The sequence below is a fragment of the Trachemys scripta genome, chromosome 2 (genome assembly GCF_013100865.1).
Source record: "Trachemys scripta elegans isolate TJP31775 chromosome 2, CAS_Tse_1.0, whole genome shotgun sequence".
Classification (NCBI taxonomy): Eukaryota; Metazoa; Chordata; order Testudines; family Emydidae; genus Trachemys; species Trachemys scripta.
This window is the reverse complement of record NC_048299.1, coordinates 70,324,682-70,394,894: the sequence shown is the minus strand read 5'-3', so window position 1 is coordinate 70,394,894 and position 70,213 is coordinate 70,324,682. Positions and strand designations below refer to the sequence as shown.

The 70,213-nt window shown below is 41.9% G+C and overlaps 1 protein-coding gene across 2 annotated transcripts; it reads left to right on the top strand.

The window, feature by feature from the left end:
* Nucleotides 1-23,548: 23,548 nt before the first annotated feature.
* Nucleotides 23,549-69,968, top strand: AZI2 (5-azacytidine induced 2). 2 transcript variants are annotated; one of them, XM_034760830.1, is made up of 8 exons: nt 23,549-23,807; nt 34,649-34,878; nt 40,600-40,725; nt 41,093-41,192; nt 46,505-46,641; nt 53,285-53,346; nt 62,081-62,199; nt 67,343-69,968. In XM_034760830.1, the coding sequence occupies exons 2-8, from the start codon at nt 34,654-34,656 to the stop codon at nt 67,747-67,749; spliced, it is 1,176 nt and encodes a 391-aa protein (XP_034616721.1). In that variant the 5' UTR covers nt 23,549-23,807; nt 34,649-34,653; the 3' UTR covers nt 67,750-69,968. The 2 variants fall into 2 exon arrangements, with proteins under 2 accessions (XP_034616721.1, XP_034616720.1); XM_034760829.1 differs by lacking the exon at nt 23,549-23,807 and adding an exon at nt 24,003-24,142.
* Nucleotides 69,969-70,213: the final 245 nt, after the last annotated feature.

Below are 70,213 nucleotides of genomic sequence, written 5' to 3'. Positions count from 1 at the left end.
TATTTACGAAGTCCTGTTTCCTTGGACACAGTAAAAATCAAACAGCAGGACATAGTTTTCTGACTCACAGTTACAAGCCTCTTTCAAAGAGCACTTTACCCTAGTCCTTTTTCTGTCATCGGTTTTTTCTTAGGGTTTTGCTACCAGGGTTTCTTTGACCATGTATATGGTTCTTTACTCCGTCTCTGTCTGTTTCTGTGTATAGCTCCTGAGTCCTGCTTCTTTCCTCCACCAACCAATACCCCACCCCTGGAATTTTGTATATCAGTCTCCAGGGAAACTCTTTGGGGCACATGCTTCTATTCAAGCCTTGCAATGTGCCCTTGTTTTGGGTATTGTTTCAGTTATCTGGTTCCATAAAGGAGCTTGGTTGTTCCTTACATTTATCTTGATGAACCCCACCAGCTTTAATAAAGTTACATCCAACCTCCTAGCATAATAATATATAAAAGTTTGCTTCCACTTCAGGATATGCTAGGAACTATCTATCCTCTGGATTGTAGGATGTGGGCATTATTTGCAATTTTAACCACCAGCCCTTTAAGAAATTTGCTACAGTCTATACCACATGCAGCAACAACTCAGTGGCTAACTGGGAATATTTACATAAATTAACATTATTTTATCCCAGTGCTCATAAGTAGCTCATGTGGATAATTTGGTAAAAATTCAACATAGCTTTTGTCATTTTGCAGAGGTATATGGATGGGAAGAAGCCTTCTTATAGAAACCTTCACTTTATTCCTTTGTGGGTGTTTATATGAAGCATGTATGTATTCCAGCAATAGTTTTTTATAATGACTAGAGGACATACAGGAATAGCTATTATAAACCATGTCTGTCTCTCAGCATATGCACAGTGTGCCTAGCCATTGGATAGCATCGTCATCAGTCAGGTGAAAAGCTGGTAGCCAGCCACTGATGTAAGTCAGCTGGCATTCGTCAAGGATATGCGACATAGTCTGAAGTTGACTGTATCTACATCGGGTCGTTAGAGGAAACCTAATTTGAAAAGATTGGCCACACAATCGCCCTGTCCTGTTTGACACCAGGTCAGGGATGACTACAAATGCCTTGGTAGGTTAAAACTGGTGGGCAGATAATCACTCTCTTGTCAGCTAACGACTGTCGTCACTGACCACTCATTACACCAAGCAGATTCCACCATCATGTCTTGTGGTGGTATAAGTGACGATAAAGAGTGTCTAGAAGACAGGCAAACTGGTAGGCAGTTGAAGAGGTCTGAGTACAGAGGCAAGTTGCTGTTTTTAGGGATCTTGGCCAGGAGCATGATGGAGTCCCCCTCGTAGCAAATATGCAGCAGTGCTGTGTTACTAATTATTGGCAGCCATGGCTAAGGACTTGCACGTAAACTCCCGGTAACAATGCACATAGCTTTGTTAAGCTCTACATTGACCAGCTTTGTGTGAGATGAGTGACACCAGACGGGAGCACCGTACTCTGCTGTTGAATAGCAGAGGACAAAGGCTGATGTTATAAGCATCCAGGCGCTCGCACCCCAGGTTGACTCAGACAGTTTTCTGAGCAAGCTGTTCCGAGTGTTAACTTTGACTGCTATCTTCTTCAAGTGGTTGCGGTACGTCAATGACCTATCCAATGTCGTACCGAGATAATCCAGGTTTGGGTCGTGCTGCAAGCGTTAGGCCATTTAAGAAAATATTTAACTCATGGCTTGCGCTTGCATTATGCAGATGGAATATGCTAGAAACTGTCTTGGAAAAACTTGGCTGCTTGCACCATTGAGTACAGTAGTCTGCCATGAGCTTCATATCATCATTCAGGACCTTGTCAATTTCTGGGAAGGACTGAGCTTGGTAACTGCGGCAGATGTCGTCAGCATAGATAAACTTGCGCAAGAATGTTGCTGGCAAATCATTGATGTGCACATTGAACAGTATTGGTGAAAGAACTGATCCTTGAGGAAGACCGTGAATCTGACACTTCCAGGAACTGCAGCAGTCACTCATGTGTACTCAGAACCACCTGTTTTGGAAGAAGAGCTCTACTACTTTGACCACCCAATGAAGGACAACTTGAGGGAGTTTCTACAGAAGGCCTCTGTGCCAAACTGTCTTATAAGTGGCAGCCAAATCCAGGAAGATGGCTCCTGTCTTTAGAGTTTATTGAAAACCATTTTTGATAAAGATGGTCAAAGCCAAGACTTGATCACAGGTGCTATGTGCATCAAATGCTCAAACATCTTGAAAAACACTGACAGCAAGGATATCGAGTGGTAACTCACCACATTGTAGGGGTCCTTGCCTGGTTTGAGAATGGCAATAATCTTTGGTTGACACCAAGTGCATGGTAGCTTCTTCTCATTAATGGCCTGTATATAGAAATTAGTGAGCCACAGTGATACCTTTGGTCCAAGGAGCTTAAGGAATTCCAGCAAGATTTTATCATTCCCCACCGCTATGCCTTATTTGCTGGATGTAAGGGCATTATCTAGCACGTCGAACGTGAATGGCTCTGGTTGATTCCTGCCCACGTTCTGTTGTTGAAGTTACTCATAAACTTTAAGGCCAGAAGGGATCATTGTGATCATCTAGTCTAATCTCTGCACATTTCAGGCCACAGAACCTCACCCACTTCTGAAAGAGACCCCTAACCTCTGACTGAGTTACTGAAGTCCTCAAATCGTGGTTTAAAGACTTAGTTATAGAGAATTCACTATTTACACTAGTTTAAACATGCAGGTGACCTGTGCCCCATGTGGCAGAGGAAGGTGAAAAACCCCCAGGATCTCTGCCAATCTGACCCAGGGGAAAATTCCTTCCTGATCCCCAATATGGTGATCAGTTAAGCAAATTGATGCCATTCATCATATGCTTTGTGTTTAAATTGCTTCTCTAGTGAAACTTTTGCAAGCATGTCTATGATATAGGAACAAATTATGCAATCTTACTTAGTACATCATTCAGTAATAAATTGTTTAAGTGGTTTTTCTATTTCTTATCAATTTCAAATTTGCTATCTTTTAATTTCAGCACGTCCTCTTTCTTGTAAATCAGCAAAGGGAAATAGAAACATCAAAATAACTATTTGTAACATTCATTATTTATATATATATATATATATTTTGTGCTGAAATTTCGCCTCCCACACCCCAGCACTACTGATGTAAGCAGACAATTCCAGTAAAACCAACAATATTGTTCTTTTTACTTTAATTTTTGAAGCCTTCCTCCCCATAACCCTGTAAACGTTGTTGTCCTTTTCAAAACCTCTTTTTGCTGTACTTTGGTAGAGAGGAGATGACCACAACCAGATGTACTCAGAATAAGGACTTGTCACCATTTTTATATAATAATGTTTATAGAGAGAGAGTTTAACATTTTATTTTACAGCTAATAACTATAGAGTATAATCCTGCCCCCACTGAAGCTAATGGGCATTTTGCCATGAACTTCATTGGGGCCAGGCTTTTATCCAAATTTATTTTTAAAAAATAAGTCCTGACCGTTAGCTTCACAATTTACTTCTACCAAAAAGTGAACCTCAGCAACAGTCTTTCATTCTGCTGGTGTTAAAATTATACGTATTTGCAATTGATCTTTTTTCTTTATTAATGAAGATTGAAATTATGCCAGGATGTACAGCACAAGGGCTAAATTCTAGTATCCATGACAGGAGAGTAGATTAAATGGAAGCATCCCTGGTTCTGAGAGCTAAATTCTAAAACAGTCCAAGAATAGTCACGTTTTATGTATGCAACACAACTCTCCGAGGAGAGAAGAGACCCTGTAGGTATCTAAGTTTCCACCAATCAGCATTTACAAAGCTGCCTAAATGTTGCTGCCTCACAGGTGAGCTGTACAGTGCGTTTCCCAGTGTAGGTCACTCACCTAGGACGCAGGAGTCCCAGGTTCACAATCCCTGCCTCAGTCAAAGTAGTGACTTGAACCAGTTTTCAGTTAAAGTAGCCTAACCAGTGGGCTATTCTGGAGTGGACTTTTCTGCGTCTCTCTTTTGGAACTGTTCAACTTTTTATAAATAATTAAATATTCATCATGCCAGAAAAACTGACCCTGTGGTCCACGGGTTAGGGCACTTCCCTGCAATGTGGGGTTAAGTTCCTACTATAACTCAGCTATAGCAGGGATTTAAATCCAGTTCTCCCACAGCCTGAGTACCCTAACCACCAGGCTATTCTAACCACTTTGACTCTCATTTTTCATTTAAAAAAAAAATCAAGTTTCATTCTGATGGGTTTAAGTTGCTAAAGAATGGGCATCCTAAGCAGCTGACCTGGGTTAGACACCTAATTGCAGGACAGCATTCACAGCCGAGGATCCCAAGCTGACAGAGATGTGCCTGTCTCTGATGTGACCTCTAAGCTGCTGTCTTCAGCATTTCACTCCTGACTAGTTTAGGCAGCTCTCCACTCCAGTTGCTGGCTTTTGAAAATCCCTTCCTTGGGCACTTAACATTCCCCATATCTGTATCAGGACTTGGGCACTTAACTTGGGATTGAAGATTCCAGTAGACAGCAGACTTCCTAGGGGTTAGGCATTGCCTTGCATAGTGGAGCTATGCCTAACTATCTTTGAGGATATGGGTCTTTGTGAAAAGAAATATAGGCGCTTTCAAAAGAGACAAAATACATGTCTACAATTTCCCAGTGTTTTACAAGCTAGAAACTTATTCATGACTAATTCCTCTGAAACTCCGTTATAAGATTTGATAGCTATAGTAATTGCTCTATCGTAAACCTTATGCTGTATTTCACAATTACAGTTTAATGAGTGATATAATACAGAATTTAAAAAAGAGCCAACATGACCCCAAATGAGTCTCAATGAAACCACCTACACTTCTGTTTTAATAGGGCATACATGAGTGTAACTGTAACTTGGAATAATATAAGCATCAGCTTTCAAAACTTGTGTTAAAGTGTCTTAAATCTTCAACTTTTAGGTCATTTTCCTTTTTTCAGCATAACTATTTGCTTTTTTTAGTATTAACACTATTGCATCATTCTATTTTAATATTAAAATTTACTGGTTGCTACTAGAGCAGAGTCTTACCATTCTTATCCTTAAACAACAGAAAGCCACTATGTCAATAAAATATAAACTCATCCTAAAATATCTTCCTAATCATAACCAGCCATATGACTTTCCTCCCTCAACCACTCTATTTAACTGCCCCCCCCTTTTTCTAGTTACATGGGTGCTCTCATCTCACTTATATCTACTTATATCAAGCCGCACCTGCTTCAGTGAGTCAGCAGAAATCAGTCTGGTGTGTTCTAACACCAGCTAATAGGGTCATTCAACATAAGAACCGTGCCACCCTGTTATATCCACCTTTTTACTTAGGCTTATGGGCCCATTCATATTAAAACCTATATTTACTGTGAGTGTAACTCTGGATACCTTATTTGAATTTATTTTTTACATCTAACAAAATTATTGGTGTGTATAAGAATGGAACAAAGAGTATCAAACATACACCCCTTCACATCTCGCTATTTTACTTGGTTGGCTATGGACTTTTTTTTAAAAAATCCAAACGCACTTAGATCCTGATCCTGTAATGAGCTCTTCAGGGATACCGGCGTATGCTCACATATTGCTTATTGGAAGATGAGGTCTTTAGACTGTAATTCCAAAACTTTGCGCTAAGCATTATATCACGTTTACTCAATGCTCCTTTTTGCCTTTAAACAATTTAATAGAATTTCTATCTCTCATTTTGCATAGGTCTACGTGTATGCCATTTATCTCTAAGAGACTGAAACTCATTTGATACATTTTCATTGTGAAAATTCTGTAAATTACAGGATGGCTGGGATAAATTTAACATTACACTAACTGAATGCTAATGAAGATTTGGGGGAAAATGATATTTAAGTTTAACATCTTGTATTTAGTTTGTCATTTTGAGTATTGTATTTTAGAAAACAAATGTGTTCCTTGTTTTGCAGCAGAACTTGTATTTAATTTCACACTAAATAGTAAGCGCACAATCAGGTATCATCAAATATACTTACTATTTAAATCAGGGGTCGGCAACCTACGGCACATGTGCCAAACACGGCACGCGAGCCGATTCTGAGTGGCACGCTGCTGCCCACTGAGAGGAGGAGGAGGAGGGGACGGAATGCACCACGCTGTGGGAAGAAACGGGGGAGGGGGAAGCTTGGCTGCCGCAGGATCAAACTTCTGCCTCCTGCCCCTGCAGGGGAGAGTGGTGGGGAGGGGGTCCCGGTCCTTCCCCCCCGCCCACCCCTCTCCCCTGCGGGAGCAAGAGGCAGAAGCTTGGTCCTGCAGCAGCCAAGCTTCCCTCCTCCCCTGCTTCTTTGCACAACGTGGTGCATTCCGGCCCCTCCTCCTCCCAGAGGAACAGAGCTGAGCGCAGCGTGTTTGCTGCTCCGTAGAGCAGGCAGAGAGAGGTAGGGATGGGCCTGAGGGAAGAGGGTGGAACAGGTCATATCCCTCCCAGCCCCCTGCCATGAGCCGCTCAGGGCACGGGGCTGGGAGCACCCCCACAAGCCGAGCACCCCAGCCTTCTGCCCTGCACCTCCCCACCCCAGCCCTCTGCCCTGACCTCGAGTTGCCCCCAACACCCAGCCTTCTGCCCTGCATCTCCACACACACCCCAGACCTCTGCCCTGAAACCCCCCACACCCAGTCTTGTGCCCTGCACCTCCACACACCCCAGCCCTCTGCCCTGACCTCGAGTTCCCCCCCACACCCAGCCTTGTGCCCTGCACCTCCACACACACCCCAGCCTTCTGCCCTGACCTCGAGTCCCCCCCCCAATACCCAGCCCTCTGCCCTGAACCCCCCACCCAGCGGGCTGAGCAGGCTGGCGGTGTAAGATCAGCATTTTAATTTAATTTTAAATGAAGCTTCTTAAACATTTTGAAAACCTTGTTTACTTTACATACAACAATAGTTTAGTTATATAATATACAAGAGAGACCCCTTCTAAAAAAACGTTAAAATGTATTACCGGCACGCGAAACCTTAAATTAAAGTGAATAAATGAAGACTCGGCACACCACTTTTGAAAGGTTGCCTACCCCAATTTAAATGTTGCTTATGTTTAAAGCTAAGATTTTGTCACAGAAGTAACAGAATCCATGACTTCCAGAGAGCTCTGTGACATTTGCTGCTTCAACCCCGGGGTGGCTGGCAGAGGACCCCACAGCTCCCAGCCACTGTGAGCAATGGGGGCCCCTCGCAGCTCGTTTGGTTGCATAGTATGGAAGCTCTTTTCAGTTCATTTGTTGTGTCAGTCTCTATTAGTATACTGTGTTCCATTGTGTGTCATCTGGCTGGAAAGCAGTCAGTAAAAAAAAAAAAAAGCTGAAATTAATTGAAGAATCCACCTCTAGTCCCCAATCCTTTATCAAGAACTGCTAGCATGTACCCTTGTTCCCATGTAGATTCCCATTAAAGTCAATGGACTTCCCAGGGTCTGTGTTAATGGCTATAGTAGCCTCATAGTGGGCTTGATCCTGTAGCATTGAAATCAATGGAAGTTTTGCTATTTACTTCCACAGGCGCAAGATCACACAGAGTGTTACTGCAGAAACCCTGTATTTCACATGGCAAAGCAAGTGAACAGTGAGGTATCATTAAATACGGTAGCTGTTTAAGTATTCCAGGAAAAGCCTAGAGAAATGCATGGTAAAGATTTTAGCTGCTTTATTTAAAATTAATTAGGAGGCATAGTAAGATGGTGTTTTTACTCCATACTAATTTTTGTAGCATTTGTGAGCGTGCAATCTTTACATATGATTCAGTTATAATTTATGTTACTTGGGTTATTGACATATTTAAGATAAAGACTTTAATGAGTTTTAACATATGTGCACAATTTTATGATTATACATTTTGTATGAATTATGCTTCTTAATATTCTCATTGCTAATTATTTTATTAAATCTAATACACTAAGAAAGAGAGAGAGATTTTTGGAGCCTATGCAGCTCTAATAATGACAAAAAACATCTCTGACCCTCTTATCACCCAAAAATTGTTTGTTTTTGCTCTAGAACAGTTGTTGATTAATAAATACAAAACCTTGTTCAGCTATTATACTGTAGCTGTTAGCCATACAAGTTGATATTTCCTAACCTTCCTGTACAAAACCTGGAATGCAAATATCTTCCTGTTTACTTTTTCAATCTTATACTTTGATTTATTTGTGAAGGAATACATATAAGTTGAGCGCGATCCTCAGTTGGTATAAACTGCCATAGCTCCATTGGTTTCAACTGAGTTATGACAATTTACGCAAGTTGAGGTCCTGGCTTCAGTTTGTAATTAAATTGAATATACTGTAGTCTTTCAGCAACATTATATCTGATTTTTATATCCAGTTATTACTTTGTATGGTTTTTATCTATATCCCACTCCAGTAGTTTGCATTTATCTCTACTCTTGCATACTGGAGCAATAACTGGTCAGTTCTTTTAATTTTGAATATATGGGTGCATAAGTCAATATTGGAAGAGTATTTTTTCAGAAAAGTATACAGTATCAAATTAGCTAACCCAGTGATAGTCAGACTGAGGTTTGGGAGCCACAAGTGGCTCTTTAATGTGTCTCCTGTGGCTTTTTGCAGCACATGATATTAAAACACTGTGCGATTTAATTGTAAACCAATCAGGCTGCTTTTACTATGTTACTAACCAATTGTAGTTGATAAAATAATACTTGGTCAGAATAATGTATATATTAAATGAAACAATGAATTCACACTACTGTGCCTCTTTTGGGTAATGTTGATCACTAATTTGACTCCTGAACCACTGAGGTCTGAGTATCACTGAGCTAACCTATCATATTAAGCAGAACAAGATTTGATTTTAATTTAGCATAGATCTAGGATGACCAGATGACCCGATAAAGTTGGGACTGTCCTGATATTTTTCTTTTTGTCCCACTTCCCAGCCGATGTACGATTGGGAAGCCATTTGTCCTGATATTCAGGTGAGGGGGTGGGTGGTGGAGTAAGGAGGGACACAGCAAGCCAGCGGCAGATGCGGGGGTGAGGAGGTGAGCGGCGAGCCAGCAGCAGGCGGGGGGAGTCTCGTGGAGGGTGGGGGGGTCTGGCGGGGGAGTGAGGAGGCAAGCAGCGAGCAGGCAGGGGTGGGAGGAAGTAGGTGGGGGGGGTCTGGCGAAGGAGTGAGGAGGCGAGTGGAGGGCAGGCGCAGGGGTGAGGAGGCTGGGAGGGGGTCTCCCCCCAAGCCAGAGTCCCAACTCCTGGCGATCGCTGAGCAGAGCGGGGCTGCCCTCTCCTTGAGGCTGGGAACAAAAGTTGTGCTTCAATTCAGCTGTCACCTGCCAGCAATTTGTGACCAGGCTTAGCACTACGCCGGATCCAAACCCTCTTTGCGAATGAGCTTTGGGATCCAATCCAAAGTGAACTGAAGTTGCACATTTATTTTAAGGGGTGGGGGCAGCACCCCGCAGAAAGCTCTGCCGTCCGGGAGACTCACTCTGCAGCGACAACAGAGAGGAAAACCCATCTCAGCCAAATGAGCCCGAGGGGACTGCTGACTCCCAGCCGAGCCCCAGGGCTGGAGCGTTCCAATGGCTCTTGGCACCCAGGGCTGAGTGACAGCCCTGGAGCAGGGCTCCTCTGCGCTCGGGGTGCCCCTAGGAAGGGCTGGGTAGGGCAGCTCGCACCCAGAGCCAGGCAGGGAGTCCCCTGGGGCCAGCTCCATGGATGCAGAAGAAGGGCTAGAAACGCCAGCTCTGAAATGAGATGTGGCTCCATGTTCGATTGGGGAGGCTGCTAGAAGTGGAGCATTGCCATTTCCAAGCTTTTCTTTCCCAACCTGTTTTTACATGGTTGGGGGGGGAGGGGAAGGAGCAGGTGCCCTGCAGAGGTAATAGCTGCATCTACCCCCAACAGAGCATGTGCAGACAGGCCCACTGAGCTCATGGTGGAGCCAGGGCTGCAAAGGCTGCTGCTGAAGCTGTGCACTTTCTGATTCTGCCCAGGGCAGGCCAGGGTTGAGTGCTGCTAAGCTGCTGCCCAGGTCACTTACCAACACTGGTGAGCAGGGACTGCACCTGGGGGCGTGCACCTGACTCAACTTGGTACGAGTGCCCCACACGTGGCAGCCTTGCTGTTAGCCTAGCTCCCTGACCCCAGCCATTCCCAAAGGCACACAGATCGCATGGCCTTGACATCATGAGTGGCGATCCAGACACTGCCTCTCTGGGCACACGTGGCTGCTCTAAAGGGAACCAGAGTCTTCAGAAATCAACCCCCTCTCCAGAATTATTTTACTGCAACAGGAGTCTCTGTGATCACCACTGACAGACTCCTGCTGTCTCCTTCTGAATGCTCCATTTCAGAGGAAGGGCTCCAAGTGTGCACCAGTTATTGCCCTGGCTTCAGTGGAGTCACTCCGAATTTGCACTGGTGTAAATGAGGGTAGAATCTGAAGTTTCAGGATGGCCTCAGTCTCTAATTGATTCCCCAGCCTAGGCGGAGCGTGGGATTTGTGATGAAAGACACATTATCACACTGAGGAGGTGAGCTCAGAAGTTACAATTGGTGGGGTCATTACAGACTCCTAGAAAGTCCTTCCCAGTGAAGGTAAATATTTCTAACACACTGTCCTGACCTCAGGACACAGGTTGGGGTGTGACTGTCGGCAGTAGGGATTTGCTCTGTGGTTTTGCTTTTATGATTGATTCAAGATATTTAGGGCCAAATCCTGATACACAATCTTCTCTTGGGATCACAGGTAGTAACCTGCTAGCATGATTAGGCTCCCAGGGTATACTGTGATTTGGAAACAATATAGCCTGCTCAAATCCATGTGGTACTCAAGGACACCAAGAGGGGACATGGCTAAGGGGGAGGGGAAGGGAAAGGTGTATTAGGGGAAAGCCAGGACACTCTATGGGCCTGACCCAAAGCCCATTCAAGGGATTATTATCATTAATCACTTATATTGTCTTGCTGGGCGGAGGGGTTGGCAGGGGGAGTGAGGAGGGACTCAGCAAGCCGGCAGTGGGCAGGAGGTGTGTGTCCGGCGTGACGAGGAGGTGGAGCCTGGGGTGGAGTGGGAGTGGGGTCAGGGGTGGAGTGGGGGCGGGACCAATGGCGCCCCAATGTGTCCCAATATTTTATTGTTGCGATCTGGTCACCCTACATAGATCAGTTCCTTTAGGGTGTTTTTAAACCCATACAGATCTTTACCACAACCTTTGCCAATATTGGCCAAACTCAGGTTCCAGATTGGACATAGATTTTATACTTTAGTTAATAAAAATATTGATTTAATAAGGTTCCAGGCTTGTCACTCTGTGTGTCACTCCAAAGCCTAGAATATCTGTTGAGTCAAGTGTGAAACGATAGAAACAGCTACAATCATGGCTGAAAGCTCTTTTTCTTTAGAATATCACCAGGTTCAATTATTGCTGGGATTGATGGTCTGTTATTGTGCATATTTTAAATTCTCAGTAATTTTGACTTTACAAATTACATCTGTGTGGTGTACAGCTACCATAAAGCACATATCTATGCCAGTAGTATAGACCAGTGTGATATCAGAATTAACTCAACCAATCACATTATAGCTAAGTTGCATGCAACCGTTTCATTGGTTGCAGAGGAGAGACTGCACAGATGGTGGATTATTTTGCCCAACTGCAACATCTGTGTTCAGCATGGCGTTAAGCTAGCAGTATTCATTATGACTATGATGAGGTCTTTTAGAAAAACATAACTGAGTGAAAATAGGAGTCTAACATGGGTTTTCTTTACAGTGAACTTAGTGATCATGCATAATAACTGAAGTAACACATCTAAATATAAGGACAACATTGGCAGCAGCAGTGCAAGCTTCATCACATTGCCTTATCAGTATGCCTGCCTCGTACAGAGAGAGGGGCTGATTCTAAAAGAAAAGTCCATTTGTAACCAAACTTAAACTATATAGGCAATTGAACAGACCTCAGTTTTTAATAACTTTTCATCAGTTAGGGCCAGATTTTCAAGGTAGTTAGGCACCTAAAAGTACAGAAACAGATACGTAGTGGGATTTTCAAAAGCACTTAAGCAGGTTAGGTTAACCTAATTCTTAACATGTATTCTTAGATGCCCACATAGCTTTTGACAATCTGACCCTATCTGACCAGAGCTGATCCTGAGCCAGTGACCTAGAAGTGGAAGATTCCCATTACCACCTCCTTGAGTCATCTCTGTGGCCAGATTTTTAAAGGTATTTTTGTGCTTAAAGATGTAGTCAGGAGCCTCGTGGGACTTTCAGAAGTATCTAGGGCCTAGATCCACAAAAGGACTTAGGCACCTAGAAAATCACTAGAATCCACAAAGCCTGAGTTAGGCCCCCAGGCTCTCTATACAATGTCGGGGGAGAGATAATTGCCTAAGGCCTTGGCTACACTTGCAGTTGTACAGCGCTGTGAGTTAAACCTGTCTTCGTACAGCTGAGTAGGGAAAGCGCTGCAGTCTGTCCACACTGACAGCTGACAGCGCACTGTCGTGGCCACATTTGCAGCATTTGCAGCGGCATTGGGAGCGGTGCATTATGGGCAGCTATCCCACAGAGCACTCTTCCCATTCTGGCGCTGTGTGTTGTGGGAAGGGGGTGCGGGGTGTGGGGCATTCTGGGTCCTGTCCCAATGCCCCGTGATGCATCGCTTCGCATCCCAGCAATCCCTATGTTTCCTTCCACATTTGGCACCATCTTTCAACGGTTTCTGTGCAGCGCGATCTGTGTTCCGTTTCGGTCTGGGGGAAATGGAGCCCGAACTGCTGAGCAGTATGCTGACGAGTCTCGCCAGCACAGTCGAGCTATTCCTTAAGATCCAAAGTGACAGTGAGGAGTCAGACGATGATATCGAGTAGCGTAACGCGTACAACACGAGATTGCTTGTGGCATTCACAGATATGCTCAGCACCGTGGAACGCTGCTTTTGGGCTCGGGAAACAAGCACTGACTGGTGGGATCACATATTCATGCAAGTCTGGGATGACCAGCAATGGCTGCAGAACTTTCGGATGAGAAAAGCCACTTTCATGGGACTGTGTGAGGAGCTCGCCCCCACCCTATGGCGCAAGGACACGAGATTGAGAGCTGCCCTGCTGGTGGAGAAGCGGGTGGCTATTGCAATCTGGAAGCTGGCAACTCTAGACAGCTACCGATCTGTCGCGAACCAGTTTGGAGTGGGAAAGTCGACCATTGGAATCGTGTTGATGCAAGTTTGCAAGGCCATTAATCGCATCCTGCTCAGAAGAACCGTGATTCTGGGTAACGTGCAGGACATAGTGGATGGCTTTGCACAAATGGGTTTCCCTAACTGTGGAGGGGCGATAGATGGGACGCATATTCCTATTCTGGCACCACCCCACCTAGCATCCGAGTACGTTAATTGGAAGGGATATTTCTCTATGGTTCTCCAGGCGCTTGTGGATCACCATGGGCGTTTCATTGACATTAACATAGACTGGCCTGTTCAGGAAGCTGCAGGCTGGACTTTTTTCCCAGAGCGGAAGATCACAGTAGGGGAAGTCGAAATGCCCATTGTGATCCTTGGAGACCCTGCTTACCTGTTAATGCCATGGCTCATGAAACCCTACACAGGGAGCCTTGACAGCAGCAAGGAATGGTTCACCTACAGGCTGAGCCGGTGCCGAATGACTGTGGAGTGTGCTTTTGGCCGTTTAAAGGGCCGCTGGCGATCTCTGTATGGGAAGCTGGACTTGGCTGAACACAGCATCCCCGCGGTTATATCCGCGTGCTGTACCCTCCATAATATTTGTGAAGGGAAGGGTGAAAGATACAGTCAGGCATGGACCGCTGAGGTTCAACACTTGGAGGCTAACTTTGCACAGCCACAGAGCAGGGCTATTAGAGGGGCCCAGCACAGGGCTGCAAGGCTTAGGGATGCCTTGAGGGAGCAACTTGAGGCTGAAAACCAGCAGTAATGTCTGGTGCCCTGCATGGGAGTGAAGTGCAATGATTACAATGTTAGTAGGAATCTGTGTTTGCTAATCTGATTTTCAGTGCCTGTTTCTTTCCTGGGCTAAGGTATCTTTTACTTTATGCAATAATAAAGAATGTTTTCAAAGCCAAAAAATCCATTTATTGAAAATAAAATTCATTTATTGAAAAGAAACACAACTGTTTGGGAATCAGAAAGGGCAAGGGGGTGTGATGGGGAACAGTACAATCACAGATTTGCGTATGTCCTGTCTGGAGTGCTGTGCAATGAGGGCTGCACTTCAGGATGGCTATACTGCATGGTGATGGGGGTTGAGTGCAGTGGATAAGGGTCGTAGTTTTCAGGGCTGGGTGGTGAAGATACAGGTGTTGGAGGCAGCTGGTGGCGGTAAGAACCTGGATGTTGGGGAAAGTGGTTTGGAGGTGACATGGGGGCACAAGGGAAAGAGTTTTGGGACGAGGGCTGCGGGGGGGGCGGGCGCGGTAGTGCTCTGCCTGCATGGCGACGAGCACCTGGATAGAGTCCGCTTGGCGTTCCAGGATGCTTATCAGCCGGTCCGTGCTTTGCTGCTGGTGCTCCGTGCTTCGCCGCCGGTGCGCTGCGTTTTCCTGGCGGATCCTGCTTTCGCTCTCTCGCCCCTCCTGCGCTTTTTGATTCTCTTTAAGAGATTGCTGCATCACTTCTTGCAGCATGTCGTCTTTGTTTTTTCACAATCTCTTCCTGAGTTTTCGCAGTCTCTCAGCCAGTGATAACACGGACGGCTGAGGTTTCAAGGTTGCATCTGTAAAGGCAAAATGCAACACTTAACAGAGGCAGCATTGTTTATAGCAGACAGAATAATGATTGCCCCGCACTTAAGGAGGGCACACACAGTCTATACAATAGCATAATTTTCCCGTTCCAAAGAGAGTGCACATAGCCAACGGGAGCCCCAAAATGGTGAGTAAGGGGGACTGATTGTTTCACGGCTGTACTGTCCTCTGAGTTTCTGTGCCTTGGGGAGAGCCAACAGCTGCAGGGGGCACCTACACTGAACACTGTCCCAACTTTTTCCACAGGAGTTCGTCCTGAACGATATCTCGCTGCTGAGGGTGACCTGGGAAGCAAGGGAGGGTCTTCTACTGCAATGCAGCTTCTGCCCTGGCCCATATGCCGCTTGCCTGTGTGCAGCAATGGCCCCCCCGCCCCGCGCGGCACAGTGGCGTGGACACGTTAGCCTGACTGGGACAAGGACCACGGCGGCTCTCCCAAGAAACCTGCGTAAGCGCATTGCTCACGTTCTGGATGACACTTTTGAAGAGATTACCGAAGCTACCATGATGTGATAGACCATATCAATGCGCTATTCCGCATCTAGGCATGCATGCAGCCCTAACCCACCTCTCCCAAAGAGCCCGCACCGAAAAATTCCTTCCCCCCCAAAAAAGCCGCTTACTGGGAACCTGCTCTTCTGTTTGTCCTCCACCAAGTATCGGTCGCTGCGACTGGCTACCTTCCTCCTGGCTTGAGAAGCACTCCTGGCTGCATGCCTCCAGGGATTCTGGGGTGTCTCCCCCCGCCCCAGCACCCTCACTCCCGCTTTCCTCCTCCTCCTCCTCCCCCCACTTTGAAGTGTCCATGGTGGTGCTCGGAGTGGAGGTGGGGTCACCCCCAAGTATCGTGTCTAGCTCTTTGTAGAATCAGCAGGTCGTGTGGGGAGCACCGGAGCGGCCGTTTGCTTCACGGGCTTTGCGGTAGGCAGTCTGCAGCTCCTTCACTTTAATCCTGCACTGCAGTACGTCCCGGTCATGGTCCCTTTCCATCATGGCCCTTGATATCTGCCCGAAGGTATCGTAATTCCTATGGCTGGAGCACAGATGGGACTGGACAGCTTCCTCCCACAAAATACTGATGAGGTCCAGCAACTTGCCATTGCTCCATGCTGGAGCTCGCTTGGTACGTGGAGGCATGGTCACCTGGAAAGATTCGCTGATAGCACTACACACCTGGCTGAGCAAACAGGAAGGGGATTTTTAAAATTCCTGGGGTATATAAAGGGCGGGTCTATCGGTTGGTCACCTGAGGCCAGGGCACTAGAGTTCGAACTGATGACCAGCGTGGCTAGAACAGGCATTGTGGGATACTGCCGAATACTTCTGGAGGCCAATCAGAGCGCATTGGGCAGCCACACTGGCGCCGCAGCGCAGCAGTGGTAGCCTAATACTCTTTATTTCTCTCGGGGAGGTGGAGTACAAGCAGCGTTGTAGCCACGGAGATACAGTGCTGTATGTGCCTTGCCAGTGTGGACGGGGAGTGAGTTACAGTGCTGGGGGCGGCTTTATTGCGCTGTAACTCTCAAGTGTAGCCAGGGCCTAAGAATTAGATCCACAAAAGCCTACATGTAAGGCAGGGAGCTGCCTAAGCTAGCCAATAACAGATGCCACTAAGAGGGGTATGTTATAAGCCCAGCCCCTTTCATGGAGTTAGGCATGTAAATATGGATGGGAGGTAGGCATCTCCTTCTCCTGAAGTTAGGTGCCAAAGCTGTTTTGTTTGGGGGAAGTGGGTTGCTTGCAAAAAGTAGAGGAGGCACCTTCCTTATAACTTTTAGTCCAGTCATTAGAGCACTCACCCAGGATGTTGGCGATCCAGGTTCAATTCCTCACTCTGCTTGAAGGGGAGAAAGGATCTGAACAGGGATCTCCCTTCTCCTCATAGACTTTAAGGTCAGAAAGGACCATTATGATCATCTAGTCTGACCTCCTGCACAACACAGGCCACAGAATCTCACCCACCCACTCCTGTAACAAACCCCTAACCTATGTCTGAGTTATTGAAGTCCTCAAATCGTGATTTAAAGACCTCAAGGTGCAGAGAATCCTCCAGCAAGTGACCCGTGCCACACGCTGCAGAGGAAGGCGAAAAACCTCCAGGGCCGCTGCCAATCTGCCCTGGAGGAAAATTCCTTCCCGACCCCAAATATGGCGAGCAGTTAAACCCTGAGCATGTGGGCAAGACTCACCAGCCAGCACCCAGGAAAGAATTCTCTGTAGTAACTCAGATCCCATCCCATCTAACATCCCATCACAGACCATTGGACATATTTACCTGCTAATAATCAAAGATCAATTAACTGCCAAAATTAGGCTATCCCATCATACCATCCCCTCCATAAACTTATCAAGCGTAGTCTTGAAGCTAGATGTCTTTTGTCCCCACTACTCCCCTTGGAAGGCTCTAATGGTTAGAAACCTTCGTTTAATTTCAAGTCTAAACTTCCTAATGTCCAGTTTATATCCATTTGTTCTTGTGTCCACATTGGTACTAAGCTTAAATAATTCCTCTCCCTCCCTGATATTTATCCCTCTGATATATTTATAACGAGCAATCATATCTCCCCTCAGCCTTCTTTTGGTTAGGCTAAACAAGCCAAGCTCGTTGAGTCTCCTTTCTTAAGACAGGTTTTCCATTCCTCGGATCATCCTAGTAGCCCTTCTCTGTACCTGTTCCAGTTTGAATTCATCCTTCTTAAACATGGGAGACCAGAACTGCACAGACTATTCCAGATGAGGTCTCACCAGTGCCTTGTATAACAGTATTAACACCTCCTTATCTTTACTGGAAATACCTCACCTGATGCATCCCAAGACTGCATTAGCTTTTTTAACGGCCATATCACATTGGCGGCTCATAGTCATCCTGTGATCAACCAATACTCCGAGTCTTTCTCCGCCTCTGTTACTTCCAACTGATGTGTCCCCAATTTATAACCAAAATTCTTGTTATTAATCCCTAAATGCATGACCTTGCACTTTTCACTATTAAATTTCATCCTATTACTGTTACTCCAGTTTACAAGTTCATCCAGATCTTCCTGTATGATATCCTGGTCCTTCTCTGTATTAGCAATACCTCCCAGCTTTGTGTCATCCGCAAACTTTATTAGCACATTCCCACTTTTTGTACCAAGGTCGGTAATAAAAAAATTAAATAAGAGTGGTCTCAAAACCGACCCCTGAGGAACGCCACTAGTAACCTCCTTCCAGCCTGACAGTTCACCTTACACAAAGGGGTAATTGAACCTGGGTATCTAATATCCTAGGGGAGTACTCTAACTACCGAGCTAAAAGTTATAAGAGAACCCCCTCCTCCAACTGGATTTTGTGGAGGGTCCAATTCGATAGGCATGCTCTGAGAATGCCTATCACAGGCCTGCACAACTCGTAAAGTGGCGAGGGCCATATTACTCCGGCTCACTTGCTCCCCTGCTCACCTCCTCAGTCCCTGCTCCCCCACCGCCAGCTCAGCTGCCCCCTGCTTGCCTCCTCAGCTCCCCCCCTCCGGCTCACCTGTCGTCCCCCCCCCGCTCGCCTCCTCAGCCCCCCCGCTGGCTCACCTGCCCCCCCGCTCGCCACCTTAGCCACCCTTCCCCCACTGCCAGCTCACTTGCCTGGTCTCTTACCTCCTGCCACTGGCTCACCCTCACTCTCCGGAGTCCAGCCTCACACTGGCCCCTTCACCACCCCGCCCACCTACCGGCCAGCCAACCAGCCAGCTGTTGGCTTCCCTACTCACCTCATGCGGGCCGCACAGTGAGCCCAGCTATTCACCCCCCCGCGGGCTGCACAGTGAGCCCACGCGGGCCGCATGTTGTGCAGGCCTGGCCTATCAGATTAGGCCCTGCAAGTGAGATAGGCAGGGAAACACCTATTTTCACATGATTTGAGGGTCCCTTTGAGGCTTAGGTATGCAGTGAAACATTAGAGTGAAACATGATGTATATGACCTGTGGCAGAAACTTCTGGTATGTCTACACTGCAGTTAAACACCTATAGCTGGCCTGCGCTGGCTGGCTCAGGCTCCCAGGGCTCAGGCTAAGGGGCTGTTTAATTGTGGTGGAGATGTTCAGACTCAGGCTGCAGCCCGAGATCTGGGACCCTCCCACCTCACAGAGTTCTAGAGCCTGAGCTCTAGCCTTATGCTCTACATCGCAATTAAACAGCCCCTTAGCCCAAGCCTCTGGATTTTTAACTGCAGTGTAGACATACCCTTAGGCATCCAGGGGTCTCTCATGGCAAAAATTGGGTGCCAAGGAATTCTAAGTGCCTACAGTGTTAGGTGGCAGGTGAGTAGGAGTTTTGAGGATCTTAGTGGCACCTAAATTTTGGATTTAGGCATCTAAGTGGAGAGATAGGTACCTAAGACCCTTTGTGGATTCAGCCTACCTCCCTAATTCCCTCACACATATGTGCTTTTGAAAATCCCACTAACTGTTGATTAAAAAAAACCCTGCATTTTTAGGCACCTAGATATCTTTAAAAATCTGGCCCTTAGTTCCCACTCTATCAACATATGTTTTCCTGATTAATTTTTTAAAGCAAGACTGAAAATTTAAAAAATGTGTGAAAGTAACAATAGATATAAAATTATGCTGTCGATACACAGAACAAATAGGGCGGGGTAAGGGGAAATACTCTAAAGTTAACTGTCTTATATGTTGAAAATCTTATTTAAAAAAAAAGCAGGCATATTAAAGTAGACAGGTCAAATCCTTAGGTCTTTACTCAGATTTAATTCTGGCTAATTCCCATAGAAGTCAATGGTAGTTTGCCTGATGGTGCCCTGATCCTCAATGTAGAACATACAGATAGACTTCTGCACCTGCTCAGGGCCCGACTGATGTTAGCACATCTGCATGTACAGTGTAAATTGAAGGACAGGGGCTTAAGAACTGATCTCAGGATTTGGTGCAATGGTTTAATAGCATAGAAAAATGGATTCTAGATATAGCTGAAAATAGAGGTCTATTCTTCTCTGAGTTTATAAAAAAGTCAGGCATTGTTCTGACCTACATTTTTGGCAATATTTCTAACTGTTCTTGCACAACATTAAGAAATTTCTTAAAGATATATGAACAATAAAGATTGAAATCTTTTTCTCTTCTTTCCAAAGGAGATTTTTCTAATTTAGAATACTCAGATACTTTTCTCTAAATGAGACATTTTTTTCCAACAGATGTACACAGAAGAAACTCTGTAACCACACTACTACTCTCTGAGACACTCTTTCCAGCTATTTTCCCTATCCTTATTCACATTGTAGTGAGATCTTGTGTGGTGGAAAGTTAGGTATGTACAGTTATACATATAATACGGAGCAATTTCTGTACTCAGATGCACATTCATTTCTCCAGTTCACTTTGTGACATGGTGTACAGTCTTTTTGGGCCTCAGTTGGAGAACTCAAAAGGGACAAAAGCACTCTGCCTTGATTTTGACACAGAAGAAAACTCCCATCAGTCTTTTAAATAGTACAGGACAAAGTGGTGATCTAGGCAACCAGCTGCCCTCCCCAGGGAATCTATGTGGATTGGGTTTGTTGAATAAGGGCTTTCTGGTACCTGGAAGGAAACTCCTGTATAGTGAGTAGGTGGGAATTATTCCTTCTTCATCTTGAAGTGGACTGAGGAAAAGCAGTCATGTTTCTGCTTGACAAAGGCCTGGGCTACACTAGTGGGAGGGGTTGAACTAAGATACGCAACTTCAGCTATGCTATTCACGTAGCTGAAGTCGAAGTATCTTAGTTCAACTTATCTAGCCGTCCTCACAGCGGCGAGTCGACCGCTGCGGCTCCCCGTCGACTCTGCTTACTCCTCCTGCCGAGGTGGAGTACGGGCGTCGATTCGGGGATCGATTTATCACATCTAGAGAAGACACGATAAATCGATCCCCGATACATCGAACACTACCCACCGATTCGGCGCGTAATATAGACGTACCCTTAGTCAGGACAGTTGAACCATATTACAACTAACTTAGCACCAGATATAAACAGCTGGGGCCAGATCAACAAAGGGACATAGATATTGCAATGATCAGTGTTGTGGCATTTAACTTTTAGGTGCCTAGAAAATCACAGGAACAACACTGCAATCCACAAAGTTTGCGTGAGGTGCCTAGGGTCCCTATACAATGGATGGGGAGAGACAAGTACCTTAGATGGAGCTTCACAAAAGACATGGCTAGGCGGGGAGCTGCCTAAGCTAGGCAATGGGAGATGCTGTTGACAGTCCCATTCTTCTCATGGAGATAGGCACCTAAAGCCAGGCTGTGTGCAGGTGCCTTTTCCTGATTATTTAAATATTTATGGACAGTGGAACAGTCATTCAGAGAGAGAGAGAGAGAGAGCTTCTATAGTCTTTTGGTTATGCCACCCACCTGGGACATGGAAGAGCCAGGGTCCAGTTCCCCTATTCCAATCACTCTTTCACTATTTAGCTACAGTGGAACAGCTTCAACAGGATAGAGCGAGAGAGTCCTGTATCAGATTATCCAGTACCTCAGTGGCTTGAGCATTTTTCTCAACTGTGGGAGAGCCCTGTTCAAATCCTTTCTCCCCATCCTGATGGGGAGGGAGGAATTGTATCTAAGTCGCTCAGGAGAGTGTTCTAACCAGTGGACTAAAAGGTAGGGGGCAGTTCTACCTCCTATGGCAGCTCGATTTTGATTAGGACCTGATCCAGTAGGCAGTCTCTGAGCACACCTGTGATGCTGGCAGACCAGGTGCCCCAGTGGAACACTGATGAATGTATAGCTCTAAACCAGTCTGGCTCACCTGTGTGTTAATATTATTAAAATAGGTATTAGATTTATAAAAATGTGTTTAGTGTTTAGACTTTATAAAGGATGCTGCATGTATTAATCTCACTTAAGAGCTGTACCCAGTGATGAGCTGCCAAAATCTTAGGAACCGGTTCCCTACCGGATCTTCGGGGGCACGGCGGCGGCGGGTTCTTCAGTGCTGGAGTGAGTGAAGGACCCGCCGCTGAAGACCCGGTAGGGAACCGCTCGGTGAGTACAAGCCCCATCCGCCTCTCAAAACAGCCTATCCCCCACCCCATCCGACCCCCACCCATGTCCTGCCCCCGAGGGCCCCCCTCAGAACCCGCAACCCATCAACCCCCCCCACCGCTCCTTGTCCCCTGACCACTCCTTCCCGAGACCACCCCACCCCCTGTCCAACTCACCCTGATGCCTGATCCCCTGACTGTCCCAACCCCATCCACCATCACCCCGACAGACCCCCACCCTAACTGCCCCCCAGGACCTCCCACCCCCTTGTTTTTATTCAGGCCTGGTCTACGCAGTTTGAGTAGCTGGATTAGAAAGTAGCGGATGTTGATTAGATTTATTGTTACCTAAGTGGTTTGTTTTTCTTCTGTTAAATAATTGTTAATTGTGTAAAGGGGAATATGGTTTTCTGACTCTCAGCCATGATGATTTTATTTTGAGTCACTAGAAAAAAAAATCTAAATCTCAGGAAGGGAATTTTTTCTTTTAACGAAGAATAACACTTGTGTATCTCTAATAACAATGCCCCAAACTTTCTATTCACTTCATGAGGAGATGTACCTGATTGTCCAAACCAAAGGCAGAACTTAGTTTGGAATATTTCGGTGGTTGCTTGACAAAAGAAGTGATTGTTGTACCGTATACTTCATTTCCATTTTCTTTATTGTTATAACATTGTGCATAAGCAGTAAAAATGATCGTCACATTGAATCATTGTGATTAAGATACCGCATAATAATTTTAAAAAATGCACAAGCTGTTCTGCTTTAGCAGTCAGCCAAGAAATGCTACTTACAAAATGCTCATCTGACAAGCCACAGCTTCCCTGCAAAAACAAAGAAATTTTTTATATATATATAAAATCAATCAATTTATATATACATCAAGGCCCATTTTACTATGTTAGATGCTCTAAAACCAGATCCTGATCCTGCAAACACTTGTGTACCTAACTTCATTAGGTCTATTCACATGCTCAGAGTTAAGCACCTATATAAAATGTCTGCAGAATCAGGGACCTGGAGCAGTACTTAGAAATAGTTTAAACTTTATGAGACCAAGTGGATGTAACAGTTTCTTTAAAAAAAACCTAGGATATTGATCACAGAGAAATCTTTGTAATCATTGAATACAGGCAGTGGAACTGGAACAAATTTTATAGTAAGGATGCTGAAAGCCATTGAATAACACCCCCTCAAGCCACACCTCTAGTTCCGGCACCCTTGAATACAGGTATGAAATGGCTGTGTTTGGGATAGCCAATTAATAATTTCGTTATACTTCTTTGAGTGTATGTAGTTCTATGAATATACTCATCTACCTCCTTTTTAATATTTACCCCTGCCTGTGTGTGTAATGTCACGTGTGATAGAGGGGTGAAGAGTAATATGTAAGGGGGGGAAGCATGTTAAGGAGTGGGCTGGGAACATATTGAAAGACATGCAGAGGGGGCATGCACGACTTTGGGCGGCGTCCAATGCTTGCACAGGAACACAAAACTGTCCTGATGTTCCAGGGAGCAGCAATATTTTCTAAGGGCCACGTGTGCTGTTCAAGGGGGTAGCTGTTGCAGCACTCGGGCAGGCGGGGGCGCTGGCGCCTGCATGAGAAGGAGGCCCTTTAAGAAGGGGCGGCCACCAGGCAGCAAAACCGCATAGTTCAAAGTGGCTACAAAAGGGGGCGGGGCTACACCTCCCGGCATGCTGTGCTACACCCCCTCACGGCCCTCCCGCGCACTGCATGCCGGGAGGTGTAGTCCCGCCCCGTTGTCTTCCGGGACCCGCCGGTGCCCTTCGGGAGAGCGCCGTCGGTGTCACGTGAGGGGTCTGTTGACTTCCTCGAGGGGCGGGAGGTCCTGGTAACGGCGTCGTCAGGCCGGGCCCCGGGCGGAGGTGATGGGAGCCCGGAGGAGCCCGAGTGGACACCGCGGCGGCCGCTGCTTCCTCTTCGCTGAGGCCGCCGCCCGCCAGTGACCGGAGCTGAGCGGAATCCCCCCGCTCCCCGCCAGGTCAGCTCCGGCCCTTCCCCGGAGGGGACAGGGGCAGATGGGCCGGGGTGGGAGGGGATAGCGGTGACAAGCCTCTCAGCAGGTGACTCGGGCTGACGTGGACCCGCCGGCTCCACGCTCGCAGCGGCCTGCAGCGGGAGCGTCTCTCTCTCCCTGCCCCGGTGCCTGCTCCAGGCCCCCCGCGGCTTGTCCGCATCGGGGTGGTTATTGTCTCTCCAGCGAGATGCGGGGCGCCGTGCCCGGGTCCGCGCTGACTGCGCAGTCACGGGCAGTGGCGCCTGTGTCGGCCAGATGGCCCCGGGCCTCCACAGGGAAGTTTCCTTTAAATCCACCCAGTGAGTATTTTAAGCTCTTTCCTGTAGAGAGGAAGCTGGCAGGGTGACGGGAAAGGGGCAGCGAATAGACTGTTCTGGCGCTTCGTGTGCGGTTGCCCCCGCCGGAACTGGGTAGGTCCGGGGATTATGCGGGGAAAGTGGCTGCATCAGAATGGCACCAGGAGAAGGCTCCCTGCAAACGAAGCCCTTTCAGGTGTAGATGCATGACGCTCACAATTCCATAACATAGGTAGTGAAAGGGAGAAACTGGTCAGGGGGAGAAAAATGTTATCAAACACCATGAAGTCATATAACGCACACTCAAATACAACTGTCCTGATGCATTATAAACGTGGGTGTAATACTCATAAGTGTAGAGGAATGTTTATTGTAATGGGCTTGAAAAATTCATTTGCAAGTGGGGAATGAGCATGTGTGAAGGATTGGGGGGATGTAATTTGTCTGATTGTGCAGAATTTAAACATTCTGATAAACTTCGTGTTTGGTCCTTCTGGTTGCCAAGATAACCACCTAAATGTGAGCCTGTGCAGTGTGTGGTTCTGAGTCTGCAGATAGACCTCTCCAGTTTCTCTACTGCTTCTGCTAACTCTTCAGAAGCAAAACTAAATTAACAAGGATGTCCGAGGTCTTTGCTGCCCTTTCGAATCCTGTGAGCTGGGGTGAAACTGAAAAGAATCATGTCCATGTCACCGCTAACATTTGGAGAAAGGTATAAGCAGCAGCAGCCACTGGAGTTATTCTCAGAGGAGGAATAATGGAGACTTGGGAGACTCGAAACCCTGCTCCCATATGGAGATCATGTGCAATATAGTGCGAGATCAAAAATTTTGATGTTGGAAATTGGTGAATGAATTTTCTGTTTTTTTTCACCGATATCACATCTATGTGGTGGAATGTGGAAAAAAGAGAGAAAGGATAGCTTCTTGTTTGATGTTCAGATCTGATGATGGGGAAGTGGGACGCTTTGTTAAAAGGGAAGTCTAGTCTAAGCAGAGGATTAGGAACCAGGAACTTAACTTGCTTAATCTCCGTTTCAATTTCCCCATCTGTAAAATGTGTATTACACTTAACTACTTCACATAATGTTGATAATTGTGCAATGTGTATAAAGACCTTTGAACAAGAAAAGTGTAAGTGCCAGGTATTATTAATCATTTCTCCTTTGTTTAGTATGTCCTAAGACAAGTAACATGTTAAATCTCAAAAGCCATTTATTACCATTTAATATAAATGATAGAACAACCCAAAATGCTTTTTATAAGCCAACAGTAAATCTAGGGAGGCATATGAAGTGTATGATCTACAGGTGTATGCTGGCAACATTTTAATGTCATGTGCTCTTAGAAGTATTTGGTTTAATTACTTGTAAGAGGGGAGAACAGTAAAATAGGATTGGGTTTTTTTTTTAGACACAGACTTATTTGGGATATACATAAGGCCTACCAAATTCATTGTCTGTATTGGCCAATTTCATGGTCATGGGGCTTTTAAAAATAATAAATTTTATGATTTCAGCTATTCAAACCTGAAAATTCATGGTATTGTAATTGTTGGGGTCCTGATCCATAAAGGAGTTGTGGGGGGATTGCAAAGTTTTTGGAGGGGGTGGATTTTGTAGTACTGCTACGGTTACTTCTGTGCAGCTGCTGATGGCGGTGCTGCCCTCAGAGCTGGGCAGCTGGAGAGCGGCGGCAGCTGGCCAGGATCCCAGCTCTGAAGGCATAGCCACCGCCAGCAGCAGTGCAGAAGTAATGATGGCATGGTATGGTATTGCCACCCTTACTTTTGCGCTGTGGCTGGTCAGGTGCTGCCTTCACAGTTGGATGCCCAGCCAACAGCCGCCGCTCTCCAGCCCCCGCCCCTCCCAGCTCTGAAGGCAGTACAGAAATAAGAGTGGCAATACCATGACCCCCCTAAAAGAACCTTGTGGACCCCACTGCAACTCCCTTTTGGGTCAGAACCCCCAATTTGAGAAATGCTGGTCTCCCCCACGAAATCTGCACAGTATAGGGTAAAAGCACACAAAAGACCAGATTTCATAGGGGCAGACCAGATTTCATGGTGTCTGATGCAATTTTCATGGCTGTGAATTTGGTAGGGCCATAGATATACAGTAACACTTCTATTTTGTTTGCTTTGTCTTATCTCTGGAAGTAGGAGTAAAAAAACAAGTTCTAATGGATCTTTTTTTGCAATGGTGCAACCAGAACTGCGTGCAGAACTCAAGATGTGGGTGTATTGTGATTCATTTCACTAATACTACTGTTCAATTAGATCATTATTCTTCTAGTGGAAGGACTTCTTATATGTATAACTAATCTCTGTCTTCTTTGCTCATTACTCTTTAAAAATTTCCTTTCTTTGTATGCCATTTGGGGCAGGTTTCTAATATTTCTCTCACTACTTTATCTCCACCTCAACTGTTTTCATGAAACTGGATTCGATTTCATTTTGAGAGACACAACTCCCTCTGCTCCTTCGTTGTGCTGTTTCAGCAATAGCCTTTATAATGTAGCTAATTGTGTACTGTGTAAAGGACAAATGTTGCCCTTGTATATGCTTATAGTTCCTATCCTCTTTAGTAAGAGCTTAGTGTATTAGCTGAGGGTAGAACTCAGTCCCAAATCTTTTTTCCTTCTGTCAATTATTTTAGAAGTTTTCTCATGAATTCACGTAGTGTAGACATAAATTAATAAACGGTTGATTTTGCCAACTGTGAATATTCTGATATCTTTCATAGTGTTAGTTTATTCCTAAATTATGATTCCTTCTCCATCCCAAACTACCATATACTACAGCTAGAAACATAAACGGGGTACAGTGCACTTGGCCAGCTGGCAGCTGTTTAATACAAAATGAATCATTGATTTCAGTATCACTTTTTATTGGGCAAGAATGCATATCACATGCACCTTCACAGTAGGCACCTTTATTGGCAGGTTGAGTAAAGAGAATTCTCAGAGCACAGAAACTGACCTACATTTGCAATTAAAGGAATCACATTATGGCCACTGTTAGACAAAAATGTGTTTTAGACATAGACTCTTACTTTTTATTTTTTTTTTCCCTCTTTGCCTATAATTTGTTACTCGCTTTTGGCATCTTTTCTTAAGTTAGATTTTAAGCTGTTTGGGGGCAGTGACCACATCTTCCTGTGTGTGTGTGTTCTGTTTGTTTTCTAACATTGCTTAGAAAATTGAAACAATAAGTATATCTTAAGAAGGTGGTTCCTTTGAGATTTCAGGGAGGCTTATGCTACCACTGTCAATAGTGTATCTGTTCAGTGGATAAACAGATCTTCAGTTTTTGTGGGTGTCCTGCTAATTTTCAAAATCAGAAAACTCTCTGACAGAGCAACTTCCTGCAATATCTTTGGGAGACGATATTTTATTAAGTGTATGAATGGTTTATGAATCATATTGGTTCAGGTTTGTATGCACTCCATTGGGGGAGGATTTCCACAGCTCCTCCAGGAAGTGAAAACAGTAGGGGATTATTAAGGCAAATGCCTCAGATTATAACACCTTGAGAGAGGAACCTCCTCCTGGGGAGGCTCCCATATTCTGCTTCAAAGTGGATTCTGCAGAGACCAACAGACAAAGGACTTTTGGATAAATAGCCCAAGGCTAAACTGACTAAGGGCTTTCTTCCTGATCCAGCAATAGACAAGACCTTCTGTTCAACAGGGTCCCCAACCTTTGTGGAAGGGTTAGAAAAATTTTGGCTTACTGGAGCCCCATAAAACTGATGGATGATACTCTGGTAAGCTGTTAACGTGTGTACAGGGATGTTTATGTTGTCTCTGTAATACTTTTACCTGAGGAATAAATGTGCTTGCTTAGAAAGAGCTCTGTTGTAACTGCTGGCAATTTCTCTGTTCGTCGCTCTCAGAGAAAAGTCAAAGCACAGGTACTAGCCTTTTTAGGCAGACTGGCTTGCTAGGGATCTTGCAGTGTGATCCAGGGGGCTGTGCAGACTTAAAACCCCTGGTCAGGAGGCAGTGAGATCTGAGTTTCCACCTAGGAGAGTTGAAAGCTAGGAGCTAGAAACCTCTATGTGAGTGCCTTGGAGAGGCCATAGATGGGGAAATACAGGTGCAGTTACCCTGAAACGGACACTCACTTTTTCTTACCTATCTTGTTTTCTTTAAACAGATGCCTGCAGAGCTCTTGTGCAGTGTATGCAAATGTTTCAATAGTGCAACAGTAGATTACAAATCAAAGTCCAACTTTAAATCGCTTGATTTCATCTATCTATATGTATTATGTGGATGTTTTTAGAATTCTTAAACAGATTCCACTAAACCAAATTTAGTTTTCTCTTTATGTAGATTGCTACCCATTTGCTAATTGTGAAAATGGAATCAATCTGATATCTTGGTTCTATTTCCAGTTCATGTGCATGAGCACTGTGATATTGCCACATTAATGTGCAAGTTTGGAACCTCACTTGTGCTGCCTCCTTTCACATTGTAAAGGATCAGTATTTTTCCTGGTTACTGTGTTTTGTTTTTGTTTTTTTATGATGCAGGGATGTAGTTAAATATGCCTTGTGTTAATTGAGATATTTAATGTTTTTCTTTAATTTCATGCAATGTCTATGTTGAGGCAGAGTCCTAACTCTAACTTTCTATCCCTTAGCACCTAGAGGCTCTTAATCCCCAGTTGAACAGGGCACAATTATACTTCTTTCCTCCGGTGTGCCCTTGTCAATTTCTCTTAGAAGCAAACCATCTAAAAATCACATCTGTCCTCCTGAACTTTATACTTCCTTCTCTGCTCATCACCCTTTCACCAGTTTTCCTCCCCATAATGATCTGCTAATAAACTCCTCTGCCCCCCGCCCAAGGGGATGAAGCTGAGGGAGTTAGTGTTGGCCATCCTAACATCTTGAGAAGGGGGGGGGGGCAGGAAGTGCCCGGTTGAGCACGTCTAACTTAGCATAAGCAGGATCTTTCTCATGAATGGGTTGTCTTCATTTGCCATGTAGACTCAGCTAAAACATTCCGTACCAGATCTGTTGTTGTAGCTGTGTTGGTCCGAGGATATTAGAGGGACAAGGTGGGTGAACTAATATCTCTTAGTGGACCAGCTTCTGTTGGTGAGAGAGAAAAAGCAGCTTTCAAGCCTATACAGAGCTCTTCTTCAGGTCTTCTCTCTCTCACTGACAGAAGTTGGTCCAATAAAGATAATACCTCACCCACCTGGTCAGTATCAGATCTGACTATAGTGGTGGTTGCATGTGCAACCAAGCCTATGCTAATTTAAAAAAAAAATACATGTAGCCTTTCCAAAAAAAATTTGGAGGCTAAGCTGGTTGTCTCCTAACCCTCTGGAGTTTGTGGCTTGGATTTCTAAAGTTAATTTCTTCCAGAGTTTAATGATTCTGTAACTTTAGGAAGGATATACTCTATTCCTACATTAGGCAGGGATTCAATCATTTCATTAAGTGTAAAATTCCACTTGGCTAACTAAAGAACCACAACTGTGCTTCCATATAATGGTCAAAGACAAAGCACCAGGGAAGGTGTATAGGTACCACGTTGCCAGAAGAATCTAGTGTAGGATTTTGAGAATTTTTTTTTTTTTTTTAGAGTAAAGATCTTTTGAAACAAAATTTTAATGCAGCAAAAAGACTCTCAACATGCACAGGAGAAATGTACAATCCCTGAATTTATAAAGCAGCATTTGTACATGCTATGTCTCTTATTAGGCTGGAGAGTCAGGTCATAAACTTTTTGAAAGAGAGCTCAAAGACAACAATAAAGATTTAATTATCCCCATGCTATTCTCTTAACTAAATATAGGACATGACTGTCATGCTGGCTGGAGTGGTTCTCCTCTGTGAGTGACTATCTCAGGCCAGACTGTCAGAAAACAATGGCAGACACCCCAAACTGGTGGCATGTTCTATATTTAGATTTCACCAAGCCAGTAACATATTTGAACTCCTGGATCACTATACCATTCTTACTGTGGAGTCGCAGACAGTTCACTTTAGCCTCTCCAGTCTGTCTTGCCACCCAGAGAAACCGAACTTTGTGATTAAAAGGTAATTTAAACCTAAAATCACGCCACATTAGGTTTCTCACAGTCCCAAAAAACCAGCCACTCACCCCAGATCAATTGATATTCCAGATCTTACAGCAAAGACAACACTGGCAGCCAGTTCTTTAAAGCTTAAAAAAAAAGTGTTTTGAGAGGTTAAAGAAGGTAAAATGTAATAGGTAAACCACTGTTTGTAACTCCAAATGGTGGCAGTGATGTAATAGACTGCTAGTTTCCTAAAAGTATTCTGGATAGCCTTGGAAAAGATTTTTGGGGCTCTCCATCTACTCATTCAGTTATTCTTCCCTGTTAGAATCCCAACAGTCCAGAGATAAAGGATCTTTCTTTGAATTCCATATTTATATTTTCTCACAGAAGACAAGCTGGCAATCTCTCTACCCACATGGGTTTTTAGTGGGTTTTTCCTTTGACAGTGAGTGAGGAAGGCACTTAGACTTTTGACCTTTTGCTTTTGACACAATGGCCACTTGTTGTGAAATTAACAGCAAATGCTAAAGTCTTTAAATCCTTCATAATCATTTCACAAGATTTCTTTGATGGGTAACTTAGTTGTAAGGGTACTTACCATGTAAATGTTTGCTATTACATTGACAGGAATAGATAAGCGAAAACAATTCAAGTAACCTTCCATTAGTGTTATGAAGTTTAAACACCCAAAACACTAACACATTTAAAATCGCTTTAATCTAATACGCAAATAAATTGACCTGAATACACTCTAGCGTGACCTGGTCAGCTAGCGTCACAATGACAATAATGAAAAACAGGAGACCATATCTGAAGTTAGTAAAAGATTATCAGAATGGGTGCTAATAAAGGAATAGGGAGGATGCAGAGCTGAAGGTTAGGACTACTTGAGTATGCAGAGAGAGAGGACTAAAAGCTGACTAATGTATATATGTAGTTATCCGGTCATTCTGGTTTTTCCTAAAGAGATTGATAATTGGATAGGAAATTGTTCGGCTGAATTTGAGTCTAGCCCAACTCAGTTGCTCTTTGATGGCTATTGGAAAGGAGCTGATCTCAGGCAAGCTCCGAAAGTCCATATCCCATGGGATGACTGAATAATTTTTTCTCTAACAGCCAATTCCATAACCATAAAATCCCTCCATTGGCCAAGCAAAGTGAAGTCTAACACTCAACTCAGTGGTGTCTATCTGTAAGTCAATAACTATGGAATGCCACATCCTATCAATTGCAAAATTTTAGAGAATGTTCTAGACATTGATGGATAGAAGCCTATTGATTTTGTTGCGAATTAGAACACCAGAAAAGCCTGTTTCACAGGAAAAACAGGGGGCCCAGATTTTCTGGAGCGGCAGGCTGAGGTAGAATCTTTCTTCCATTGCTTGAGATATGTGCCAACGCATATCTCAAGCAGCAGCTTGTCTTGCTGCATGGGGATGTCAGCTGTAGACTGGACTCTATTAGAAATAAGAGAGCCTTATTGGGAGGGTTTGGAGGGGGCTAAGCAGGGACTTGCAAGGGAATGAGGCTGGGAAGTGGTGGTAAGAGTAGAAGGGACTCAGAAGTGGGGGAACTGGGTTTTTGAGTGTGAAAGCAGGGACCGAGAGTGGAGATAAGATGGGGAAAGTGGGGCCTAAGGAGGGGAACACCGACTCTGGCATGGGGGGAGACAAAGACCTGAGAATGGAACAGAGGCACATAGAGCCCCTGGCATGAGGGAGTGGCTGGGATAGTTGTGGGAAGTCTCTGCAGTAGGGGAGGACGAGAGGGTGGCACACAGGCAGCTTGTGTGGTGAACATTCTCATGGGGCAAAAAAGGTAGTAGTAACCCGTTCAGTCTTGGCAGTGGTTCTTCCAGATTAAGTATGAGTAAGGCTAAGATTTAGTCAGGCATTTTTAGTAAAAGTAATGGATAGGTCACAGTCAATTAACACAAATTCCTGGCCATGACCTGTCCATGACTTTTACTGTAAATACCCCTGATCTGCTCTGGGGAGCCGCAGGGCACCACTACTCCAGGGCTGACCCCTGGAGCCAGCTGCCCGGGGCACCCAACCAGCGGCTGGCCTCAGGACAGAGGTGGGCAAACTACGGCCTGTGGGCCACATGAGACCCACAGGACTGTCCTCCCCGGCCCTTGAGCTCCCGGACGGGGAGGCTAGCCCCGGGTCCCTCCCCAGCTGTTCCCCTTCCCTCACAACCACATGGGTGGCGGGGTTGCATGCTCCTGCTGAGCAGCGCGGCAGCATGTCTGGCTCCGGCCGGACGGTGCGGCTGCCAGACATGCAGCTCTGAGTGGCATGGTAAGAGGGCCGGGGGTTGGATAAGGGGCGGGGGGTCCTGGGAGGCAATCAGGGGACAGGGAGCAGGGGCGATTAGATGGGGTGGAGGTTCTGGGGGGCAGTCGGGGGACTGGGGGGGAGGGGTTGGATAGGCATGGGGTCCCGGGGGGCCTGTCAGGGGGCAGGGGTGTGGATAGGGGTCGGGGCAGTCAGGGGACTGGGAGCAGGGGGGTTGGATAAGATAGCTGCAGCAATGTGATCAACAGTGAGAGAATTTGAGGAAAAACCTGAATATAGACAAATGCCACTGTTGACAGTCAATCCTGACAACTTTCACCAGTACTAAATTAATTTGAAGTGAAAGATTGATATAGTCTGGTGTTCAATATTAAATGCAAGCATCTGGGTCTTGTTCCATCAGTGTGTCTACTTAGAAAAGATAAGTAGAGATGATGTGTCTGAGGTGTGACCTGTGATATGAGCTGCTTTTGTTGCATAGCTGGTTGTATTCTCTACCACTTCCCCTCTTTTGTTTGTTTCAGAAAATAATTTGTCATTAACTGTGTTCTGGGGGGCATCTTACTCTAAACACTTAGGGTACGTCTATACTTACCCATTGGTTTGGCGGCAAGCAATCGATCTTCTGGGATATAAATCGATCCCGGAAGTGCTCGCCGTCGACACCGGTAATCCTGCTCCGCGAGAGGAGTAGGCAGAGTCGACGGGGGAGCCTGCCTGCCGCGTGTGGACCCGCGGTAAGTACCTTTAAGTTCGAACTAAGATACTTCAACTTCAGCTGCGTTATTCACATAGCTGAAGTTGCGTATCTTAATTCGAACTGGGGGCTTAGTGTGGACCAGCCCTTAGAGCAAGAAGTCCAACCAAAGTGTCTGTTTCTCCCAGTATCAGTCAGCATGAGCTAACTACCTGTCAGGTTTCTTTTTAAAAAAAAAAAAATATTTTGAACTGCAAGAGTCATAAAGCAGTTACAAAATACAATAAAACATTATTTTTCATAAAGTTTTTAACTATTCCAAAGCCTTGTTTATGATGATAATCATTCATCAGAATTAATTCCCCTCTGTAGTGACATGATGAGAACAAAATGTTGTGTTCTGTAGCGCACTTCCATTTAGGGTCCAGAGCTCCAAAGTGCACAGAAATGTATTTAAATGTGCCATTTATTTATTGTGTATTAAGCTACATTTAAATGTGCTTGCAGAATAAAATACATCAATCCAGGATAAAATACAGATGTCTAAGATAAGTAATTTGTGTGTGTGTGTGTGTGTGTGTGTGTGTGTGTGTGTGTGTGTGTGTGCATTTGTCACACAGATGTATTCTAGTCTGCTAGGGTGACGTTTATTCATACACTTTAGGACAGAGTATGCATGTCGTTAAGTGTATTCTGCATCTTTTTTGCTGTTGCAAAATAAAGAACGGCTTTGAACTGCTATGCTGTAGGGGACTTGTGTACTATGGCCATTCTACTGCTTCAGTGGCCTATAGTAGATGGTTTCAAATTTGGGTTTGTAGATGGTAGTATTTTTGGGTTGAGAATGTGTATTTAGGTTTTTCTAGAATAAAAGTTCTTTCTGTACAAAAAAGTGTGCATTCCTTTTGGCACTGATGCTCCAGTACTATGGTGACTGGTGGGGAGGGGCACTAAATAAATTACTAGATTGCTTAAATGTATACCTTTTTGAAAATTATTATTATTTGGTGTAGTTCAGAGATGTCAGCCCTGTTTCTGTCATGGACTTGCAAAAGCTCCAAAGACTGTTTCTCCTTATGGTCCAGATATAACTTGGAACAAGCCAAGCTCTAAAACAGCAATAATAATTGTTCCATAAGTGTTGTTTAAACACATAAGAGATTATGGATTTTGGTCAATGGAAAATATTGCAGACAGTGAAAGTTGTTGAAGTTTATAAGTACAGAAGAGTGTAAATAGGGAATGAGAAATGTAAGCATATGGAAACATCTGACTGTATAACTTGAGCATTTTGATGAAAAATGGGTGTCATGGATTCTCTGTAAACTTACAATGACATGGCAAAGATAAATAAGAAGGAAATATATATTTTTAAGTGCCTATGGCATTATGCCTGAAGGCTTTTTAAACTGTAGTGCTTTTGGCATGTATCTTGGTGAGAATTTTTTTAACACTATTATGTCTTTTCAAACAGCTGTCATGGAAGAGCTAGGAGAAGATGACATCTATATTTTGAATCATGAAAAAGCAGATGGTAGTCACAGAAAAGAAAGAGAGATTCCTGTTCCAGCATATGCAGGGGATGAGTCCATTGCTTCACATTTTGCACTTGTCACTGCTTATGAAGATATCAAAAAACGACTAAAGGAGACAGAGAAGGAGAACTCCTTCTTAAAGAAAAGAGTAAGACTCTTAGAAGAAAAGGTAAGTGCAATTTTTTTACTACTTTGTAATAAGACTTTTTTCCCTTAAAGTTTGGGTAGATGAGTGTCAGTTCATAATATCATTAATCCATATATCCTTTGAAGAGGAAATACTATGTTTGTAATTTTATTTATTTTTATATAGTCTTTTAAAACACAATTTGTTTTCCTCTGACAGCCTAGTTTACTGTTAAATAGCCTTTGGCTCTTGAGTTCTATAACCCCACTTTTCTATGAACAAAGTTTGTAAATAGCAAAATCAAAAAATGTAACTAGAAATGTAAAATAAAAATATTTGACTCACAAGTTCAGAGCCTCAGAGAAAGGGCCAAAATTGATGTTGAGAGGGAAACAATAGTTGTTCTTATCCTGGTCTTCTGAAACTTTATTTAAGAATGTAAAACTTTACCGTGTTTTTTGTGTGTTTGTTTGTTTAAACTACCCAGGCTATGAATTCCCTACAACTTGAGCAGGTATATTGTCTAATCATCTCTCTACCGCCCTATAAAACTCTACAGTTGCAAGTGGGGAATGTCCTTGTCACAATAATGTAAACATTTAGTGAATATTTTGTTTCACTGGCCAGATGGGTTCTAGATTTGAATAGACAAATAAGATGGTCTTCACATTAGTTAATGACAGGCAGTTTCTAAATGAGTTAGGAGTGACCTGAAGATGTATTCAAAGACACTTATTTACCTTTATCCATCTTTTTATAAGGCAATGTAGACTGCTGACACCCAGAACCTTTTGAAGCCTCACGTCACTTTGATTTGTGTTGGAAGAAAGAACTGAGTCGTGCTTAGGGCTTCATAAAAACAAAACAAAATACCTCCAGTTATTGAAAGTAATTTTTCTCGAGGGGTAATTCTTGAAATAGTTATGCTGGCGAAACTTTTACTTCAGTGAGGTTTTTTTTGCTTGAGTAAGGTCATTATGATTTGGCCCTGAATTTGTGTAAACTTCTTGAGAAATTGTAAAATACTTAATTTATTCATACAGATTTCATAATGGATTGATTTAAATCAAAGCAGTTTAAATCACCAATTTTAATAATGATTTAAATAAGCAGGCAGGAAACCATGATTTAAATAATTTATTTTAATCCTGTTGTGGATTTGTACTTGTTTTCCTGAAGAGAGGTTAATTCTTATTGGTTGGTAACCATTAAAAGATATTGATTTGCAGCTAAATATACCTTTTACACTAAAATTGTTGCTTTTTTTTTTTTTTTTTTTCTTGCTAACCAGGAGGGGACACTATATCTATCCATGTTTAAACAATTATATAGCCTAATTTACATTGTATTCAAATTATGACATTTTAGATTTTTTTTTATTATGTTAGAAAATGGTGAATGATGCATTTCTTATTTACTAGATGATAAATCTTAGTCCAAAATTAATCAAGGTCTATTGGGATTGAAATTTTAATTTTTTTGTTATATAAGACTACCTTTAAATGTGCTGAATATATAAGAAAAGTTTTATATAAAAAATAGGGCTGTCAAATGATTAAAAAAATTAATCATGCGGTTAAAACAATAATAGGATTCCATTTATTAAATAGTTTTGGATGTTTTCTACATTTTCAAATATATTGATTTCACTTACAACATAGAATACAAAGTGTACAGTGCTCACTTTATATTCAATTTATATTCACTGTAAAAAACAAGAGAATATTTTTCAGTTCAATAATACAAGTACTGTAGTGCAATCTCTTTATCATGAAAGTTGAACTTACAAATGGAGAATTATGCACAAAAAAAATAACTGCATTCAAAAATAAAACAATGTAAACTTTAGAGCAGGGGTCGGCAACCTTTCAGAAGTGGCGAGTCTTCATTTATTCATTCTAATTTAAGGTTTCGCGTGCCAGTAATACATTTTAACGTTTTTAGAAGGTCTCTTTCTATAAGTCTATAATATATAACTAAACTATTGTTGTATGTAAAGTAAATAAGGTTTTTAAAATGTTTAAGAAGCTTCATTTAAAATTAAATTAAAATGCGGACCGGTGGCCAGGACCCAGGCAGTGTGAGTGCCACTGAAAATCCGCTCGCTTCCCACCTTTGGCACGCATGCCATAGGTTGCCTACCCCTGCTTTAGAGTCTACAAGTCCACTCAGTCCTACTTCTTGTTCAGCCAATCACTCAGACAAACAAGTTTGTTTACATTTGCAGGAGATAATGCTGCCCGCTTCTTGTTTACAATATCATCTGAAAGTGAGAACAGGCCTTCACATGGCACTGTAGCTGGCACCACAAAATATTTATATGCCAGATGCACTAAAAATTTGTATGTTCCTTCATGCTTCAACCATCATTTGAGAGGTCATGCATCAATGCTGATAACAGGTTCTGCTCGATAACCATCCAAAGCAGTGTGGACCGATGCATGTTCATTTTCAGCATCTGAGTCAGTAAGATGCCACCAACAGAAGGTTGATTTTTTGTTTTTGTTTTTTGTTTTTTTGGTGGTTTGGGTTCTGTAGTTTCCGCATCAGAGTGTTGCTCTTTTAAGACTTTTGAAAGCATGTTTTATACCTCATCCCTCTGATTTTGGAAGGCACTTCCAATACTTAAATATTGGCTTGAGTGCTGTAGCTATCTTTAGAAATCTCACATTGGTACCTTCTTTGCGTTTTGTCAGATCTTCAGTGAAAGTGTTCTTAAAATGAACAACATGTGCTGGGTCATCATCCAAGACTGCTATAACATGAAATATATGGCAGAATGCAGATAAAAAGATTAGGAGACATACAATTCTCCCCTAAGGAATTTAGTCGCAAATTTAATTCATGCATTTTTTTTTTTTAAGGAGCATCATCAATCAGCATGGAAGCATGTCCTCTGGAATAGGGGCCGAAGCATGAAGGGGCACACGAATGTTTAGCATATCCGGCACATAAATATCTTGCAACGCTGGCTGCAACAGTGCCATCTGTATTAGATATGTTGTCACCATTTCCTATTGTGTGGCACTGTGGGGATGCTAATGAAACATAGAAATCATTTAAGGGTAGAAACATTCAGAATACAAGTCACTATCTTTTGTGTGCCATCACTTTTCACAAAACAAACTACAGTATTGTAATAACCCATAAAAGACTAAATTTTCAGAAACCGACTTGATTGTTCATAAAAGGGTTTTAAAGGTACTAAGCCCATGTGCAACTCTGGAAATATGATTGTATGTATAACTGTTTTCTGTGAGGTGCTGGGCGTTTCTTTAGTATGTGTGCATGTACAATTCCACTTAAGGCAAATTATGCATCTACCTAGCAACCTGCAGGATCAAAACTATGGGTATTCGGTTTAATCTTGAGTGCACATACATACCTAATTCTCTGTTGTTTTGTTTTTTAATTACAGTATCTGGGTGCCAGCCATTGTGGGCATACAGTCTTGTCCACATATATTAGAATATACCAATAACTCGGTCATGTTAAATATTGTGTGTACCAATACAATACATACAATATGTGTCCACTAAGTCTACTGTCAAACTGACAAGGAAGCCATAGTGGTGCTGATTCATTGTAGGGAGGCAAGGTGGATTGATTTAAATCACTGATTTTAATTCTGATTTGATACTCACTAGTTGCAAATCAACATATTTTAATGGTTATCCACCAAATATAGCATTTACACTAAACTTGGTGCTTCTTGCTAATCCGGAGGATACCTAAATAAAGGTGTATAGATACAGTGTAATTGAATAAATGTAAGTTAAGCTCTACAAATTCTTAATTTTTACATTTTTATTAGATAATGGTGAATGATGTGTTCATTTACTAGATCATCCTTCATTTTTTACTTGTGATTTGTGTTAGGCTTTACTTAGATGGAAATTCAGTTAAATTGCATAGAAACAGCATTTTAAATTTTAATTAAATGAAATTACTTTAATGCACTAGATACATATGAAAAAAGTGTATCAAAAAGATAGGCAAAACATGTTTTGCGTTTAAAACTAAGTGATTTATTAAACAAAGGCAATATTATCTATAGTTACTGACTTGAATTGGTTATTTCTGGTCACTTGAAGATTTTCGAACTAGTTAATTTCATGCTCTTACCTAGCTTTTTATTAATAAATTGACAGAAGAGAAAGTAGGAAACCTTGTTGTCAACTTAGAATGAACTAATCATTGAGCCAAACTAGTTGAATAAACTGAAATGAAGAAAATATTCTCTGTGCATCTGCAGAAGAGGCTACTGCCCTGTGAAGTGCTTTCTCTCTTGCCTCAGCAGCTGCCTTGTCCGTATGGTACGGATTGTGAGTTAACTCTGCTTGGTCTCCTCTTGTGTACACAAACAGGAAAATCAGCTGGATATCCTTAAGCTGCGGTTCTGAAACTAAATTCATACGCACAACCTGTGCCTAGTTTTAGGCATTTGCATAAACAGTTTTTGAAGTACTATTTGCCCAAAAGAGGTGGCTTACAAGTCATTTAAAAACTTAAGACATGAAGGGATTAAGCATTCGGTTGTAAATGTTAGTAAAAGCTAAAGCAAAGAAGTCATTGTGTAATGCACCTAATTGATGTTTACTGAACTTCATTTTGTCTAATTTTATACTGTAAAGGTGTTATGGCTCATATAACTAGAACTGGGCAAATTATTTTTCTTTTTTGGTTCAGCTAGAAAACAAAAAAAGATCAGAAAAAATATTCACTATTTGTTTCTGAAAAGGTTTGTAATTAGTCAGCAAATTAGAAAAATCTGTTTTGGACCAGCAGAGTGTGTCTGAGTCTGTCTAGTCATCCTCCTTTATTCCAGTGATTCAGGCACTTGCCTGAGATGTGGGAGACCCAGGTTTGAATCCCCACTCTGGAGCAGATACTTGAACTGAACTCAACTCCCCCACCCTCCAGCCAGGTAAATATCCTAACTCCCCAGGAAGTGGACTAATGTGGGGTGGGTTACTCTACATCTCTCCTGTTGAAACTGTTCATTGTGTATAAATACTTAAATGTTCTTTGGGTCAAAGCGAGAGAGTGAGTGACTCTGTCCTGGTGATTAATTTGTTCATCTGGGTGGGAGGAGATGTGGATTCACATCTTCTCTCTGCCTGATTCAGAGAAGGGATGTGGAGCTTCATGCAGGGATTCACGGGACTTTCAAAAGGAGAGACTGAGAGCAACCCACCCCACATTAGTCCACTGCCTGGGGGTTAGGATGCTCATCCAGGAGGAGTGAGGAGAGCTGAATTCAAGACCCTGCTCCAGAGTGGGGATTCAAACTTGCACACATGCATTTTCTTTCTTTCTGTCTTTCTTTCTTAGCTACATTAAACCAGGAAATTCAGGAATATTTTTGATTGGCCAAATCTGCATTTATTTATTTTTTTGGCAAATAAACTATTCTTCTGGAAACTTTTGCTCAGCTCTACTTGTGATAAGACACAGAAACTTCTGGATTATCCTTGAATTGAGTTTTTAAAAGGATCATTCTTACATGTAATCCAACCATCACTAGTGATGACTAGGAATAGACTGTAGAAGTCATAGGTAATTTTTATTGCTCTCTTAATTTTGGGTGCATATAAATGTACATGTGTGACATGACTTAATGGCAGCTTCGTATTCTGGAAAACTAAGTTTACAGTTGCTGGCTGTAAAATATCAATAGTTTGATAGGAAGACAACACTGACTGTTAAAAGCTATTTTGAATATAAAAGATGAGGATTATTTCTTTCGCCTACTAAACACAGCTCCTTGGCTCCCGTTTGGAAGAAGAAACAAGCTCAGTTGGACGTGAGCAAGTAAACAAGGCCTATCAAGCCTATCGAGAGGCCTGCATCGACAGAGATAATCTGAAAAGCAAACTGGATAAGACGGTATGTCCATTTGCATAACAAATTAAAAACAGATGCACATCATGCAAGTATATTATAGAGTAAATGTATAATAAAGAGGGAATTCTTGGGTTTATTTTACTGACTTGCTGAAGACCCGCATTGCTTAAAAATCTAAACAAGTGAGCATATGTGTTAAATACATTTTGATGGTGTTTTGATAGGAATAAGAGATAAAGTTCTTAAATAATGCCTCTGGCTGGGGGCCTCCATTGTTGATGGTCTAGTTTAATATTGTGGCTAATCTCCAAAAGAATGCAGGAACTGTAAATAGTTTTGTAAATAAGAGTTAGCATTATAACTAGCAAAGTGCAGAAAGTTCCCTGACACATTTTTTTTCTTAAACTAGATAAAAGAGAATACAGAGTCCTTCAAAAGCTTGAGTGAGCAGTTACAGTCTAAAGAAGTGGAGCTCCTACAGCTAAGAACTGAAGTGGAAACTCAACAAGGTATTCGGTTTTGTCACTATCTGCTTGCCTACACAGTATATTAGCTAGCACTAGAGAGGTGTAAATTCTAGTGTGCACAGGATTGTTGTTCACTAATTATCTGATGTGTATCTTACTGGCATGCAGTAAGTGTTTCCTAGTACGTGTTAATGTCATCCCATTTGAAACTACATTGGGACTACATCAACATGAACTAGGGAACTTTTAATGCACGCCATCAGGATCCACATTGGGCCAGTTAGTGTGCAGCACACTAATGAGCACTAGAATTCAGTGCTCTAGTGCAGGCTGACATACCGTGTAGACAAGCCCAACGTCTTGGCATACAACTGTATCTAAGTGTCTCGGCATATGCAATGCAGACTCTTCAGAGCTTTAACACTACATAGTGTTGGCTTGATGTGTTAATGAGTAAGATTGTAGTGCATTGTAATAATGGAGGAACTTTGGGTTAGCATGTTGTGTGTCTATCCATGGTCATCAGTTTATTTTGTTGTATGGCAAGTCACTTGCGTGAAAGAGTTGAGGCTGACAAACTTTTTTTTACCTCCTCCATTGTTCTAACTTTTATTCACAGAGAATAAAAAACATCAGGTTTAACAAATCAGTGGCAGATACATACTGTGTAACTGTTTAGTTTTTAATAGACCTCATGGCAAAGGAGAGATTTAAGAAGAGATTTGAAGGAGGATAATGAGGTAACTTTGCGCATGTTTGTGGGGAGCTTCTCCCCATTATGAGGGGGAGCATGGGAGAAAGCAGGAAGGTACTTGCAAAATTTAACAAGCGGGTGATTGGAGGCTAACCTCATGGGCTGATCGAAGGCAAGAGTCAACCTCTCAATACTGAATGATAGAGGAAAGGCTGGGTGGGGATAGGTTGTGAAGGACCTTGAAAGTGAAGACAAGTGTCATTGGTTTGGTGCAGTACAGAAGGGGAACCAGTGGAGGAATCAAAGAGAGTGGAGACATGGTCAGAGTGATGGGCTAGGAAAATGATCTATGAGCCGCATTCTATATGGGTTGAGATGCGTGCATTTGTCAAGGTCAGAGAAAAGAACATTGCAATAATCAAGACAGGATGAGTTTCAGCTGAACGGGTCAGTAGGAAAGTCCATAACTTAGAGGTGTTATGCAGAAAGAATTGGCAAGACTTACACATAGCCTGGATGTGAAGATCTGGAGATGGGTCAGAGTCAAAGATGACATTCAAGTTCAGGCCTGAATGGTGATAGCATTGTCCTTAATGATCAAGAAAGAAGGTAGCAGGGAGTCTGTTTTTTTGTGTGGGGATGGGAGAGACTAACCTATGTTTTAGTCTTGCTGAGCTTGAGCTGATGGTTAGACTTCCACACAGAGATTTCTGCCTGAGATTTTAGTTTTGATAAAAGGAGGCAGGTCTGGAATAGAGAAGTGGATCTGTGAATCGTCTGCATAGAGATGGTACTTGAATTTATGTTGGTGGATGAGATTACCCTAAAGATAGGGTGGAGAAGGGAGACCAAGGATGGAGCCCTGTGGAACCCCCACAAAGTGTTGGTGGATGAATGAGGAGGATCCACTGAAGGAAGAATTAGAGAGCTAGGAGGAGACCAGGAGAGGATGACATCACAGAAGCTAAGGGAGGGCAAGATTTCAAGAAGAGCATGGTTGATGGTATCAAAGGCACTCACAAGTCAGAGGATGAGGATGGAGTGTTGCTTTTGAGACTTGGCAAGGAGGAGGCTTTAGTTTCAGGGGAGTGGGGTGGAAGCATAAAGGGGTGAAAGCTGGATTGGAGAAAGTCTAGGGTGGAACTGGAGGAGAGGAATTCCAGACAGCAGTTGTAAAACATAGAGTGATAGTTGGAGAGGCAAGTGAAGTCAAAGGTGGGATTTTTAAGGTTGGAGAGACTAATGTATGCTTGTATTGTGAGGGGAAAGAGCCAGAAGAAGTTGAGAAGAGTATAGGAGGGGATAAGAGTGGGCACAGGGAGATAAGAGCAAAAGGGAGAGGTTCACTCGGGGAAGTGGTTGGGTTAGAGGAGAGAAGATGAGAATCTTTTGCATTTGACTGCTGAAGTAGAGAGTTGTGGGAGGCGGGGGGGGAAAGGCTACATTATATTTTGTCAGTTTTCTCTTGAAAGAAATTTAGTGAGATCCTGTGCAGAGGAAGAAGTAAGGATTTGAGTAGTGAGTCAAAGCTGTCTGGGAATGTGGGCGTGGAATTCAATTAAGTTGGAGAGGTAGAGTTGTTTTGCTAGGAATATGGCAGAACTAAAAGGAGAGATTGAATTTGTACAGGAGGATGTCAACCTAGTGATGGGATTTCTGCCTGAGATGGTTTGTAGCAGGAGTGGAGGAGATGGATGTCGGGTAAGCCAGGCCAGGGTTGCCAGGGTGGACTTCGTGATGTGAAAGAGGGGTAAAAGAGATAATGGTGGACGAGAGCAAAGCTTGGAGAGAACCAACCATATCCGTGGAAGAAAGGAAGAAAAGGGCTGAGAGTGGATGAGAAGTTGGAGGTATAGAAAGCTGTATCCTGTACAAACATTTTGAAAGGCTTACAGAAGAACTTCAGAGTTATGAACACCTCGAAAGTGGAGGTTGTCCATAACTCTGAACAAAGCGCAATTTGGGCTCCAGATCCAGCAGCTGACACTCCAGGCCAGGCTTCAGAAACAGCGGTGCTCCCTACTCAGCACCTGGCCTGAGTTTGCAAGCTTGTCCTCCTCCTGGCGGAGGTAGGGGTGTGTGTGAGAAAAAACAGCGCATCCCCCTCCCGGCTGGGGGTGGGAGGGGTGAAAGCTGCGCAGCCCCAACCCTGCGCCTGTTCTGCTGGCTCTGCCTGCCTTGGGCTGGCAGCCCCTGCATCTTCGCCTCCTAGCTAACTGTAGATGGCAGCCCTGCACGTGGAGGTGGGGTGTGCCTATCTTTAAGATGCAATACAGGCACAGTACTGTATTTTTCTTATCTCTGCTGCTGCCTGATTGGTTACTTCCAGTTTCATATGGTGTCGATTGACCAGTCAGTCTGTAACTCTGGTATTTGTATCTTTGAGGTTCTAATATATATCAGAATACAAATGGCATATACATGAAATTTGGGAATGCTCCATTCTTCCATATTTGAATCATGCTACCGTCTATGGGGAATCGAGAACATTTTGGGGTATTTTTTTTAAGTGGTGCTTAGGGAATTATAGTTCAAATTCCACCCTAAAAAAGTTGTTTACAAAAGCCATGTCTGTATTTATGGGGACTATAACAGCATAGCTTCGGTGCTATAGCTACGCTGGCATAACCGCAGAATATAGACACCTACAACAACAGGAGGGGTTTTTCTATTGCTATAGAAACACCACCTCCCTGACTGATGGTAGCTAGATTGAGGGAAGTATTCTTCTATTGACCTAGCTGCAGCTATATTGGGGGCTAGGTAGTCATAGCTATGGCACACAGGGGTGTGGATTTTTCACACCTCTGAGCGCCATAGCTATGTCAGTCAGTGTTTCAAGTGTAGAATGGGTCTCAATGTGGATTATTTTTATATTGTACTGTATCGGGGTTCACTAGTCATTGCTGGTGCGCCTCTTTGTGGCTCATCTGGGGATTACTTATCACCACTGATAAGATGGATGCCCCCTCCTGCAGTGGCTCAGCCCATTGACCCTTCAGGACTCTAGGTAGTTGTTAGGTACTTTTGTGACTCAGCTGCTCCCTCTTTTTGACTTTGCCCTACAGACAGTCACTCTAATCCTCGCCTTCCAGGGTATGTCAGTCTTTCAGGACAAGCTGTCCCTCTGCCATTGAGGACAGTACTCCATTCTCCGTCCACACACACTGCCGCTCGGACAGTGGCTGGAAGGGGAACCTGGGTCCACTGTCTACTCTGGGTTCCATCCCAGGGACTAGATAAGGGTCCGCAACTATGGTCTGTGTACCCCAGACCTGTTTCCTACTTCCCTGGACTCTGACCTACTATCCTCTGGCACCGCTGTGTTTAGCCCTTCCCCCCCCCCCCCCCGAGTTTCCTCCACTTCCCGGGGCTCCTCTTCTTGCCAGACCCTATCATCTCCAACACCCCTCCCTTCTGTCAGGAAGTGACTGCACACTGCTTCCCCCTGCACCTCCTCCTGGTCTCTGCTTCTTAGCTTTATAGAAGCTCAGTCTGTTTCTACCTGGGTGAGCTTCATCCTTAATTAAGCATCATTGACCCCTATCTCCCACTCAGGATCAGCCTACATGGCTAAGTGGCCCATCTAGCCTACCTTAACCCCTTCAGGACTGGTGTGGAGTGAACATCCTATCACGTACACTGTATGATAATTCATTTAAAAACTAAATCATTCAATTTATCTTGAGTTTGGATCAGTGTTCTGTGTTAACTTATTCAGATAGCTAATCTTGCAGTGAGAGCCTGTATGCTATGGAAAATGTTTTTTTCCACCTACTACATTGATATTGGGATGTTCTCTACTTGGGATTAAAAAAGCCTTGCATATTTATTAGTCTTATTTGTATGTCTAGGCCACCTGGATATATATATTTTTTGTTTGTTTGTTTCCAAATAAGAGGCAAACATGACTCAGGGTTCTTTAGCTAAACTTATTCCATGGTAGTGTATTGTGCACTTCTATTTGAAACTTCCCAGTAGGCATAATTGGGAAAAACTTCTAGTAAACCTAGCTTGTATAAAACTGAGAGAAAAGGAGCAATGTTTTCCTATGCATGCAAGTTGGGCATGCACTAACTTGAGTAGTTGGATCTGATCACTTCCCAGTATCAAATCTGTGTTCAGGTGTTTATGGTGTGTGTGGGTTTTTTGTTTTTTTTTTTTGTTTTTTTTTTTCCCCTCCCTCTTCCTTCAATCCTGTTTTTGTATTGAGGCATTTTACAATATGCTTTTGAGAGGTTATGTAAAAGAAAAACGGGGCTACCTGCATTAAAGGGACAATCTATTTTCTGAGTTTTCCTCTGTCAACAAGTTTCTGTTAGCTCTCTTGATAAATAACCATTGGGAAGCCTATTGCTTTCACTTCCTGAATGTGATCTCTGTACAAGGAAGGCTAGTCAAGAAAACTGTTTGTTTAGGAAAGGAGATATGAAATATCAGATGGTAAGTAATGCCATATAACACAAAGTCAGATATTGTCAAATATATTTAAATTGTGATACTAAATATTTTTAAATTAACTTTATTGATGAAAACAAACTGAATCTTTGAGACCTTTTTATTTTGTCTGATGCAGATGCTCATCATGAGCCATGACATGATGTCTAACTCTGAAACCTTATAACGGGAGTGGAAATCAGTCTGTTTGTTTTTTTTGTAGTGATGAGGAATCTAAACTCTACTCCATCTAGCTGGGAAATAGAGAAGCTGAATAGTGACCTGAAAGTTCACAGTCTGGAACAGGAACTAGAAAAGCTGAAAAAAGAATGCAATAGTCTCAGAAAAGAACTGCAGAAGGTACTGTTGAATTATGGAATTGAAACATTAATAGACTTGTAAAATTAAAATGAATATATAATATTGAACCTTGACATTTACTCCAATTATGTTCACATGAGAAATATATATATGAAATATATAATGAAAAATGAAAACCTTTTTCTTCATAGTAAAACTGTAATTGGCTTCCCATGAAATTATTTATCTCTTGTAAATAATACTATATTATATGCAGGGCTGGTAGGACTGCCAGTTGTTAAGGTTGCCCAAAACCTGATTGTAAGACCCTGTTTTAGTTTTAGTTGCTTATAATTTTGCCAAACTTCAACCATGTGAGCTGAAATTTTCCATGCCCAGTATCTGCCTCAGGTTGAATGTGTGTGTATATATATATATATATATATATATATATGTGTGTGTATATATATAAACTTCTGCCAGTACAGTTCAGCTGTTTCAGTCAACAAAGCTAGAGAATAATATGTTTTCCCATCTTTAAAACAAAACACAAAAACAACTGATGACCTTTTATTTGAATACCTCTATCATCCGCATGCTTAATGTAAGGACTTGAAACTTGGCAGAGCAGTGGCCTTGTATCGGGGATATGTTGTGCTATCCCTATGAAAATCTGCCCCAATAAGCTTCAAAGCCTTCGAAATACTGCAGTTTGCACTTGCTGGTAGAGACTTCTTAAAATTTATTAGCAGCAAAATTCCCAAAGATTCTGACTGCACTGGACATGTCTGAGTCTCTCAGCTCCTGGTGCTGACCAGACTGTATGTGCACCATTTCCTCAGAACAACTGAGCGTGCACCATTTCCTCAGAACAACTGAGCATGCACCAACACAGGACTAAGGGAGTAAAGCTAGACTTTCCCTGCAATGGCTGCTCCCACGTGCTCTGGGCCTTGTGGGTCCAGGACTTGAACTCTGAGACCAGAAGCCTGTTTCTCCTGCGTTCCCAATTACCCTTTTTTTGGCATGTAGGCAGCCTGAAGTAGGAAACCACCTAATTTTTATGTAGAGGGGTCAAACACTGGACCAATGGGGCAGGAAAGGAGCAAATTGGGAAAAGGAGTCTGGTGAAACTGGGACTGGAGACTGATGAGGGAAATGAGGTCTGAGAAGTGGGATACAGTTGGCATGAGGAGGAACACCGGAATTGAATGAAGCACTGGTAGTGAGGGTGGAGACTGGGACTCTCTGGGCAAAGAGACTGGAACAAGAAGCCAGGGAAAGGGAGAGACTAGGACATGGAAATGTGGAGGCAGTTTGGGGGAGACTGAGAATGGATGAGAACCCTTGAGAGGGAGACTGAGAGCCCGTGGAGGAAGGCAGATTGAATGAGGAGCTGGGAAGGGGGAAACTGGGACTGGCAGGGCAAGGAGACTGGGATTGAGATAGAAACTAGACTAGTGGAGACTAGAACACAGTAGTCAAGGCGAATGGGACTGGGACAAAGAGCCAGAAATGGGAAAGAGAGAGGATGGGGACAGGGAAGAGGTGGGTCAGAAGGTTTTATGGTTGGGTGACTTGGCAGAAGTCTGCCCACTAGAGCCTGCTCCCCTCCAGAGCCTGGAAAGAAACACAGGATTTTTACCATTCTTCTGTTGGCAAATATCATCTGTGAAATCCGCTGGCAAAATGTGTGCTTCATCCCCATCTAGTGCTGGTCCACAGAGGTTGTCAACCTATTACTGCCATCAGTTACTGTGTTAGTTCAAGGGTAGAGGCTGTGCAGTGGCTCTAAGTGTCAACCCTACTGATGAATCATGTAGATGTTCATATGATGCCACAAAATAGAATCTCTCTTTTTTCATTTGCTATTTTAACAACCCAAGTGACAAACTCAACTACTTTCAGAACACTATTAAGGTTGTGAAGTTAAGCGCTCAAAAGTTAGGAAATGCCAGAATTAAGGTTGCTTGTGCAACCTTAATTTGGCCCCTTCTATGTATGAATTACAATAGTCCTTAATTACATGATAATGTACTAATTTTTTTCCACAGGACCCCTGCCTCATTTAGTACACAGAATGGACCTGCTGTGTGGATGAATCAAAGCTGTGCAGTAAAAGAAGCTGTTGTCTGTAGGACCCCTGCCTCACAGAATTTGCAAGGTATACAGTGAATGAGGCAGGGATTGCAGGAAGAAAAAGGACAGTCTCATGGTTAAGGAAGTAAAATACTTTATTGCATGACCCTATACCCAGTTTTACTGCACTCCATTCAAACTCCGATCTGAAGACAGAATTATTAATTTCCTTAAGGGCTTGTCTATGGCAGTGGTTTTCAAACTGTGGGTTGCGACCCAGAACTGGGTTGCGGAATGTAAGGCACTGGGTTGCGGCAGCTCTGGTCTGCACCGCCGACCGGGCAGTTAAAAGTCCCATTGGCGGTGCTGCCCTGCTAAGGCAGGCTAGTCCCTACCTGTGGCTGACACCACACTGTGCTCCAGTAGTAGGTCTAGCTCCTAGGCGGGATGACCATAGGGCTCTGCATGCTGCCCCCACCCTAAGCATTGGCTCCTGGCCAATGGGAATGGGGGGGGGTCGCGCGGTGCCTGCCTGCAAGAGCTGCGCGGAGCCACTTGCACGCCTCTGCCTAGGAGCCAGACCTGCTGCTGGCCCCTTCTGGGGCGCAGCGCAGTCTGCGGTGCCAGGAGAGGCAGGAAGCCTGCCTTAGCACCCCCGCTGTGCCGCTGACCAGGAGCCACCCAAGGTAAGCCTGCGCCCCAACCCCGCACTCCAAACCCCTGCCTGAGCCCCACCCCAACCCGGAGCCCCTTCCTGGACCCCAACCCCTCATACTCAGCTCCGTTGGGTCACAGGCATCAATTTTCTTCAACTGGGTTGCCAGAAAAAAAAATTGAAAACCACTGGTCTATGGCATTTATCACTATTGAGTTTTTCACAAACATGAATTTATCTTCACAACATCCCTGTGTAGCGAGGGGATGGTATTATCCCTAGTTTACATGTGGGAAGTTGAGATAGAGAGAGTAAGGTCAAAAGTTTTCACTAATTTTGGGTTCTAATTTGAGATGCTAAGGGCCTGATTTTTTTTTTCCAAAGTACTTAACGTTATTTAGCATTTTATATGTTCAAAGCACTGCTCCTATTAACTTTGGTTGCAGTTGTGCATGTTCATCGCACTACAGCAAATCAGACCCCATAGTCTCAAGTTTGGCTCCCAAAAAATGAAGAACACAGTTAGTTGCCACCTGTGGAAAGCTTGGTTTAAGTGACTTGCCTAGCATCACAGAGGAACTCTGTAGCAAAGGCAAGGATAGAATCCACTTTTCCAGGACAGCATTCAACTGCCTTAACCACGAGACTTTTCTTTCTCCTCCTGCAATCCCCTGCCTCATTCACTCTACTGCTTCCAGTTCTGTGAGGTAGGAGTCCCACAGACAACAGCCTCTTTCACCATACAACCCTGAGTCATCCACAGGCAGGGGCTCTGTGGAAAAGATAGTAAGTGATCATGTAATTAAAGACAGTATCATGACACATAAGCATAAGGAGGCTGAATTAAGATTGCACAGGGAGTCTTAATTCTGCTATTTCCTAACTTTTGAGAATTTGTGCAACCTTAAATGTTCTTTTAATGTAGTTTTTTGTGCGTAATGCAGTATATTTATTAAATGTTTGTTTTATATAGTTCTGTACATTTACACAGCTCTCTTAGAGTAAGACACATTCCTAGTCCTGAACTTCTTATATCAGACGTGTCTGCATCCAGCAAAGGGGAGGGGGGGAACGGGACAGCAAGCATAATTTCTTAACTAAAACTATTATATAAACTATTAACAGCAAGTCTGTACTGACGGTATCTTAATGTTCTCTTCCTTGAAGATGACTCCAGAAATGCAATCTTGTTAATGAAATGAGAAAGCAGCTTGTGCATCTTAAAGGAAAGACGTTTACGTCACCTTAACTTCCATCTGTATTCTGTATTGTCTCTCATTTTAGGTCTCCGGTTGAAAGCTACAACTTTCCAGTATTTTTTTTTTTTTTAAATACAGGACTGTATTAGAAATGTCTGTGGAACTAATGGTAATATTTAGACCTTGTTTTTATGCCCAGCAATGCCAGAAACAGCCAATGGGTGCTGAAGCTTTGGTTGATCTCATTAGGAGAGAATCAAGGAATTGAACGCTTCATGTAACAATTTTTCATACTCTTGGTATGTTCCTCTTTGGAGGGCTGACTTTGAGGTTTTTCTTCAGGATTAAGACCAGAGCCCAGAATCTGATTTCTTTTGATGTTGTAAGAGCACCATTAATTATTATTACTATAATTATAATTATTATTACTTTCAACATTTGCTGTAGATGTATTAAGTTACTGTTTGTCTTGGTCTTTAAAACTTGGCTCATGTGGAAGGGATGTGGTCGCTTCTGCACATAGTTTTTTATAGCTGTTCATTAAAGACACTGTTTTGTAGCACATTGCAGTCATGAGTGAGCTCTCAAATTTAAGCTACTGATCTGCTAAATGCAGCTACATGCTGCAGATATTAAATTAAAATGCACCTATAATTTTAGAAAAAGGGAAAACAGAGGCAGATGAAATGATTTGACTTTTTTAACTTAAAACAGAGGATATGCTACCTTTGTGAGTAGAGTAAGTTCTCTGTTTTTCTAGTATTTATTAACACTATTAGGTTAGCCCTATGTTAAAGATTAAGCATTCCATTTTTTTGTTAAGGTACACACCATAAATACTGGCTATCAGTCTTTGGAGACTTTGGGCAGTCTGATCAACTGATTGCTGTCATCAGTCACCTTTGTGCAAACATGACATGGTTTAATGTTTTAAGAGCATTTGAGCTCTTCTTACTGAAAGTGTTTTATTTCTTCAGTATCGACATGCTCATATATATTATGTCCACTAGATGGTGCTAAAGGGAATTGATTACCTTGAATTGAGCGTTTACTCACTGTTTGCTTTCCTCTCCTTAAGCAGGTGGTTCTTGTTTTTTTTGTTTATATCTAGAGTTATTGTAGGTGCCTTTTCTGACTAACTTCATAAATTTAAAGAATTTAAAAAATTGCAAACAAAATAAAGTATTTTGTTCAAAATGTTTTTGACACACTGAGTTTGAATAATGGCAACTCACATAAAGGGATTTATTGCTTGTGTGATGCATGCTGAGAGAGCTAAAAGACTTAGGCAAGTTTTGTGTAGATGGTGCACAGAACTCTGAATCAATAATTGTTACAGTAACTTTTGTCTTAAAGAAGAAATACAAGAAACTACTTCTTCCCCTCAAATCCGCTAACCGATCAAGAAAGGAGGCACATAGTGTACCCTAGTTTAAAATCTTGTTCATAATTTACAGTAGCTACTTTTATAGCACAGACACTGAATATCTTGCACATGAGCAGTAAAGCTTTGGAGGAAGAGGAAAGTGACATTGCCGGTTGAAATATTGAGAGCGCTGTAGGATTTCTTAATACAAAGACCAATTTAGCAAACCTAGCTTAAAACCTAGAATTAAAGAAAAATGGCTGCTATCGTGACATTCTAGTTGTCTTTTCTATATTTTTAGTATTCTAGATTTTCTTGTTTCAGATTTGCATGGTAGGTGTATGGGATACTCATCCTGCATCAACTAAAAGCTATGCTAATAATAGAGTGGGGTCTCTTAAAGCCACAGTGATAATTGATAGCATGTTTAACAGAATCTAATATTTTTTTTTGCTCTTGTAATTCTACATTATATTTAAAAATTAACTAAATTTTAAATGTTTTTAATGCCACTGCAAGTAGGGTATCCTACTTCTACAAAACTGCTCTAAGCAAAAAACAATTTTTTAAAAATTAAGGCTCTGATACTGTAAACACTACAGCAAGTACATTACCTTATGCAACATTTTATTTTAAATTTATTTTATTTTTTAAAAATTTAGTGGGATAAAATCTGTCACGTGAAAACAAAATTGCTTCAGTGTTAATAGAAAAAAGTCATTTAGATTTTTTAATAAGTTAATTATTGTGAACTTTTTATACAGAAGCCAGAATTTTTCAAATCTAGATGTCCAAAGTTAAACCAATACTTAGGTACCTAAAGGTGGGATTTTTCCAAAGCATGTAGGTGACACAGAAGCACAAATCCCATTGACTTTAATCTGCAAAAACTGATGGAGTATAGCCTGGTTGAAACACTTGAGTTTACATATCTTGTGGAAGTTGGATATATTGAAAGTTGGTGTCTGCAAGTATAGCCCTGACTATTTAGTTACCAATTTTGTGGTTGGTTTGTTCTCACAGAAATAATGTTAATGAGACTCTGGATTTGCCTTTTTCTGTATAGATGAGCATTTTGTGTGAAATTTCTTACTAGGAAATCTCTAGACCCCATAACGTTCTGAAACATTCAGTGCGGTGATAGTATTGTTGCATTTCACTCATTTTGTCAACACAATTGATCTTCTTGTTCACACATTAATTCGCGTAGTCACAATCTATGTAGGAAACTTGTGAATTTTTACAAACTTTGTATTGTAAAATGGCACATCAATCTCTTCTTCCCTTCCCAATGTACCTCAGCTAATGAAACTGAAGACCCTCATGCTCGTAAGATTAGATGTTTGTTACAAAGATTTTGGACACTAAATAGAGTTAACTGTTCGCTTTTTTTTTTCTTTTCAGGACCAGGGTCAGGAATTAAATCTGTTAAATGGAGATCTCCTCCAAAAACAAAATATTCAGAGGTATGAATATTTGTGGTGGTTCTACGTTTCATTTTGTTAGTGTGTGATTTAGAAATGATGCATTGAACTGGTGTGGCAGATGGTTCTGTGCGTGAACTTATTTGAATAATATGCTAACTCAACCAAGGTAGCTTGCTATATAAATAATTACCAACTCAAATGCACTTGATATTTGACAAAATGTATTATTTTTATTCATGTTGATAAACTATGATGAAAGTTAAATCTACTTATGTGAACTCTAAGATAGAGAAGATAATGTCTAAATCTTCTGGATTGTTTCCAGATCACATAAGTTAAATATCAGATTTAATAGGCAGTTTTAAAAAATAATAATAATAATAAAGCTTACTACAGTCAAGGATGAAAACACTCCAGTGTCAGGAAGAGAAATGGATGTGTCTCAAAGAGGTGGGTTATTTCAAATTAGAGATCCAACACCCAAGAGTAAACTGAGTAGACAGAAATTCAAGATGAGAAGTTGATTTGATGGAGTAAGGAATTGGATAAGACAATAATGTGAGAAGGATAGTGTAGCAAGTGTATGGAGTTTTTTTGCAAACTTGTATCATGTTTTGAGTTTGCTTTGGTAGTGGCTTCAAGACTAAATTTGGTGGAGGATGGGATGTATGGTTCTAATTTTTACATCTCAATAGTATATCTGGACTCCTTTAAATTTAGTGACCAGGAGTTGCAATTACTTTTTGTACACTGTTGAGTAGACAACATGGAACACACTCTCAGGGAGTGAGTTGGCCCTTTAAATGCAGTGGGCCCAGCTCTGCCTTTGGTCTGGTTTCTTCTGAATCCTAGGACTGATGCTTCCTTGGCTGAAGCATCTGATTGGAGGGAGCATGTGACCAGGAAGGGTCACCTGGATTAAGGTTGGATGCTTAGGCTGGAAGAAGAGCCTGCTAGAAAAGACTGTCTTCTTCTTAGACTGAGACACCAGGATTTGGGAAAAGTTCTGGGTGAGGCCCTTGACAGTGATCAAACAAAAGGCTTGTGAAGGGCTTATCCAGAAGAGGAGTTGGGAATGTGTCTGACTCAGGGTGGATGGACAGATGTGGATGGAGGGGGGAGGGGGGTAAGAACACATGGGGATGCAGGGACATGAGGATAAGGGCAGATGTGCCTGACTGAATGGGAGAGGCTAGGGGTCAGCCAGGGTCTGCATGCAGGAAGTTCCCTAACAATCCCTCCCCACCCCAAAAAAAACCCCTGTTCCATACTTTTCCCACCCATACCCAATGACCCTCCAAGTTCACACCCAGGCTCCTTCCCAGCAATTACTTCCCTCTCCCTCAGCTCCTTTGTTACCCCTGACTCCCACAAGCCTTTGCACTGCTTCTGATGGGTGTGGGCAATATGATTCTGTATTGTAGTTTTAAATGAATTCTTACTCAGAGTTCTGTATTAATATTCCTAGTAAGGAATCTATTTGTCAGTGGTTTGAGCATTGGCCTGCTAAACCCAGGGTTGAGTTCAATCCTTGAGGGGGCCACTTAGGGATCTGGGGCAAAAATCAGTACTTGGTCCTGCTAGTGAAGGCAGGGGACTGGACTCGATGACCTTTTGGTGTCCCTTCCAGTTCTATGAGATAGGTATATCTCCATATATTTAATTAAGGAGAATAATAGTGGAATCACAATGGGATTAGGGCTCTGTCTAGAAGTACTTCAGTTTTGGCAAATTCAATTGTAGTTAGAAGACATTCAAGACAAGCAGATGTGAGATGACATTTGGAATGTGAGTCAACAGACATAACTACGTGAAGCCACATATAAGTGGTGGTGAAGGTAGAAGATAAAGTATCAAGGAATCAGCTGTGGGGTGCTCTATTATGGAAAGTGTAAAGTCTCCACCTGAAACCTTAAAAGGCGTGGTTGGAAAAGGAGCATTCAAGGCAGGAGATGAGCATGCTAGAGAACTTAGCTGCTTGTTCAGTGCCATTGAAAAGGATAGCGTGAACAACACCTGAAAAGCCACACTGATATTAGGGTGAGAAAAGGAATCTGAGATCAGAGATAAGAGTAGACTAAATGCTTCTAGTGGTGATATCAATTATGTGCAAAATGCTGTGTCGTCTAAGCACATTATGTAAACTAAAACATTAGCCAGAACTGAGCATATTGTGGAGCAACAATAGCCACCCCCATCAACCACCATAACCTGCCACTTGATCTTAATCTCCATAGTTTTATCAAAAGGTTTAAAAAAAAAAAAAAACCTTTTGAGCAAAAAGAATGAGTCTCATGTGCCACCCTTAAAGCCATCTGGAAGTTCTCAAATCTTTTAATAGTAGTCAAGTGAAGTATGTAGAAGATTCATGGGTAGCTAGACTCCAACCTAATATAGGGTTTAAAAGATTAACATCTTGCATTGTTCCAGGAAGAGAGAGAAGCCAGCAAAAATTCATGGATGATGGTGACCTGTTCCATTTAAGTATGTGGCCCACTGGAGTTTGCATTGGCTGAAGCTTAACTGACCTTTGTGGCTTGCCCCTCATAGTGCATTGCAACCTGTAGATAACAATGGCATAAGACATCAACTAAAATAGTTCCTGACTTTCCTATCTACTCTTCTCCAAATGCCCAGAGACGTTCACAGACACTAGAAGAGGCTTGAAGGGTAAAAGAAATTTGTAGCTGCTAACAGGAAGGAGTTGAGTCCTGCTAGTAGTATTGAAGCTTTTGAGGATCTCAAAGGTTTTCCCTCAGTACTCCAGAAACAGCTGTTTGTGAATGTTCTCCCAGTTGAAATTTACCCTTTTCTCAAATAATGTACAACACTGAGGTATCTTCAAGCTTACTTCGTAGAAGATGGAAGCAGAAGTGGAGAATGCAGTGACCCAGACTAATCTTCCACTGATCTGTGCTGTGCTGCCTGCCTTCACCAAACAGGAAATAAGGAAGATGTTACAAATTATTCCTTCTATTCACTTGACTAAAACACATAGTAGTCCTCTTGAAAAGTGTTGGCAAATCAGATGACTGCTTTTCCTGTTGGAATAGCCCCAAAACATCTTTGCTCCATAATTGTGTGTATTGTAATCTGATACATTGTTATCCTGCTTGACTACAGGGAATGCAGTATGGGGGAGAGTTCAAAAATACTTTGGAAAATGCCCTTTAAAGAAAATATTTGGGTTTAAAGGAATGTAGTGGTTATACCGATAAATTTGTGAGCTTATTTGTACCTCTTATCCCAACATAGGCAAATTGTGTACTTACATAGTTTTCCACAAGAGGGGGGAATAGTACTTACTAATAAGAAATTGTTATGGAGTCATATTGTGTTGAGTCTTGCTTTGCCTGTTGAGAGGGGGAAGGAAACAACATATTTTAAAGAATGAGTAGTGCTACTGGCGTTCTTTACATTTATTCTTTAGTATTTTTATTATGACTATAATAAAGGGCAGGCTGTATCCGAACTACTGCTACTCACCCTTCATCTTAAACTTGTCACATAGCGAACAGGTTTTTTTTCTTGTGGTTCCAATTGCAGCATCGTGCATGATCAATCTTGCATGTCTGACAGCAGAAGTGTTATCTCAAGATAAAGTAGTTATCTGTCCTTCAGTCTACTAGAGTAAATTTTGGTTTTAAAAAGCAGCTTCCAGGTAGCAGCCCTCTGCAGGAATTAGCACATGTGCACTGTGGTTTTATATTGTAATGTGAATAACTATTTGTAATGCATATTAATGTATAGAACTGTACAGAGCAGTCAGCAGCTCTTTTCACACCCTTAGACAGGTTCCTATGTGAAACATTTATTGTAGCAAACAACCTTATTGTTTACTGGGGGAGGACATATGCCATTAACTAATTTTTTTGTGACGTAATTATTTCACACTTGTCAACCGCTTGCAAAATCTCTGTGATTTAATATAATACCTGTTTTGGAAATCCAGTTTGCTGAAGACTTAAACAGTTCTGTTGGTGCTAAGAGCTTGCCAAGTAGTATTTGTAAAAGGATTGTATTGTGGTGGATGACTTCTCTGGTGAGAGGAATATTTTAGTAAAATAAGTTGTAGTATTTCACAAATGTTTGCAGTAAACATATCTTTTTAAGATGTTGCAGTAGTGGGATGTATGTGTAGTGAGTGGATCAGATTTTTTTTTATGCTAACTCAGTGGTTCTCAAACATTTGTATTTTCACAGCAAGCACACTTTTTTTCAGCAAGCCTCTGAGTATCACCCCCCCTGCCCCCAATAAGTTTAAAAAAAACCCTCTTTTTTTATATTTAACACTATTATAAACGCTGGCGGCGAAGTGGTGTTTGGGGTGGAGGCTGACAGCTTGCGACTCCATGTAATAACCTCATGGCCTGCTGAGGAGTCACAACCCCCAGTTTGAGAACCCCTGTGCTAAATTAACAGATCTGAGAAAGTTAAAATAAAGGTATGTTTATGTATATCCATACAGCTGCCACTGTAACTTAGTAATTACAATTTACAATCTGGGTATATAGAATACTTAATAACTATGAAGAAAAGGTTTGTAGTAATTAGTTAACCAATACATGCAAGGTTCCATATTGTACATTCTCATCTGGGGGAAAATTGTACATATGACGTGAAATTTTCATAAGTCCCATTGACTTCCACTGAGACTTTTGAAAATGGGATTTAGGCTCCCAAGTAATTTAGGCATTTCTGAGCATTTTACTCTTTAGTCTGTGGCAGATTTGGAGCTGTTTTTAAGTTTTATATAACTTGGATAGTGGATAGTTTTTGTTTGGTGAATGAGCATTGATCCAGTCATTTTCAAAGTTGAGAGCTTCTGAATAAGTGAAGCATAAATATGATTATTTGTCCTCTGTTGAAAAAAAAATAATAAATAAACTTGAGATAGTTACTTAGTTTCAGTTTTCAGGTGTCTCATATTCTGCACAAATTTAGGATATGCTTTTTTGCTCTCCGTGCAAATGTGTTCAGAACATAAGAATGGCAATACTGGGTCAGACCAAAGGTCCATCCAGCCCAGTATCCTGTCTGCCGACAGTGGCCAATGCCAGGTGCCCCAGATGGAGTGAACCTAACAGGCTCTCTCCTGCCATCTGTCTCCACCCTCCAGCAAACAGAGACTAGGAACACCATTCCTTATCCATCCTGGCTAATAGCCATTAATGGAATTAACCTCCATGAATTTATCTAGTTCTCTTTTAAACCCTGTTACAGTCCTAGCCTTCACAACCTCCTCAGGCAAGGAGTTCCACAGGTTGACTGTGCGCTGTGTGAAGAATTTCCTTTTATTTGTTTTAAACCTGCTGCCCATTAATTTCATTTGGTGGCCCCTAGTTCTTATATTATGGGAACAAGTAAATAACTTTTCCTTATTCACTTTCTTCACACAACTCATGATTTTATAGACCTCTATCATATCCCCTCTTAGTCTCCTCTTTTCCAAGCTGAAAAGTCCTAGCCTCTTTAAGCTCTTCTCATATGGGACCCATTCCAAACCCCTAATCATTTTAGTTGCACTTCTCTGAACCTTGTCTAATGCCAGTATATCTCTTTGAGATGAGGAGACCACATCTGTACGCAGTATTCAGGATGTGGGCGTACCATGGATTTATATAACGGCAATAAGATATTCTCAGTCTTATTCTCTACCCCTTTTTTAATGATTCCTAACATCCTGTTTTCTTTTTTGACTGCCGCTGCACACTGTGTGGACATCTTCAGAGAACTATCCACGATGACTCCAAGATCTCTTTCCTGATTAGTTGTAGCTAAATTAGCCCCCACCATATTGTATGTATAGTTGGGGTTATTTTTTCCCCATGTGCATTACTTTATATTTATCCACATTAAATTTCATTTCTCATTTTGTTGCCCGATCACTTAGTTTTGTGAGATCTTTTTGAAGTTCTTCACAGTCTGCTTTGGTCTTAACTATCTTGAGCAGTTTAGTATCCTCTGCAAACTTTGCCACCTCACTGTTTACCCCTTTCTCCAGATCATTTATGAATAAGTTGAATGGGACTGGTCCTTGGGGAACACCACTAGTTACCCCTCTCCGTTCTGAAAATTTACCATTTATTCCTACCCTTTGTTCCCTGTCTTTTAATCAGTTCTCAGTCCACGAAAGGATCTTACCTCTTATTCCGTGACCGCTTAATTTACGTAAGAGCCCTTGGTAATGGACCTTGTCAAAGGCTTTCTGGAAATCTAAGTACACTATGTCCACTGGATCCCCCTTGGCCACATGTTTGTTGATACCTTCAAAGAACTCTATTAGATTAGTAAGAAATGATTTCCCTTTAAAGAAACCATGTTGACTTTTGCCCAACAATTTATGTTCTTCTGTGTGTCTGACAATTTTATTCTTTACTATTGTTTCAACTAATTTGCACGAACTGACGTTAGACTTACCGGCCTGTAATTGCCAGGATCACCTCTAGAGCCCTTTTTAAATATTGGCATTACATTACCTATCTTCCAGTCACTGGGTACAGAAGCTGATTTAAAGGACAGGTTACAAACCGTAGTTAATGGTTCCACAATTTCACATTTGAGTTCTTTTAAAACTTGGGTGAATGCCATCTGGTCCCGGTGACTTGTTACTGTTAAGTTTATCAGTTAATTCCAAGTCCTCCTCTAATGACACTTCAATCTGTGACAGTTCCTCAGATTTGTCACCTACAAAGGACACTCGGGTTTGGGAATCTCCCTAACATCCTCGGCCATGAAGACTGAAGCAAAGAATTCATTTAGCTTCTCCGCAGTGATTTTATCATCTTCAAGGGCTCCTTTTTTATCTCGATCGTCCAGGGGTCCCACTGGTTGTGTAGCAGGCTTCCTTCTTCTGATGTACTTAAACATTTTGTTATTACATTTTGTTATTTTGAGTTTTTGGCTAGCTGTTCTTCAAACTCCTTCTTGGCTTTTCTTATTACATTTTTACACTTATGTGTTGATAACATTTCATACCCATTGACATCACTGATACCCAACAATCTTAGAGCTGGAATGAAGTGAAAACTATTGTGCTGTCACATCTGTAAAGCAATTTTGAATGTGGATTCAGAAATTCTGATTCTTATATAGCCCATAGCACAATGGGGTCCCAGTCTAAGACTTAAGACTCCTAGATGCTATGATAATACAAATAACCATTAATTCCCACAAATAAGTTTGCCTTGTGTGTATATTTACTGTTAAGTGGTATTTCTGGTCATATTCTGTTCTGAAAGAAAATGTTAAACACTAATGGTGCAGCTTTCTTTCTGAGAACTTGTGGTGATCCAAGGATTTTGTTAGAGCAGAATCCTTAATTTAAAAATTTCTTAAAAAGCTGGGGATTTTCTGTGGCCAGTAGTTGACTGACAAAAGAGTAGTAGCCCGATGCCTCTACATCAAAGGTAATAAGTGCGTGCATATTTTAAAATATTCCAGTAGGTCTTTCAAAATGGTAGTTGATATACAGTTGCTGTTCAATATGTGTAGAAGCATGAATGATACTATCTAATTATTTCATTTGAAAGTACAGGGACAGGTTTTCAAACCAGGTTGTGTCTCAGCTGTTCTTCTTGTTTTCAATAGGAGCTGCAAGGTACTGAGCACTGTGAAAATAGTCTTCATGCACTTGCATAAACAGAAATGGAATTCTCTTGAAAATCTGGTCCCGGTTGTGGGTGCTAAGCATTTCTGAAAATCTGGTTCATAGAATTATGTTCTGAAATAATGTGTTTCAGTGGGGCACTAAGTGTATCTTAAACATTTATTAAATATCAGAAAAATACTCTGAAGACTGAATAATCTGCTTATTGCTTAGATTAATAAATAGCTCTTCATAATTGATATATTTTGCTTAGACATTCTCGTAACTCTTTCTTGGGAAAATTTGACTTGCTGATTACCTGTTTAAGTCGTCATGGATAATAACTGCCTTAAATAACAGGAATCTTTAGAGGACAAAACAGCTCTGCCCACCACATCCACCCCCGTCCCCCCTTCTCTGTCCTGCACCAAAAATGAGAACTGGTTCTTGATAATTTACACTGTCTTGTCACATAGATTTACATTCAACAGCATGAGACAGCCCAGTCAGACATAAAGTATTATTTTAATTTGGCCTGGGCATGTGTTCAGCAATTTGGGTATCAAGTACCTAATTAATCTGAAATCACTGTGGCAAACGGAGTGGTGTGAAGACTAAAATACCAAGTTTGAAATATCAGATGCTTAGTTTTTGACTAATACTGTAGCTCTATTAACATGATCTGGAATATTATGTTAGTTTGTGTGTGGCAATTTGCTAAGTCTCAAACAAAGCAATTCATATTTGATTTCTTTACCACATCTATTTCAAAGTATCCATTGTGTGTATTTGAAATGGGCACTTAGAATATTTTTGAGGGTATTGGCTTTACATCAGGATTATAATTTAATTTCAGATGTGAAACTAGCAGAGTATTCTTAATCTTAATTTTCCATTTGGAGAGTTTTGGAATTATTGCTTTAGTTCAGAGTTTTTACATACTAGTATGCACAGCATTAAGAGCCACATAATCTGATGGCCTCTGCCTTACTGGCTATACTGTCCTTTGGCAATGTCAGATTGAAATGATTATTTAGTAAAACTGAAAAGAGAATATATTACTCATTAAGCAAAAAAGGCATTGTTCAGGGTTAATGTTTTTTTGTAACTCTTAAGAACTGCAATAGAGTCGGGGTGGCCAGTTGCAACAGCAGCAGAAATTTAACTTTTTAAAATGTCTTTCAGTGAAAATGTGCAGCAAGCATACTGGGAACTGAAGAGGGAAATGTCTAACTTGCATCTGGTGACTGAAGTGCAAGCTGAGGTTCTACGAAAACTGAAAACCCCAACTGCAACCAAGAAAGGCAAGTCAGCGTTTGCAGGAATAAGCCTTACAAGTACAAACCACTGATCCAAGCTATACCATTTTAAAGAGAAACTAGCTATCATATCTTATCAAAATCTCATCAATTGAAGTTGATAAGCCAGAGTGTATTATAGTTCCAGCCTAACCATTTACTGCTTTGGCTTCTGTCTCATACTGGTCAGCTTCACACATAAAGGTGTTGCTGATGTGTTTTTTCTTCAGTACTGTATTCTGTTCCCCTTGTGGCTTTTTTCTCAGTCAAGTGTCGCTGATGTGTACAAGGCTGAGGTGTTAAGTTTACTCATATTTGACCTTTTACCACAACTACTTCATATTTTTAAAAAAACAAAACAAAGATTTCACTTTTCAAATGCATTTTCTTACTTTAACAGTATCAAATATATAAAACATTTTGGTAGCATTTTAAAATTCAGGAACAGATTTTGAGCTTTCCCTATAGCTATAATTTTTCTTACTAGTGATGAAAATATCCTGAAAACTTATCTCCCTGTGAAATAGAACTCCAGATGATGACATTCCCTGTAATCAAAATATTGATGCTGCAAAACTAGTTTACCTCCACCACCCTCTTAAAAACAATTGACAATCGGTCATTTCCATTGCTCTGGGTTTACTGCAGATTTTATACATTGCTGACTGAAATTATTTCTATTTCAACTCTTGTATGTAATATTTCCTTCCAATGCAGGGGTTTTATAAAAGACCAATATTTGGCACTGTCACCTGTGATCTAATGATTGAAAGCTAAAGAAGAGAATGTTCGGTTAGTGAGCAGCAGTATCCCTATTTTTCACTGGGTAGGAAATTCCAAAATGTAGGTAATAAATAGGATAAGCAACAGTCACTTGTTTATAGTATGTTTGATGATTGGTGACGACATCTGATGGTGCACTTCTTTGATAAGATATAACGGTTCAGAGAGCTCAGATGACAGATCCAAAAGGCTAAATATTAGAGGAACACTTTGCTAATACAGAATTGGATGGTTCAAGGAATTGATAATAGGATTCACCTCTAGGGCACCGGTTTGACTTTGGTCCTGGTCTGTGACTGATGATTACTATCTGAGGTATTCTACAAAATGAGTTGGTAGCTTCAGTCCAGTTTCCAATGGATGCGTGTCTGTCTACACTGAAAAGATACACTAGTGACACATTTAACATCCAAGTTCAGAAGAGAAATCAAGGATTGCTTGGACTCTGAATAATTCTCTAGTCCTAAGAAGTCTGATCTGGCCACAGTGTGTGATGGTAGTGTAAGGAAGCATGCATTTGCTGTGCTGTAGTGGTTGTGTGGCTGTTGTCTTTCTCTCATCTGCACAAGTGCTAACAATTCATTTCCTCGCCAGAAAACTCATTGCAGCAGCATTTTCTGCAATCAGTAGTGGAGGTGTGCATCAAGGGATATAGAAGGCGGCATTGCAAATTGGTCTGTGGATTTTTGCCAGGCTTATTTTGTAGGTTTCTTTGCCTACAATCATTTATTGGCACATATAAGCATCTGGCTTTATTTCCTGTTGCAAGCATCCAGTCTTAAAGCTGGACTTGGCTTACTGATTCATTAATGTCTTGTATTAATGCAGTGCAGTTATGATGCACCTGTATTGTTAACATGCAGAGTATAACCTTGATTTGAACCATGTCTTGGACTATTCATGGGAGAAAATCAGTTTGCCTCCTAACTGTGTTCATGCTATCCTCATCTCCTTCTAAACATGAATTGGCTTTTAGGGGTCATGATTGGGATAAAAGAAACTTCTAGAATTAAGAGCGCTAATAGACAAACCTGATCCTCATTTTAACAGACGTTTCCATATATTCCATGACCTTCTAAAATGATATCCTTGCATATTATAGGGTTGACTTGTCACAAATTGGGCAAGTAAAACAGTGATGTAAAGGAGACAAGACTGTGAATTAATATAAGGGAAAACCTGTGACAACAACAAAGTCAATTGCTTTCTCTGCTTTCTTTTACAAGGACCACTGTATTTTCAGACTGTTTCACACATGTAGAATAGTATGTTCCCAAGCAGGCAATTTGTTAAGGAAAAAGCTGGGAGAATCTAGAATGTTTTTGGAGAAAGTCATGAGGCAATGTCTATTGAATCTTGTTCAAAAAGTTATGGGCAGGGGTAGAATGAACTTCCTCTCCTTCCCACAGTATTTTACTCACTATTGTAAGTTCCATTTTTGAGCACTTTGAAGTTTGTTTTATAACAAGAAGTGAGGCTTTTTTTCAGAAAGCCTTTTACTTTTCAACACCATAGTTCACACTCCTCAGAGAAATAGAGAGGGTAAGCAATTTATAGAGTTCAAAATAATTGATGCTACACGTTAATCTTGCCAACAGAATGTCAATTGCAACATGTATGTGGATTCCATTAATCCATATACAAGACACTGTTCACAAAAAGCAGCTCATCACTTCTTGAAGCACTTTGGAAATCTTTACATGTAATGGTGGATGAAAAACAATGAGAAACTGGGGTGTTTTCTGATGCTTTACAGTACCTTAAATTTAACAAATTTAAGATTGAAGCCTATATAATGCTGTAGCTCCTTACATGAATTGGGCATTATATAACTCTTAAATGTTGAGAGAGATCCACCGTAGGAAACTGTCTGAATTGACACACTTTTGCTGTTTGTGTTTAGAAGCAAAAATGTTCTTGAATAAGGAAGCTGCTATCTCAGAAAAATTAACAAAATTCGTTCTTGTTTTGAGTTCTTGCTTGGCTGATACAGTTGGTCAAATCTTGACTACAGCCAGCTTATACCATTTACTATTCAGTTCTCTCACTGCATCATAGGAAGGATGAAATGGAAGGTTTCTCTTTTGTTGCTGTCACTTTAGAATGCCCTCTATCTGTGGAAACAAACATTTTTCCTCAGAATTTATCTCAATATTTCAACCATTTGTTTCTGTCCTGAACTAGCTCCAGACAACTGAGGCTTAATCATCATAAAGTGCACTGAATTTTTGAATGCGTTTTCTCATCCTTACAATTTCATCTAGTTCTCAGTAGGCCATTTCCTTGAATGTCAGTATTCCTCCCCCTATGTGTGTGATAGATATAAAATACACACACATGCTCATGAGCAAAATATAGCAAGCTCCTCAGGGATCACTTAATACAACAGGGCACCAATCCTGATTGGGCCTACCCACTGCTACAAAACAAACAGATGGTATATGTTATGTATATAACTACTCAATAGTAGGACAAGGCTGCCTAAGTGGCCCTGTGTGCTTCTCTTGTCAAATAATCTTAGTCTTTTAGACTGTAGAAACTTGGGTCATTTTATTGAGCTGTTAAGGTACTTTCAGGTTGAACATCAGAAATATTGACCTTGAAATTTTTATTAAGTTATAACCCAGACTGTTAGTCACAGACAATAGACAGGTTGCATTGTCCCACAATTTTTTAGATGAATAGCTATGTTACTAATAGCTTGGTTGTCAATAGAAGGTTCAGTTTAACTAGAAGTATCCAAGGAGTAATAATACAATTCCCTTTCTGCACTTCTGACTGAATAGCACTTCGTCTGCCCTAAAGCTTCTCCAATCCTAGTATTCACAGCATTTGGACTACAGTACGTGGTTGCCATTTGTCCTTGTACCTATGAATAGCTTACATCTCAAGCACTGCTTTTTACACCTATCAGCACAGATGGGGTGAGTCACAAATTTCCTAACTATATCTTCCGGATGTGACAAACCAGCCATTGGAAAGTGCTTTTTACTGAAATTTGCTAATTGGTCACCATTTTTTCACTTTCCCTGGCAGGGTGATACTACATCCTGCTGAGAGGGCACTGACTCTTCTGTTTGTCCTTTATAAGCATTGTGTTTATAAACCAGAGTTTGTATTCTAGATCATAGCTATTATAGGAAACTTCACCTCACATGTGAAGTGCTTAACTTGTAGGATCTAACTGGCAATCCTCATTTAATAATCCTCATTACATTTGTAGTGAAATGAAGAGAAGTAGAGGTGGTATGGGCAATTCAGCCCTGCCCTCTCCTTGGCCACATGTTGGATGAGTATGTGACCAGTCCCATTCCCACTTCTGGATAGTTGCTGCCTGTTTTCAAAAGGCCATCCTCCACTTCTTAGCCTGTTTGAAACCTGGCCCTTGAACAGAGAAGCAATAAGCTCCATGCCATCTCCCTACTGTTGCTTCATGGATTGAGGATGAGTTCAGGGCCTGGCAGCAGAAGGAGACTGCTCATTCAGAGACAATAAAATAGGGTGCAAGATTCTTTGCAGGCAAGCAACATTCAGAGATTCCAAGGCCAGAAGGGACCATTGTGAATCATAGACATTTCTGAGCCCACGTAGATCATCCTGGTGCAACACTCTATACTTGCCTCACCAAACTCCCAAAGATTCACCAGTCCCTCCCACATCTCATAGGATATCAGGGTTGGAAGGGACCGCAGGAGGTCATCTAATCCAATCCCCTGCTCAAAGCAGGACCAATTCCCAACTAAATCATCCCAGCCAGGGCTTTGTCAAGCCTGGCCTTAAAAACCTCTAAGGAAGATTCCACCACCTCCCTAGGTAACCCATTCCAGTGCTTCACCACCCTCCTAGTGAAAAAGTTTTTCCTAATATCCAACCTAAACCTCCCCCACTGCAACTTGAGACCATTACTCCTTGTTCTGTCATCTGGTACCACTGAGAACAGTCTATATCCATCCTCTTTGGAATCCCCTTTCAGGTAGTTGAAAGCAGCTATCAAATCCCCCCTCATTCTTCATTTCTGCAGCCTTAAACAATCCCAGTTCCTTCAGCCTCTCCTCATAAGTCATGTGCTCCAGCCCCCTAATCGTTTTTTTTGTTGCCCTCCCCTGGACTCTTTCCAACTTTTCCACATCGATATGGGAACGAGTTGATTTGGTTTTTGAGATAACTCATTAAAATAGCACTATAGTGCAAAATATATTTGAATAAAATTTGTGTTAACTCGGATTAATGAGCACTCAAAAGCAGGATATGGGATCCATTAGCTGAAAAGTTGTCCTGTTACACTAGGCACATTTCTGAATGTATGTACACTATATCTTCTAGATACATAAATTAAGAATTACATTTAGTTGTCTTCTCTCTTCAGCTTCTACTAGTGCACCAGTACAATGTGTTGAAGACGTGGAGAAGAACCTCACAAAGTTATATTTGACTTCTTCTGGGGCAGTCTACAAAAAACCCTCTCTTTCACAAAATGACAAACTTCTCTGCAATGCCGTAGCTCCCCCTCTCCCAAGAGATGTAAAAATCCTGTCTGAACACGCAAATCTCCAGTCATGGACAGATGAGAGACCCATCCCGATTGGCAGCACAACCTGTCATGAACAAAACTCCTATGGAAAGAGCTCTCTGGAAGATAATTCCTGGGTATTCCCAAGCCCTCCAAAACCTAGTGAGACAATGTTTTGGGAAATGAAAAATAAATCATCTTTGTCAAACTATCCAATAGATTACCTGGATCAGTGTAATCAAAACTGCCTGTACAAGAGCTAAGTAGTTCCTGAGACTGGGGCTGGTTCTGAATAGGTACCTGAGTACTAGAATTTTTTAAAGAGAAAAGTAGTTGGCTGAAATGTGGTGGTAACTACTTTTGTCTTGTTCCAAGACCGGGGGGGCCGGATCACTCATTGCTGTAAATCCGGACTAAATCAAAGGAGCTATACTGGTAATACAGGTGTAAGCAAATCAGAATAAGCCCCTAAATGCTTGGTCCTCTTATACTGAGCATGACACACACTTGCAAATATTATACAGACTGAATATTGAACTCTTGGAATAAATCAAAATAATCCAGCTCTGCATTTCAGTTCGCTGTATGTACATAACAGTGCTCATAAAGGCATTTGGTATCCTGTTAGAAATGTCTAAAAGCTGTGAGCTTACCTCTGACAGAAGTGTCTTTCAGATATAGAACTCTCAGGTAAAGAATGGAATTGGAATGTTATTTTTACCCACTCTGGTTTAGGAATAGTCACTGGATTTATAATGTGTGAGATATGCCAGGAAGAAAAGGTGAGACTTATAGGTCCCCGTCCCTCCCCCCCAATCATGTTTATGTAACATGTATAAACCAAAACTGCTAGGATACACTGTTTAGACTGCACCTTTTCTTTGGCCTTACTGTAAGTATTTAAAGATCATAAATAGATGCTGCTGAAAGCTGAAATTCACGGACATAGTTTTTATTTGTCGCCACTGACAAAGGAAATTAATTGCATTCTACGCACACTAGTGCCTATTATAGAATCACCCTAGCCAAAATGCAATGATCTTTGTGTGCCTCATTTGTATATCACCAAAATCTTCATTGTAACTGTATCATTTCTAAGGTCACCAACTTTTTTTTTGTCGCAAGAACAGAAGCCTTAACTTGAGCAGCTCAGATGTTAAGTATTAGTATTCGAAATACACAACTGTGCCATATTGATAGGGGTTTTTCATCTGTTGTGTAGAAAACTAAAGTGTTTCAAATTATAAATTTGCCAACTTTATACAGTTGAGTGTCCATATACTGATGTATGTGGTTAACTGGGAAAGACCAATTTCTCTTGAAACCAAGGAAGCTTCTAGGCCAGAAGTTCTCGAACTTTTGTATTGGTGACCCCTTTCACAACAGCAAGCTTCTGAGTGAGACCACACCCCCCCCATATAAATTAAAAACACTTTTTATATTTAACGCTATTATAAATGCTGGAGGCAAAGTGGGGCTTGGACTGGAGGCTGACAGCTCACGACCCCCTGAGGGGTCATGACACACAGTTTGAGAACCACTGTTCTGGGCAGTTTTAGAACTATTTGGCTTCATACACCAGGTTTAAAGTGAAATGGTTGAAATATACAATACTTACAAGGAAAATTCTACATTGGGTATTTCATATTCTCAGTGAATATAAAGTTTAATTGGGAGTAAAATGATTAGTACTGGTAATTGTTCCCTGTATACAGGGAACAAGCATCCAAATTCACTGGTCCACCTTAAGGTCAATGTAAAGAAAAAATGGATTTCACAAGAGTTAAGCAGTAAAATATAAAAAAAGCCAGTAACTTCTGCAGGAAAGTTATGACTGTAATGCAGCCATATCAGTGATGTACTATAAAAGTGTGATGAAATGTGGGCACTACGTGACTTGTGGGTCCACTCCCCCTCTACCCCTGCATTCAGTACTTCATATGATATCCATCTCCTTTTTATGTATTAGAGTTTTGTCTATCTTGAAGTCAAAAGAACGTCTTTGATACCATCTCTTTTATTAGCAAACAGCATACATAAATAATATGCCTACCTTTCACCAGATATGTTTTTATCTTTCTGTTATCTTGCTCACGTATAGTGGTTTGTCTGTGATTAATGGAAATAGTGTCAGATGCTGAAATTTATTCTGACCAATGAACATGGTTGACTCAAGGGAGTACAAGCTCTTGCAAAGTAATAGAACAAACCCCAATATGCATAAAACAAATCCAAGTCACTAGGCTTTAGCTGATAGAACCAACTACCTGTGTAATAACAAAGCAGCAGAAACTATTTCTCATGTGGCTGCACTATATTGTATCTAGTTCTAATGTAATTTACTGGGTTTACTCCCTTGGTTACAAAGATTTTTGGTAAGTTTTAATGTATTCAACAGCCATCAACCTGATTAACAGTTAAAATTATGCAAGGAAGGAATCCTGTTGTGTAAAATTTTAAATAAATTTATTTTTGTTTGAAATGGACTTCACTTATAAATCTCCTTGGGCTTTGGCAAGCAGAGTGTTTCCTTTGTTGCTCTCTAAATTCCTTATTTTTAGGTTATGTGCAAAACAGGGAAGAATTTGAATCTGAGCACAGATCAGTGAAAATATAAAAGATTAAATTCAAGGTCTCTTCTTAGCCCTTAGGAGGAGTGTACATCTCCACAGATTGTTCTGACATGTGGAGGAGGAGTATTCTCCTCCTGGGCACATGAAGGTAGGT

Bases quoted from the DNA above. Each gene is read 5' to 3' on its own strand.
- AZI2 (XM_034760829.1), top strand. From the start codon at position 24,031: ATGCGGGGCGCCGTGCCCGGGTCCGCGCTGACTGCGCAGTCACGGGCA. The intron at 41,193-46,504 runs GTATTCGGTTTT...TTTTTTTTGTAG, and splicing joins TGAAGTGGAAACTCAACAAG to TGATGAGGAATCTAAACTCT. The intron at 46,642-53,284 runs GTACTGTTGAAT...TTTTCTTTTCAG, and splicing joins TCAGAAAAGAACTGCAGAAG to GACCAGGGTCAGGAATTAAA.